The 72,089-nt window shown below is 42.4% G+C and overlaps 2 protein-coding genes and 1 pseudogene across 4 annotated transcripts; 2 read left to right on the top strand and 1 right to left on the bottom strand.

Annotated features, from left to right (window-relative positions):
• The first annotated feature begins 9,080 nt into the window (after window positions 1-9,080).
• On the top strand, window positions 9,081-20,878 carry wbp1 (WW domain binding protein 1). Its single transcript, XM_046316923.1, has 4 exons — window positions 9,081-9,552; window positions 14,741-14,843; window positions 15,090-15,257; window positions 18,246-20,878. Exons 1-4 carry the CDS (start codon window positions 9,490-9,492, stop codon window positions 18,746-18,748), a joined length of 837 nt encoding a protein of 278 aa, XP_046172879.1. The 5' UTR covers window positions 9,081-9,489; the 3' UTR covers window positions 18,749-20,878.
• A 6,467-nt stretch (window positions 20,879-27,345) lies between these two features.
• On the bottom strand, window positions 27,346-32,004 carry LOC124007114 (VIP36-like protein). Of its 3 annotated transcripts, none has more exons than XM_046317432.1 (9): window positions 31,799-32,004; window positions 31,440-31,558; window positions 31,049-31,166; window positions 30,876-30,958; window positions 30,467-30,493; window positions 29,999-30,160; window positions 29,159-29,273; window positions 28,727-28,843; window positions 27,346-28,251 (listed from the first exon to the last, which is right to left on the bottom strand). In XM_046317432.1, exons 1-9 carry the CDS (start codon window positions 31,995-31,997, stop codon window positions 28,109-28,111), a joined length of 1,083 nt encoding a protein of 360 aa, XP_046173388.1. In that variant the 5' UTR covers window positions 31,998-32,004; the 3' UTR covers window positions 27,346-28,108. The 3 variants fall into 3 exon arrangements, with proteins under 3 accessions (XP_046173388.1, XP_046173389.1, XP_046173387.1); XM_046317433.1 differs by having other exon boundaries at window positions 27,346-28,145; window positions 30,467-30,499; XM_046317431.1 differs by having other exon boundaries at window positions 30,467-30,499.
• Window positions 32,005-60,255: 28,251 nt separating this feature from the next.
• LOC124006636 lies at window positions 60,256-68,203 on the top strand (annotated as a pseudogene).
• The last annotated feature ends 3,886 nt before the right edge of the window (window positions 68,204-72,089 follow it).

Here is a 72,089-nt window from a genome sequence, read left to right on the forward strand (position 1 = left end):
TACCTTCTACTCTTTTCCGGGCCTCTGACAGCCACACCCTGGCTGTATCCAAACCTTCTGCTTGTGGTCTCTGGATGTTATTACCACAGGTTTCATGCATCTGTTCTATTATAATCTCCAGCTTGTCCACATCTAGACGCCCCATAAACCCATATTTCTTTCTCCATTTCGGACCATTAATACCCATTCCTCTTATCCTCAGACTGCATATTCCTCCCGTCCCTGGTTAATTTCGGGACCTCTTGAGGATTTACCATCCATGTTTATTCAGTTACTATTATGCTTATTCTCATAATCTGTGTGTGTACTTACTCAATTACTACATTTATTTTCTAATATGTATTCTCACTTTCTATGGGCGTAACCTCCTTCCTCCTGTTTGGAATAATCAGACCTATTTTGCGAGCCTCCGGTAGATCTCGACTATCCTCTCAAATGTGTTTCGACAGGGCATCTATATTCATACAAATTACGTCCCTGACCTACTTATCATTTGTATTTTTATATTTCGCCTTCTACATGACGTTTTCCGCCTAATATATTATTGACCAGTTATCGTTTAGGTCTCAATATTTGCTCCAATTCTCACAATCTATGTGTGTGTTTCTATAATCTGTTATTATACTTATACTTATACATAAAACTCCCTTACTCCCTTATGCCCTGAATATATTCTACCATGCCCAGAAACCTGCTCCTCTTATTCTCTGTCCCCAACGCTCTAGGCGACCAGTTTTGATAGCCCTTAGCCGCACCCTCATACTACTCCTTCTCTGCTCCGCGGGTGATGTGGAGGTAAACCCAGGCCCTGCATGTCCCCAGGCACCCTCATTTGTTGACTTCTGTGATCGAAAAAGCCTTAGTTTCATGCATGTCAACATTAGAAGCCTCCTCCCTAAGTTTGTTTTACTCACTGCTTTAGCACACTCTGCTAATCCTGATGTCCTTGCCGTGTCTGAATCCTGGCTCAGGAAGGCCACCAAAAATTCAGATTTCCATACCCAACTATAACATCTTCCGTCAAGATAGAACTGCCAAAGGGGGAGGAGTCGCAGTCTACTGCAGAGATAGCCTGCAAAGTAATGTCATACTTTCCAGGTCCATACCCAAACAGTTTGAACTACTAATTCTGAAAATTACTCTCTCCAGAAATAAGTCTCTCACTGTTGCCGCCTGCTACCGACCCCCCTCAGCTCCCAGCTGTGCCCTGGACACCATTTGTGAATTGATTGCCCCCCATCTAGCTTCTGAGTTTGTTCTGTTAGGTGACCTAAACTGGGATATGCTTAACACCCCGGCAGTCCTACAATCTAAGCTAGATGCCCTCAATCTCACTCAAATCATCAAGGAACCCACCAGGTACAACCCTAACTCTATAAGCAAGGGCACCCTCATAGACGTCATCCTGACCAACTGGCCCTCCAAATACACCTCCGCTGTCTTCAACCAGGATCTCAGCGACCACTGCCTCATTGCCTGTATCTGCTACGGTGCTGCAGTCAAACGACCACCCCTCATCACTGTAAAACGCTCCCTAAAACACTTCAGTGAGCAGGCCTTTCTAATCGACCTGGCCCGGGTATCCTGGAAGGACATTGACCTCATCCCGTCAGTGTAGGATGCCTGGTCATTCTTTAAGAGTAACTTCCTCACCATATTAGATAAGCATGCTCCGTTCAAAAAATGCAGAACTAAGAACAGATACAGCCCTTGGTTCACTCCAGACCTGACTGCCCTCGACCAGCACAAAAACATCCTGTGGCGGACTGCATTAGCACCGAACAGTCCCCGCGATATGCAACTGTTCAGGGAAGTCAGGAACCAATACACGCAGTCAGTCAGGAAAGCTAAAGCCAGCTTCTTCAGGCAGAAGTTTGCATCCTGTAGCTCCAACTCCAACTCCAAAACGTTCTGGGACACTGTGAAGTCCATGGAGAACAAGAGCACCACCTCCCAGCTGCCCACTGCACTGAGGCTAGGGAACACGGTCACCACCGACAAATCCATGATTATCGAAAACTTCAACAAGCATTTCTCAACGGCTGGCCATGCCTTCCGCCTGGCTACTCCTACCTCGGCCAACAGCTCCGGCCCCCCCGCAGCTCCTCGCCCAAGCCTCTCCAGGTTCTCCTTTACCCAAATCCAGATAGCAGATGTTCTGAAAGAGCTGCAAAACCTGGACCCGTATAAATCAGCTGGGCTTGACAATCTGGACCCTCTATTTCTGAAACTATCCGCCGCCATTGTCGCAACCCCTATTACCAGCCTGTTCAACCTCTCTTTCATATCGTCTGAGATCCCCAAGGATTGGGAAAGCTGCCGCAGTCATCCCCCTCTTCAAAGGGGGGAGACATCCTGGACCCAAACTGTTACAGACCTATATCCATTCTGCCCTGCCTATCTAAGGTCTTCGAAAGCCAAGTCAACAAACAGGTCACTGACCATCTCGAATCCCACCGTACCTTCTCCGCTATGCAATCTGGTTTCCGAGCCGGCAAACTCTCCTTCCAGACCCATATCAAACATCTCCAATCGAAAATCAAATCAAGAGTCGGCTTTCTATTCCGCAACAAAGCCTCCTTCACTCACGCTGCCAAGCTTACCCTAGTAAAACTGACTATCCTACCGATCCTCGACTTCGGCGATGTCATCTACAAAATTGCTTCCAACACTCTTCTCAGCAAACTGGATGCAGTTTATCACAGTGCCATCCGTTTTGTCACTAAAGCACCTTATACTACCCACCACTGCGACCTGTATGCTCTAGTCGGCTGGCCCTCGCTACATATTCGTCGCCAGACCCACTGGCTCCAGGTCATCTACAAGGCCATGCTAGGCAAAGCTCCGCCTTATCTCAGTTCATTGGTCACGATGGCAACACCCATCCGTAGCACGCGCTCCAACAGGTGTATCTCATTGATCATCCCTAAAGCCAACACCTCATTCGGCCGCCTTTCGTTCCAGTACTCTGCTGCCTGTGACTGGAACGAATTGCAAAAATCGCTGAAGTTGGAGACTTATCTCCCTCACAAACTTCAAACATCAGCTAACCGATCGCTGCAGCTGTACATAATCTATTGGTAAATAGCCCACCCGTTTTTATTTATTTACTTTTCTGCTCTTTTGCACACCAATATCTCTACCTGTACATGATCATCTGATCATTTATCACTCCAGTGCTAATCTGCAATATTGTAATTATTCGCCTACCTCCTCATGCCTTTTGCACACATTGTATATAGACTCCCCTTTTTTTTCTCTACTGTGTTATTGACTTGTTAATGGTTTACTTCATGTGTAACTCTGTGTTGTCTGTTCACACTGCTATGCTTTATCTTGGCCAGGTCACAGTTGCAAATGAGAACCTGTTATCAACTAGCCTACCTGGTTAAATAAAGGTGAAATACAAATAAAATAAAATACTCCCGTTAGTCCTAGACTAACGTAACTTACTTTACTTTATTTCGCCTTCTATATTATGTTTTCCGGCTACTGTACTTCAACCAGTTTTACTTTTAGGACTTACTGTTACTTCAGAATTTCCTAATTAGATCTGTGACCCAGTGCCGCCAACACTAACATAGATACTTTTGTCTTAAACTCTCTCTACATTAGATTATATGGACGGTATACCCGATACAAATCTTACTTACTGTTAGTTTTACAATTAAAATCCTCCCTCACATTTATCTTGATCAATGCTTTAATTTTGCTTGCTTTTGTAAGTTTAGAATATAACCCCAAACTACTGGATAAAGATCACTGACCTTATCCTGCAGCTGAGAATTCAATGTTGGTTGGATTTCGTCACCGTTTTCTGTCGTGTACCAGTTTGCCACCGGCCTGAAATGGAACCTCAATTAACAGAGGTCAGGTCTTTAACTTACGGATCTCTGATCCTTCCGTGCACGGTTTTCGGGGGCTCCCATGGGACGACAGAACAGGTATTGAAATCCGGCTCAAAGGACCAAGCTGTCAGGAGAATTTTCAATCCCAATGATAATAACAATCAATCAATAGCTTTGACCAATCCCTAAGGTTTGTAAAACCATAGGTTTAATAATAATTAGTCAAAGACTCAGCTTATGCAAAAGGTTTGTACAGTTTATTCATGAGAACGTTCTCAAGTCAAGAATACAAAACATCCATTTTATAGCTGCGCACATATATCCACACAAACAGTAGGTATCCTACGCACATACATACACACAAACAGCAGGTATCCTACGCACATACTGTATCACTACCCAGCCGACAAAGATTAGGGAGACCGTGAGAAGTACTCCCTGTCCTCCCCCAAGATTAGGGGGACAGTGAGAAGTACTCCCCGCCCCTCCCAAATCTCCCAGAGGCCTAGCCAGGTCGGCACCGAACTTTGCTCAGACAGTCTGTGTCTAAGATACTATAAAGATATATTGTACAGATATATTGTTTTACCCTAATTCTGACTAAAACTACACACATCATTAATTAGAATTTTACTGACTAAAACCACACACATCATCAGATTATAATTTTATGATTCTAATCAATTTCATACAATTACAAGGTTTCAGAGTGAATAATTTCATCATTATCTTTCAACATTTAAATTATTTTATCAGATCAGTAAGGGGAGTGGCCAGGATGTTAACAGAAATACCCTGTTAATCAAAACATTTTGACACCAACCAGAAATCTATGCGTGATTGTCTGGAGCATGCCTTATTACTCCAAGTGAAAGACTTGTCATTAGGAAGCTTTACTCTCCTCTATCTATCATGTCAAACCTTTCCATAAACTGCCTAAAACTTGTATTCATAGAAGTGAACTTTCCCAGAGGCCATCTATCAATTAAATTATTCGTAGAAATATTAAAATCCCCACCTACTATAAGTAAAGCATTAAGGAATTTGGTTAGCCAATGGAGAATACACTTTTCTAAGGATTCAAGTAAGTGATCATTTTGAAGTTTGGAATTGTAACCACAAATGTTGGCAATAATAATGATGATGTTGTTACAGTTGATAACAAGACAAAGAAAGTGACCAGAAGGGTCAGAGTCAGAGTGCAAAATACTTCCATTGAAATTATTCTTTAGAGTGGTAACTCCAGCAGAGAGTTCAGAACCATGAGAGAGACATAATGCCCTAACCAAGCAAAAAGGCAGTAACTACTCATTTGGTCAAAAATGAGTTGTAATTTTTGCTACAATAAACACATGCTTAATCATCTGGACAAGTATCATGCCTCTATTGTACTGTGTTTTGGAGAAAATGGGGGTCATGTTAGCAGTAACTGCCTAAAGTTATTGTGAAACCAAGGTAAATAAAAGCCATTTTTCTCAATTCCACGCTATGAGCAGTTACTGCCTTTTCGCTTGGTAGGGCAGCATACATCATTACCCCACTGAGATCTCCAGAAGTTGATGTCGGTAGCAACTGAATGAGACTCTTGAAAAAAACAAATCTGTTTTAAGCTGTTTGGCAAATAAAAATAAGGCTTTGCACTTTACATTATTTCTTAACCCCCTAGCATTGAGTGAAACTATAGACAACGACAAAGTGGAATTTTGAACAAAGTACAACGAGCTAAACAACAATCGCAAATCAAATAAGAATGAAAGGAAACAAGCGTTGCACACCATATATATATAAATGATTGAGTGAGAGTAGTTTAGCATAACAAAGCTAACCGCCAGAACAAGAAACAACAAAGAGCTTGCTCACTGACTATACTGCAGGTAAAAATATCAGAAGTGAGAGAACAAATAAAATAGTAAATATCCATTTCTCCAGTAGTCCTGTGCAGTTAGAATGAAGGTTATATCACCTTAGAGCCGGGAGTGGGATCTGCTCACATCAGAGGTAGCTATCTAGGTAGCCTATGACAGTTCCCAAGGAGTAAGGTTGATTTGGGATCAGTTGATGAAAGCGCACCCTCCGAGGAAGTAAGCCGCTTTCACTTTTTTTCATGCTTTTTCCACAGCTGGCCAGTTTCTCTCTCCTTTCTCTGTCTGCTTTCGAGAGGTCTTCAGCAAACCACAGGTTGTTATCGCGTAGGAAAGTAGATTTCTTGGCTGCTTTCCAAATGGCATCCCTGTAGATCCGTGATGTGAACTGGAGAATGACACCTCTGGGCTTGGAGTCACCCTGCCTTCTCGTGCCGAGGCGATGTACAGTGTCGAGAACATCTGCTAGCTTAGCCTTCTCCACAGGTAGGATAGCTTGGTAGACTACAATGGTCTCTTGCCGCACGTTCTCCCCATCTGCCTCGAACTCTATACAGTCTCAGATTCCACCATCTGGAATAGCTTTCGAGTTCCGCAATTCTTCTTTGGCACAAGTCCATCTTTCTCTCCTCCTTTTGACACACTTTTCAATGTGGGCGACCTCCTTCTTAACGTTCTTTATTTCCATGCATGCAAAGTCAGCTGTTTTTTTAAGCCCTCGATACTCATTGCGTTTCCGCCAACCATTTTCTCTATGGCATTGGACCTTGCATTGATGAGCCTGGAAAGAGTGGCGATAACATCATTATTGGCAGCGACATCTGGGCCCAGTTCAAACATGCCTTTCTTGGAAGCTGGAGGTTTGCTTGGTTATAGGCAAAGAAGGAAAAATCTGACACGGCAAGTGTCATAGAGTCTGTCAGACCAGTATAGTTGTGGCAGTTGTCAATCAAAGCATTTGTCTCCTGTGTAAAGACATTGGATGATGCCTGAGCATTGCTAGCTGAGGAGGTAGCCATAAGATTTCTCTTCTGTCAGTGCGCTGTGAGATTTTGGAAAATATAATCTTAAATCATCAATAACCAGTTTTTTTTAGCAAGCAAAGTAGTAATTTGGTAGTTCCAAATAATACACATTCGCTATCTTTCAAAAGTTGGTATGCAGAGCTTGGTAGGACATGTGTGCTCAAGCTGCCATCTTGGAGCCTCTCCTAAACAACTCCTTTCCACATGTCCACTACTTTCTTTTCAACACACCCAATATTTGCACGCCCACTACTTTCCTTTCGACACACCCATTCGCCCATACTCCGGTCGCCATATTGAGTGGCAGCTACCCCCTTCTCGGGTTTGTTCCAACTAGGTGCCACACCTGATCAACTGTGCTAATTGATCAGTTCAGTGATTTCCTAAATTCAACACACCTGGTTTTCCAAGTTGCTTACCCTTGGTCTACAGGTAACGCTAAAATTTGGGGATTTTTTTCCCCATATCAATTTGCTAATATTTTTGCTTGTCTGAAAACCATGAACTTTACTACCAGTAGATACACTGCTCAAAAAAATAAAGGGAACACTTAAACAACACAATGTAACTCCAAGTCAATCACACTTCTGTGAAATCAAACTGTCCACTTAGGAAGCAACACTGATTGATAATAAATTTCACATGCTGTTGTGCAAATGGAATAGACAACAGGTGGAAATTATAGGCAATTAGCAAGACACCCCCAATAAAGGAGTGGTTCTGCAGGTGGTGACCACAGACCACTTCTCAGTTCCTATGCTTCCTGGCTGATGTTTTGGTCACTTTTGAATGCTGGCGGTGCTTTTACTCTAGTGGTAGCATGAGACGGAGTCTACAACCCACACAAGTGGCTCAGGTAGTGCAGCCCATCCAGGATGGCACATCAATGCGAGCTGTGGCAAGAAGGTTTGCTGTGTCAGTCAGCGTAGTGTCCAGAGCATGGAGGCGCTACCAGGAGACAGGCCAGTACATCAGGAGATGTGGAGGAGGCCGTAGGAGGGCAACAACCCAGCAGCAGGACCGCTACCTCCGCCTTTGTGCAAGGAGGACCACTGCTAGAGCCCTGCAAAATGACCTCCAGCAAGCCACAAATGTGCATGTGTCTGCTCAAACGGTCAGAAACAGACTCTATGAGGGCCCGACGTCCACATGTGGGGGTTGTGCTTACAGCCCAACACCATGCAGGACATTTGGCATTTGCCAGAGAACACCAAGATTGGCAAATTCGCCACTGGCGCCCTGTGCTCTTCACATATGAAAGCAGGTTCACACTGAGCACATGTGACAGACAGTCTGGAGACGCCGTGGAGAACGTTCTGCTGCCTGCAACATCCACCAGCATGACCGGTTTGGCGGTGGGTCAGTCATGGTGTGGGGTGGCATTTCTTTGGGGGGCTGCACAGCCCTCCATGTGCTCACCAGAGGTAGCCTGACTGCTATTAGGTACCGAGATGAGATCCTCAGACCCCTTGTGAGACCATATGCTGGTGCGGCCCTGGGTTCCTCCTAATGAAAGACAATGCTAGACCTCATGTGGCTGGAGTGTGTCAGCAGTTCCTGCAAGAGGAAGGCATTGATGCTATGGACTGGCCAGCCCGTTCCCCAGACCTGAATCCAATTGAGCACATCTTGGACATCATGTCTCGCTCCATCCACCACGCCACGTTGCACCAGACTGTCCAGGAGTTGGCGGATGCTTTAGTCCAGGTCTGGGAGGTGATCCCTCAGGAGACCATCCGCCACCTCATCAGGAGAATGCCCAGGCATTGTAGGGAGGTCATACAGGCACGTGGCACGTACAGCCACACACACTACTGAGCCTCATTTTTACTTGTTTTAAGGACATTACATCAAAGTTGGATCAGCCTGTAGTGTGTTTTTCCACTTTAATTTTGAGTGCGACTCCAAATCCAGACCTCTATGGGTTGATAAATTTGATTTCCATTGATCATTTTTGTGTGATTTTGTTGTCAGCACATTCAACTATGTAAAGGAAAAAGTATTTAATACGAATATTTCATTCATTCAGATCTAGGATGTTATTTTAGTGTTCCCTTTATTTTTTTCCTGTTAAACTTATATTACAGCAGTAAAGTACACACATTAAAGGGTAAACAAATATATGTTTTAAGCAAAATTGCTTAGTTTTTTTTGACCATTGAAAACTTCAAGGAGTTGGGCAGAGTTTTCAAACGCATTCCATGGTGAGCAGAGTGTCTGCAGGTTTTTGGTTTGTCCATTTAAATCAAGGCCTAGAAAACCAGGTGAGTTCCTTACTAATTAGTGACCCTAATTCATCAATCAAGTACAATGGGGAGAAAAAAAAACACACACACTTGGCCCTCTGTGGAATGAGTTGGACATGTGAAGTAGGGCATTGAAGGAGTTGATTTGGTGGGAAGTCGTAATGTCATTAGCCTTTTTCCCAATATGATATATATGTCAATATGTCATGGACCACCTATTGAGCTGTTCATTTTGTTACACACACCTTTTAAGTAAATCCGATGAAAAGGAGACAGGAGTGCCACTTTACAAGTTGCACAAAAAGACTTCTCCAGTTGTATGACAACACCGCCATCCAGTGGCTAGTGCAACATCTCTGTTTCTGTTTTAGATTTGAGTCACTGAACGCCTTCCGACAGAGACAAAACATGTCACGTACGTAACGGTTTGAATTAGCTGTTCATTTCACAAGTTGTGGATCACCTGCTATATGATTCCCGTCGTGTTGTTGGCCAACAACCCAGAAAGATGCCACAGAAAACACTGGGATCCATTGTAGGTCTGCTTTGCACCGGGACCTGTTTGGTACAGGTAAGCTGCAGTTTGCGTTCATTCCGCGGTAAGTTCTTTTAACCAAGCCCGTGGATCGCAGCTGGAAGTAGGCCTTCTATTGTGCCTTTTTGTTTCCCCACAAAGGAACTTGGGCATGGCTCGCTAGCAACTCCAACTTTGGGTGACGTCAGTTTGGGCAAATCGTGTGTTTGTTGATATATTTATAGCTACTATGTTTATAGCTTGAAATACTTACGATATTATCCGAAGTTTTGAAACTATTGGTACGATTGATAAACCAACAATAGCTAGCTACCCTAACGTTCGGTTATTTTTTTTCCGGTAGAGCACCGCAGTATACCTTTTTTTTTGCTTTCGATATTTTGAATTTGCTCATTTGTTCCTAGGATGATGACAGTCTGAATCAGATGATGGTAGAGAAGAAGGTTCACACTTTGTTTTTACCGAGAGTTGGGTTTTTCTTTAAGAGGGGGGAAAATTAGAAAATATGCTATTTTCTTGTGCTCGGGTGGTGTAGGGGACCTTAGTAAAAGTACAATACCGGTGATTGCGTGAAAGTAAAAAAATATACATTGTGTTCCAAGTCATGAGAATTAGACCTAATATAAAGATTATGCACACTGCATCGGGCCTCCAGTAGCTGAAGGCCCAATATTTTGTTGAGATTACCTTTTAGTTACTAAGAGTGTTATATTTACCCCCCCCCCCATCCATGCTGTATTAATGATATTTCCAGTTCACCACTTTCCTTATATTTGAATTTTATTTTTTTAAATATTATTTTTTTATTTATTTATTTGCATTTGTTTTTAGATAGTTCTAAATGTTAATACCTCCCTATCCATATGATCTACAGACAAGTGTGGTGGGTTCCTTTACCTCTCATACTTTTATTTTTTCCAAAATTATTTTCCTTAATTTAAAAAAAGCAATTTATCCTGTTTATAGCTGTGGTTATTTGTTCGCATACAGATTTAATTTTCAATAGTTTCTCATCCAAATGACCTATGTGTTAAACCACTTGATGTTAGGTCAGTTCCTCCAACTTGCCCTCTTAATGGCTAGGTGGAAGTTTCAAACTGCTTACACCAGTCTCTACAAGCTTTGATCTCCACAAGTGCATATGTTTTAGGTGTTGTGCCCATGACATTCCTGTGGAAGATGTAGTTTTTCAGAAGGGGCAAGAAATGGGTGTCTTGGCTCTGGTTATTGAATAGCTTAACATGGTAGGCCTACTTCTCGTGAGAGAATAGGTTCCTACCCTGGTGTCTTGGCTAAATTCCCAATTTGGACAATACCATAATGTTTAATCATTCCTCTGACAAGTAATTATAGCTCATTCAATCAACTCTCCACCCTATACAACTAACACTTGCTGAACGCAAAAAAAATGTAATTTTATTTAAACTACTAATAAAATATTTACATTTCGGCCTTCATCACAACAATGACAGACGGAATGGACAAGTACATGGGGATTAGGGAAGACAATCAGCTGGTGGTGCCAGTGAGAGGTGTCTGTCAATACAAGTAGGTCCACAGGGTAAGAGGTGTTGTGGTCAATGGCTCCACCTAGTGGTATATACATGATGTTAAATATGTGCAATATTGAAAATATTTTTCGGCTTCAGATTTCAAAACCATCTTCATATAGAGCTACAGAAATGTTGATCTGTACGTGAACAAATAACCACAGCTGTAAAAGTATAAATATCTGTTAAAAATAAAATAAAATAAAAAAGAATTGAGAAATGTGGAAAAAAAGAAAAGGTGTACCCTTAAGACGGGTTATAGCTCGTGGACAGTGAGTTATTGAAAAAATGACAACAATTGTAAATATTCATGAAATCAGTGCAATGGAAATTATAATGGGTGTACTATGAAAGAGCGAGGTCTGTGACTTAACATCAAGTGGTTTTACAGGTACAGTGCCTTAGTAAATTATTCCGACACCTTGACTTTTTCCACATTTTGTTACAGCCTTATTTTACAAGGGATTAAGTATGTTTTTCCTCCAATCTACAAATGGTACCCCATAATGACAAAGCAAAAACTGATTTTTAGAATTTTCTTGCCAATTTATTAAATACATTTACATTCAGACCCTTTTGCTATGAGACTCAGAATTGAGCTCCAGTGTTTCCATTGATCATCCTTGATGTTTCTACAACTTGATTTGAGATCCAGCTGTGGTAAATTCAATTGATTGGAGAGGATTTAGAAAGGCACACATCTGTCTATATAAGGTCCCACAGTTGACAGTGCATGTCAGAGCAAAAACCAAGCCATTGAAGTCGAAGGAATTGTCCATAGAGATCCGAGACAGGCTTGTGTTGTGGCCCAGATCTGGGGAAGGGTACCAAACATTTCTGCAGCATTGAAGGTCCCCAAGAACACACGTGACCTCCACCGTTCTTAAATGGAAGAAGTTTGGAACCACCAAGACTCTTCCTAGAGCTGGCCAAACTGGGCAATCGGGGAGAAGGGCCTTGGTTAATGAGTTGACCAAGAACCCGATGGTCACTCTGACAGAGCTCCAGAGTTCCTCTGTGGAGATGGGAGAACCTTCCAGAAGCACAACCATCGCTGCAGCACTCTAAACTTGGGGTTTGCCGAAAGGCACCTAAAGACCATGACCATGAGAAACAAGATTATCTAGTCTGATGAAACCAAGATTGAACTCTTTGGCCTGAATGCCAAGTGTCATGTCTGGAGGAAACCTGGCACCATCCTTATGGTGAAGCAGGGTGATGGTAGCATCATGCTGGGTCTGAATACTTATGTAAATGACATTTCAGTTTATTTGTAATTAGCAAAATGTTAAACTTTTTTTGCTTTGTCATTATGGGGTATTGTGTTTAGATGTGGGGGGAAAACAATTTAATACATTTTAGAATAAGGCTGTAACATAACTAAATGTGGAAAATGTCAAGGGGTCTAAATACTTTCCGAAGGCACTGTATGTCATTTGGATAAGAAATTATTTTTAAAAAATGGATCTGTATGTGAACAAATAAACATAATTGTAATAGGATTAAATATGTATAACATCTAAGGGCAATTATACCTTTCATGAGAGGTAAAGGAACCCACCGTTCATATGGATAGAAAGGTATTGAATGTTAGGTCTAACTTAATAAAAAGTGGAAAGTTACAATGTATATTTGTAGAAACCGGTGAGCAGTGGCGCAAATGAGAGCCATCGCTTTTGCCTCATCTCCCTACAGTGCTAATGGTGCGCATCAGTTATTTCAGATGGTGTCAACGTAATGACATTTTGAGAGTAGAATGTTGATGTTTAAGTCACAAGAAGTCACCTTGTCAGTCATTCTATTAAAAATCTCCCCCAGCAAAGAACCCACCCCTACCTTTCCCACCGCTGCTGAAAAATATCCTAGGGGAAACACTGAAGATCATAGGCCAATTTATGATCTTGTAATTTTTACATAACACCTTCAAAATAAAGTATCAAAATGTAATTGTTGTGGGGGGGACAAAGTTGGCATTAAGGTGCACTATGCAGAAATCGTATAGTTTGCCTACAGTAATTTTAGTTTGTAACAACAAGCAAGTATAGTGTAGAGAATAATTGTGCCATCTAATCTGCTATGGAAAATATATATTTCACAACAAATATTGTATTTCCAACTGTTTGAAGCTGGTGTACAAAAGTGGGATGGGGGAAAAAACAACGGGAAGCATAGAAATAGCGCACTTAACAGATCTACCACTTCTTAGGCTTGCTTTCAATGAGAATGACAGATCTATAACTCACTTTTCTATGTGATTTTTCAGTTCTCCAAAAATAACATTATTGCAGCTTTAATGGATTAAATCCTGTAAACACCAGGTTCTGCTGATGGCACTTTTAAGATGGTCCTTTAGCCTCGACTGTAATATTCCCCCTTTTTTTTTTTAAACCAACAAAGTCTGCAGATGATAATCTCAAGTTCTGTCAGGTTTGATGGGGAGCGTCGCTACACAGCTATTTTAAGAGAGAGCTCCAGAGATCTCCAGAGATGTTCGATCGGTTTCAAGTCCGGGCTCTGGTTGGGCCATTTCAAGGACATTCAGAGACTTGTCCCGAAGCCACTTCTGTGTTTTGGCTGTGTGCTTAGGGTCGTTGTCCTGTTGAAAGGTGAAACTCCGTCCCAGTCTGAGGTACTGAGTGCTCTGGAGCAGGTTTTCATCAGGGATCTCTACTTTGCTGTTCATCTTTCCCTCGATCCTGACTAGTCTCTCAGTCCCTGCCGCTGAAAAACATCCCCACAGCATGACGCTGCCACCACCATGCTTCACCGTGGGGATGGTGCCGTGTTTCCTCCAGACGTGACACTTGGCAGTCAGGCCGACGAGTTCAATCTTGGTTTCATCAGACCAGAGAATTGTTTCTCATGGTCAGAGTCCTTTAGGTGCCTTTTGGCAAACTCCAAGCAGGCTGTCGTGCATTTTTACTAAGGAGTGGTTTCCGTCTGGCCACTCTACCATAAAGGCCTGATTGGTGGAGTGCTACATGCACTGTGAACTGTGGAACCTTGTATAGACAGGTGTGTGCCTTTTCAAATCATGTCCAATCAATTTAATTTACTACTGGTGGACTCCCAAGTTGTAGAAAAAGGATGATCAATGGAAACAGGATGCGCCTGAGCTCAATTTCGAGACTCATAACAAAGGGTCTGAATACTTATGTAAATGAGGTATTTCCGATGTATTTATTTTATTTGCCAAAATGTCTAAACCTGTGTTCACATTTTATTCAATTTTTAAAATTTAACTAGGCAAGTCAGTTAAGAACAAATTCTTATTTACAATGATGGCCAAACCCGGGCAACGCTGGGCCAATTGTGCACTTCACTATGGGACTCCCAATCACGGCCGGATGTGATACTGTGTGTGGATTGAGGATTTGAATGAATCCATTTGAGCATAAGGCTGTAATGTGGAGAAATGGAAGGGGTCTGAATACTTTCAGAATGCACTATTTTTCTCATTTGATTTTCAACGCATTGAATGCTATTTGAATGTTCATCCACAGTGAAAGTGGGTTTGTGACTTTGCAGGCTTGCTTGTTAGTATTTTGTGCAAAAAATGCCAATGTAACTTTGTCAAACAGCTGAGCATGTTTGCATAATCCTGAGATTTTCTCCCAGTTGTGTGTGTGTGTGAGAGATGTCACTGAATAGCATGCCTGTGTGTTTGTGTTTAGGGTAAGGAGTTCTGTTTTGGAGTGAACAATGAGCAATACCGGTGTGAGATGGGGTACTGCTGCGGTGAGACTGAGTGCTGCACCTACTACTACGAGCTATGGTGTATGTTCTGAGTGTCCTCTACTATCCTTGCCTTTCTAGCACCACTGTCCCTCTTCCCGATATGTATTTTCCTCCGATTTTTACATGATATATTCTTCATTGTGGGAATCTCTGAATTTGTCACTTTCATTGAGTCACTCCAATTTGACAAATAATCATGTAGTAATGCTGAAATCAATGGCGCTGAAACAAATTAGCATTGGCCAAAATGGGTTGATTGGATGTATCTACATTATTTTTTTGCAGGGTTCTGGCTGGTGTGGACCCTCATCATAATGCTGAGTTGCTGCTGTGCCTACCGTCACCGCCGGGTCAAGATGCGGCTGCAGCAGGAGCAGCGCCAGCGCGAAATCAGCCTTATGGCCTACCAGGGTGCTTCTAGCTCCTTCATTTCCCCTCCTCCCCTCAACCTGAGTGAGTCTCTCAGCCCCAACTGGCTACTTATTGCATGACCCCACCCCCCCCATCTGCACCTATTACATCCCTGAAATGACTACCACTTGTCCCTGAGTCAACTGTTTAGAGTAATTAGGCCTAGTGGCTTGGAGATGGTTCTTAGCAGATTCAGAACCATGCCTGACAATTAGTTATTTAGTTCAATACCAGATAACCCTATCTAGACCGTGTTAACCCTTTACACTTGTGCGAATTGGCCTAAATGATTAGGGCTAAATTTATAGTAGCATTTGAAAGGGAACAGTTTGGAGATTACGGAAAATGATTAGACCGAAGTTGAGGACACAACAGATCACCTGAAAACAGACTGAATCCAAACATGATACTGTTGATTTTATGTGCATTTTGATATTCACTGTGTAACGACGTTCGTCTGTTGTAAGAAGAGAGTCAGACCGAAATGCAGCGTGTAGGTTACTCATGACTTTAATGAATGAAAACGGTACATGAAATAACTGATATAAGAAAACAACAAACGAAACGTGAAACTAATTACAGCCTATCTGGTGACTACAACACAGAGACAGGAACAAACACCCACAAAATACAAAGCGAAAGTCAGGCTGTCTAAATACGGTTCTCAATCAGAGACAACGACAAGCACCTGACTCTGATTGAGAATCGCCTCAGGCAGCCAAGCCTAACTAGACACACCCCTAATCAGCCGCAATCCCAAATAATACAAACCCCAATACGAATACAACATATAAACCCATGTCACACCCTGGCCTACCCAAACATATAACAAAAACACTAAATACAATGACCAAGGCGTGACACACTGTTTGTTTTTGTTGCTGCATTTGTTGATAATGAAATCTGAAAATACTCTGGATTCATTCAGTAAAGTGATAAAAATATTCCTGGAAAATGTGGGGTGGCTGCAACAGACAAACAAAATGACAAGGATTTGAGTGAGAGGATTAACTGGTGTCTCCATGTGGCCACACCTCTCCAAAGTGTGAACAGTTCCTAGGTAATTTCAATGCACTTTTTGACTCAAAGAAGAGTCTTCAACTAAAGTTATATATGTTTTGCTCCTAGCTGTGCCGTTGAACTAGAGCAAGCACACTTCTAGTTGTTTAGAATACTGCATCCCTGCCATCACACAATTACTTTTCACGCAATCCAAAAATGGCCCATTTTTTATAAATCACAATCGGGTCAGGTGAGCATCATTTGAAAGCTTCTTCTGTTACCAACAAGTTTATAGGGTTGTCACAATATCAGAATTTTTACTTGGATATTAGGTTTAGTATCGCAATACTCGATAGCATCATAATTCCCAATACCAAAACGATAGCACAGCAAAAAAAGGCATATTAGCCAAAGCCACGGAATGGCACTTGATCCAGACCTACAGCTACAGCTCTGTTCAATCGTTGTGCATCTTTTGAGTTTAAAATCATTGCAGTTGCACTTAATTATGTCAACATTTTTTAGACGTCCGTGTATGCCTTAATGAATCAATTATACAGTCAATTTGAATTTTTACCAATCTACGATATAATGGGAATAATTTATTTGAATGGTTAATCTCTAGTGATAAACTAGGTACATCAAGATTTAGCCTAGGACTATCCACAATACAGGTTCATTTCTATTCAATAGGAGTTTGCATGCATTGAGTTATTGAGCTTGTTTTGGCTGATTTCATGGGGCTACAGTTGACAAGCTGTACTGATAAACAACATTTGCCTAGATGTGGCTTCTTTTATAAAACTGTGTGCTGCCTCTTTAGCTAGCAATGACGTAATTCGCGAGGCAAGAGGGGGGAGACCTGTCGGAACACAGTCAGTTCTCTGAGGCAATAGGTCATCTTTGTGAGAGCGACCGAATAAGTGAACGAATTAAGTGTTTGGTGGCAATCAGCATATGTTGCATTATGGTTTGCATATTATGACAAAGTACTATGGTAATTAATTGATTTTTAGCCGTCAGCTAGCAAGGAAAGATGGCCTACAAAGCTGGAAACTACTGGTATCTTCGTCCATTGTAAAGGGTTGTAGTCTGTATGGACATTGTTTTGCGAACAGTAATTAAGTTTCTACATGCTGTGTCACATTATTCAAGCATGTTAACTTCTGTGGAGCATGAGCAGGGAGCTAACATGATGCACTCCAGACTCCCAGTGCAGGCTAGCAATGAAGTGGAGCAGGCACGGTGCGCACTATAATAAGGGGTTGGCTGCGCTGATATAGGCTTGACACGTTTGACAGAAGTACCGGAAAAAATAAATATTTCTAGTACCGAACCATTTTTCATGTTCTACTATCGAAAAAGTACGGAAGTTTTGGTATACTGAAAACACTACAAGCTAAGTTATAAAATACGATCTTAGTGTCAGGCTTTGACAGGGCAATTCAGAGAAACGGATCGTAATTTTGTTACGCATAGAAATGAGTCGTGCATGTTCTGCTGCAAAGTTTCTTCACAATAGACAAACGGGCTCATTCTGTTCAGAACAATCCAGGGTATGACCCCATGTCATCTTGTACATCAAACATAGTGATCAGAGACGTTGACACGGTATATGATATGGAAATGTGAAGTTCGCATTTGGACTCATGGCTGTTTGGCTTGATTGTATGACTTCGAAACGGTATTTATTATAATCAACGTTTCATCTTTCAAAATAGAGTCCTTTTTAATTTACAGCTTTTCCCTCAAACAACTAAAAATGTTGCAGAAGTTGCCCAATTTGCAGGAGGGATGGGGGCAACTTGTCATGTGCTGTGCTCAAGTTTCAGAACAGCGGTCAGTGAAAACCTATACAGCGCCGTGAAGCCTGAGCTCTGACGTCATTTATAGCATATTACTGTACAGCCACTTCATTCCAATTCAGGCGGTATTGGTGCCCAAATCTGCAATTTTCAAACCGTATATGGGTATGAGTGTAAAGGGTTAAGATGGTTGACTCCTGTGTGTTTGTTTATTTACACCAAGGGTTCTGGACAGACTGCAAGCTTCCTGACTATGAAGAGGTGGTGGGTCATCCCCCGACTCCCCCTCCGCCTTACTCCGAGATTCCCCCAGAGACCACCACTGCCATCATGCTGCCCTCCATCCAATCAGAAGTGGTCTTGATGCTGGAGCCCTCAACAGAGGACGCGCCAAGAGAGGAGCAGCCCGCCAATTCATCATCAGACCAAGAAGCCGCGTCTGTGCCCAGCCAATCAGAGCGACCAGTGGAGGTGGACCCTGAAGGCCCATTGGAGGAGCTGCTGACCCGGCGCAGGCACGTGACGGGCGACTCAGGGATTGAGGTGTGTATTTGCCAACTAGATGAGGGCTCTGGGCCGGAGGAGGACGAGGAGCTGGTGTGTCAGGGGGCCACGGGGGACTGCTGCTCTGCCTCTGATCACCACCACACCCTCAGACACAAAGCGAGAACCCCTGAGCCCCAACCTCAGGGTCAGACCACCAGCACCGGAGACCGCCTGGTCTGAGCTCCACCACCTACCATCCCAGAGGCTGCTGTTGCTGCCCGATCTGTGCTTTAGGGAGGGAGACCCAGGAGAGCTCTTGTCATTGTCATCATAACAATAACTCAGACACCACCAGCAAATGAAATGCCCCACAATAACTCACCAAATTAACCAGGTTGTCCTGTTGTTTAACATCCTTCTCAGTTATGATCCATATAATGAAGATGACAAAAAGAAAAGCTCTTATTTGAGAAATATGATTTTTTCCGTGTGGCTAAAGGCTTAATTGTTTAATACCCATGGTCCCTCTGCTTTGTTTAGTTCTTAACATGGGGATGATGAGGAAGAATGTTAAGTCTTCCTGGATGGGGGAGGGGCTAAAACCTCTAGAGACCACCAGGTGGTAAGAAGAGGTGTTGACGCTGGCACAGAATTGACTAAATCTACCCACCCCCACTGTCTGGCCTGGACATTTTCTTCTGGTCCTTCTAACATTTCACCTACGTGGGGACAGGACAGTATACCGCAACAGTCACCAACCCACAGGCTTCTAGGCCCCAGCACACAAGGGTCAAAACAGGAAAATAATGCTTCAAGACCCAATCCTGACCTGAGGGGACTGAACAAGGTGTACGGACTGTGACAAAAGGAACTTGTTTTGTTTTTGTAAGGGTGTGTACTGTGTAATCTAGGAGACAGCTGCAAAGTGATGTCACCCCTGAGTCATCTTAGCCTGTGCCTGGTTTCTTCGTGGAGTGACAGCAGGGCTATTTGCATCTAGAGAAGAGGCTGGGAAGGGGAAGTGAAGCTGTGCCTGTCTCTTATAGGCTCTCCATCTCTGAACTGTGTCCCAGTAACATCAGACTCCTCCCCCTGAATCCCCCCACTTCCCAACCCTCGTGACTCCACCAGTTCTCCGGTCAACACTTGGCCAGACTGAAATGTATTGAATGGACTGGAACAGACATTTTGATGTGTGGCCAAGTTCTCTCTGTGGCCAAGTGAACTCAAGACTGTAAGCTGTGACATTATCCCATCGCTGTGCCTGCAACTTGGTGTCTATAAAAATCCTTGCGGTGGTCGACTGTGTGTCCCCCAGCCCGGCAGTGATATTACCAGGGATACTGAAGGTTCAGCTCTCTAGTACTTTGCTCCTTTATCATTATCTTGTCATTGTATTACTTCTCTCTAAAACCAGCTTTGGCTGAGGCCACTATTACCCACATTAATAGCAACACAGCTCTACCAAGGTGCTGCTGTGGGTGTATTGTGTGTTTTATAGGATGTGTAGAGGAGGAGTCTTATTTAGGGTAGCCACAAAGTGCCCTGGCCCCTGGTGTAAATGCACTCAATTCACCAGGCTTTAGACCACTTTTATAAACAATGCACTAGGATATTGCATGGAAGGCATGAGTCATTTTGTTTTTGTGTGTAGGTAGTGTGTTCTGATTTGTTGTGTCTACAACATATAGCGACACACTCCTAGGCCATTGGCCCCAAGCTGGCACGGATGAATCGGCGGTTGCTGTTTTGATCCAGCCAGAGCCTGATAGTGACGCAGCTTCACCACGAGTCTCCTGGTCGTGTGGGGCTCGGACTGAGTGAACTAAGGTTTTAAGTATAGACACCCTGTACCTAGTTTCATCATGTTATTACTGCACTGGGCCTGCAGTGTGCTGTTGCGTACACCCTTGGCTTGCGGTGGTGTGAACCCTGTAGGAGCAATGCTAGAGATTTGTGGAGATTTGTGGTGGTGTTTTCCATTCAGTGGGGGTGGCTTTGCTGTGTGTGTAGTGTTAGCATAGCTGCACACAGATAGACTGCATGTACCTCAGTGTTGTGCGTCGCTTGCCGACGCGGAGTTGTAGAATCGGGTGTGGAGTGCATGTGATCTTACTGTGCAGTTCCACCTTGAAGAAGAAGCAAGGGGGGGGGGGTTAAATGGCAGTGATGTTTGATTATTTAGGGTATTGATTTGCCTTCATACAGCACTGATCAATTAGGTTATGGACTGATGCACTGTTTTATTAACATCTAATGAAAAAGGAAATTGACACAGATTTATTCTGAATATCTATCCATAAATATGTAGGATCTTAATTTGATCACTCTGTTGCAGGATAACTTTCCTGCAATTCAGGACATTTGTTGCATTTGCGATTTTTAAAATTCAAAAGGCACTCAAACATGCGAGTTATCTTTGTTGCAGGTGCATGGTAACAGTTGAGGAAAAATAAGAAACCTGCACACTGCTCTGGCTAGTATCACTGTGCTGGCTAATATCACTGCTCTTTGTTAAGCTTTATGTATCAGCCTTAAGGCCTTCTTTTGTACTATAAACTTTAATAGAATACTTATGAAATGCACATTGTTATATTTGGTGACACGTTTATTTTCCCTCGACTCCAACCCCATTCGATGCATCGTACTGGGTGGAGTGGAGCAATGTCTACAGAAGGGTGCAAATTAAAAATACAAAAGCTCTGGGGAAAAATGCCTTGAGGCAGATACGTAAAGCTTAATAAAGAGCAGTGGTACTTTTTGTTTTTCCCTCTCGTGTATTTGAGACTTAAAAAGGATTCTGCTGTTATGTCATTTTCACTTTGAAATTTCAGAAATGATTGTATCAACCCCTACAAAAATGTCCATGAATTATATTTTCACATTTCCTGTTGCTGCATGATTATTTTCCTGCTGTAGCAAACTGGCTCAAATGTAAGTTCCTACATCTAAGTTGTCTATGTCTTCAACAGTGTGAAGCCTTGATGCTGTAGAAGTAACGTTTTAAAAGTCATAGTGCATAGTCATGCACACACACTCCTGTTCTCATTCTCACATTAGGACATGTTTTTGATAAGACACCTTAAGCTGCCTTGGTAGGTTGCTAGGGAACAGACATGAGGATCGAGCTGCAGAAGGCCTATGAACAGACTCCGTTTAGAGGTCATTCTGAGGCATAGGGAAATGCCTTACTACAGTCAGTTGAAGTTTGGTACAGGTAGACTAGATGTGTTTTAGGCTTCTGTATTTGATGAGTAGGTGGTTATTTCAGACCTATGCTTTGTGAAGATGGAAAAAATGTTTGTGCATGTATTTTCCCCCCCCTGGTAGTCCAGAGTCGTCCTTTATACAAATGGAGTCTGAAGTGTAAGCGTCTGACATGTATTGGTCAGCTCAACTTGTTATTCTAGGATGTGGTAAACTCCGAGTGAAACCACAAGACAAGATCATGACTCTTATATGTTGCAGAAACTGTGGCCTGTAGAATAGGCAACATTTATTTAGTCAGAAAACGTATGAGAAATTCCATTATCTGTGGTCATGTAGAATTATTTTTCTTAGATACCCCTATTTTGCTTAGATAAAAAAAAAAGTTTAGTTAAAGGATATGATGGACATTAGTTTGATATTTGAACTGACCTGAAAGCATGTTGAATTAGTAAATGGGAGGAAAAAAATGTACATGAATGCTTGTTTTTGTTTTCTTGTGATTCATATGTTTTTTTTATGTTTGGGGAAAATCTCCCAACTACAAATGTAGAGGCTAAAGTGCATTCATTTTGACGCAGTATAGATGAAGGTAATGGAAATTGAAAAGGTGTTTTCTTGTTTTTGAAATGAGTATAATGGGGACCCATGGATTCAGTCCCATTGCTTACTGGGCAAGATTATTGCCAAACAAACTTCTTTGGCTTTCACGTGTTTACCTAGATAAAGGGCTATCAGTCAATCAAACATCCTTCCATTCATCTGTTCTGTAATTTTCCGCTTTGCCTACAGTTGCAGGCATGGTAATATCTGAACATAATTGTTTGGACATTTTTCTGTAGTAAATAATAGGCTATTTGTAAAAATAAATAAATTCTATTGATCTTTTCTTTTGGTTTCAATGTTCAGAAGCTTGTATCTCTCTTTTCCTCTCAAGCCCCCCACCTGGTCCACATGTCCTCTCTGGTATACCAGCAAAGAGGGCACAAGCTAGGTTCAGTGGCAGGTTGGGTATATGGTCCCTGGTGAGGTAACTATCCCCAGGTGTGACGATTTTGGGGGGGGGTGGCTTGAGTCATGGCTCGTTGCTTAAACCTCTGAATCACGAGGAACCCCTCCCACTCCAGGGGGCCCAAACATGGTCACAGAGAGTGCGTGGCAACCCTCACCAATGTTGGTCTTTTTTGAGGCAGGGTTCTTGCCCACGCATGTACTGCAGGCACAGTGCACAATTTATATTTTGAGATTGTTTGCCAGTACCAAACAATTACTGTACTCAAACCCACATGCGACGTCTCACTTACATATGCATACTGTCCTATTGTCATGAATAGCAAACATGCTGTTTTTTTAATGGACTGATCTGTATTTGACACTGATCAGAAGTCTGCTATTGGCACCAGCGCCATCAGTTGTCAGCTCAAGTTTAATTTTACCTTGCTCACTAGGCCAAAGCTCTGTCATTGTAGAATATTATCCTCCTTTCACCCGAAGTGTTCCTCCTCATTTCAGCGACACACGCCTCTGTAATATACTGTACCTGACTAGGCTATGCAAAAACATAAACCCACTGATGTATGCTGCAATAACTCCTGTCTGTAGTTGCCAGTACAAGCAATATTTCTGTCACACTGCACCTCAGTTGGTATGTGTAATGTCTTTGTTTAAAAAAAATATATTAAAAAAAAATATATATATATAACAAAAATTCATGGTTAATATTGCTACAATGTCATTTGTGTGTATGCTTTAAAAGTAAATGTGTATCTTCATGTTACCTCTTGGTGTGTGGGAAGGGGAGAAAAGATGAAGCCATTCTAGTAAATTCTTCACCTTTCTGTTCATCTTTAGTGACATAGTGGATAGAATGTTTTGCTCTCATTCTAATTTGTTAAGTATATTACTCTTGCTTTCATTATTATGGGGGGGGTACATCTGTTTTGGTGGTTAAAGTAGTGTTTTGAATGCTTTTTGTGGGATTAATGCCATTTAATCTTTCCTCAGACTAACATTTATTCTGTTTGCTCTGTGGGTACTTTTGCCACTGGTCCATCCCTTGTGTGTTGCCCTGTCATGGCGCATTGGGTGTCTTTGTAAACCGTAGCACGTCTGTCTGTTTTTAGTAATAAGGTCTTGCCTTTTTCTCCTCAATTGCCCAACCTTTTGCTATAGATGGCGACCTGTATAAAGTATGGAAGTCAATATAACCCAATGCTAGATGGCAGAGTGACGACCCCTCAGCTAGCCCAGAAGATTTTTAATTTTTACATGGTCTCACTTAGGGGTGGGTTGCACTTGAATTATACAACACTAAGGCAACAATGTACTCTCCCCATAATCAAGAATGCTCTGTTACCCACTTGTAACCCAGATGTTTCTTGCATCTCTCTCACTACCATAGTTGGATAATGTCAAGCGGATGTTCATTCGCGTGGGAAGACTTTTCCAAAACAGCACAAATACCCGCGCTTTGAAAAGGTAGCGGTTGTCCAGAAGCGTATACCCCTTTCATTATCACCTAGAACAAGACAAACATAGGGGAATGCACTGCAATGTGTGGTACATTTGAATGCTTTGGTTTAGTGGGGGTCTGCTATGTACTCTAGGGGTCATTTGTATTTTATTTTTTATAATAAAACAAACCTTGGCACTCAACTGAAGTTGTACTGTTGTTTTTGCTTTGAACTTTCTAGTTTGCTGTTGTTTCTCAAGCCTAATAGTGTTGGTGTTTTGATAGACTACCTGAGAGCATAACGTACTCCACAGTATGCGGTTCCCCACCCAGGCATCTGAACCAGTTGAGCTATTGCTCGAGGAGCATCAGAAGGCAGTGAGATGGTGCCTGAGGCACGCGGAGGAGGAGTACCCAAGACATCCTCTAACATACTCTTCTTTAGGGACAAAGTCACATGTAGTCTCACATTGCCAGATATGCCTAAAAGGATGGGGGCAAGACTTCCAAGTATAATATTAGTGCAGAACACAAACTTAACTATGTGTGGTTTCATGATATACAATCGTGTGACGAGTTTAATATTTCCTTCAACCTACAGTGATGGTAATACAACATTACCTGCTATCATTCCTACTTTGACACCCATTTGTTTGAAACTAGGCCAAAGATATGATGGGACTCGTTTGTATATATGGTACATCTTAATGACCTACTTTCCCATATCCTGAGCTGACGAGTGAGGAAGCAACATCACTAAGGGTAGTAACTTAATGGCAAGAAAAACGAGTTTACCATCAATATAGTAAACGAGCTCCTGTATTTGACATATTGTGGAAAGATGAGGCACAGACCGAGTGGCTTAACAGGAGTAAAAGGCTGTCATACAGTGGGGAAAAGGCAGCATGTGCAATGCAGTGTCTTCAAACACTGCTCATGAGGAGATGAGACAGTTTAGATGCAGTGTGCGGCGCAGTGGATTGTCTTGTTTTTCTCAGAACGTGGAATTAAAATGGATTGTATCTGCAGTATCCCATTTCCAAACTATCCCTTTCAGAGGGACTCTATAATCCAATGTTACCAACCTTTCTCGGTTACTGTACCACCAACTGAATTTTGTTCTGCCCGGAGTACACCCTTGTGCATTTTACCAGTAGGCCTATGGTCTCATGAGTTAAGTACCCCCCAGGGGTCCTAGAACTCCTGGTTTGGAACCACTGCTATCATTTATTGAAATTCCTTTTGAAATTTTAATGGTTAAAATTCTGAGGTCAGGTGTGGGGAAAAACAGTAAAGTACACATTGGTTTCGGATCGAAACCACTGGCTAGGGCGCTCTGGTAATATGCCACAAAACCAAAACAGTTTGGGTGGGTGCAGAAAAGCAAAGGGGCACACCCTAGCTTGAAGTTGAGTCTGGATACTGTAAGATCAGGCAACTCAAATAAATGAATGCAACCAAAAGGAGAGGGATTGGTCACCTTTTCATTTCATATACAGAAAAAAACCGACCTAATCAATCTTAACATAAATAGTGGTAAAAGAATGACTAGTCTAGCACCTTCATGCATTCTACTGTAGATTCAGTTTGACAACAAAAGCATATTCTCTGCAACCATACATTTTTCAAACTAATAAAATTGAGTATGAGAATTCATTGAAACCGTCTGAATCAATTGAAATGCAAAGACTTACAGTGCCTTGCGAAAGTATTCGGCCCCTTTGAACTTTGCGAACTTTTGCCACATTTCAGGCTTCAAAGATATAAAATTGTATTTTTTTTATGAAGAATCAACAAGTGGGACACAATCATGAAGTGGAACGACATTTATTAGATATTTCAAACTTTTTTAACAAATCAAAAACTGAAAAATTGGGCGTGCAAAATTATTCAGCCCCTTTACTTTCAGTGCAGCAAACGCTCTCCAGAAGTTCAGTGAGGATCTCTGAATGATCCCAAGTTTACCTAAATGACTAATGATGATAAATACAATCCACCTGTGTGTAATCAAGTCTCTGTATAAATGCACCTGCACTGTGATAGTCTCAGAGGTCCGTTAAAAGCACAGAGAGCATCATGAAGAACAAGGAACACACCAGGCAGGTCCGAGATACTGTTGTGAAGAAGTTTAAAGCCCGATTTGGATAAAAAAAAGATTTCCCAAGCTTTAAACATCCCAAGGAGCACTGTGCAAGCGATAATATTGAAATGGAAGGAGTATCAGACCACTGCAAATCTACCAAGACCTGGCCGTCCTTCTAAACTTTCAGCTCATACAAGGAGAAGACTGATCAGAGATGCAGCCAAGAGGCCCATGATCACTCTGGATGAACTGCAGAGATCTACAGCTGAGGTGGGAGACTGTCCATAGGACAACAATCAGTCGTATATTGCACAAATCTGGCCTTTATGGAAGAGTGGCAAGAAGAAAGCCATTTCTTAAAGATATCCATAAAAAGTGTTGTTTAAAGTTTGCCACAAGCCACCTGGGAGACACACCAAACATGTGGAAGAAGGTGCTCTGGTCAGATGAAACCAAAATGTAACTTTTTGGCAACAATGCAAAACATTATTTTTGGCGTAAAAGCAACACAGCTCATCACCCTGAACACCCCATCCCCACTGTCAAACATGGTGGTGGCAGCATCATGGTTTGGGCCTTCTTCAGCAGGGACAGGGAAGATGGTTAAATTGATGGGAAGATGGATGGAGCCAAATACAGGACCATTCTAGAAGAAAACCTGATGGAGTCTGCAAAAGACCTGAGACTGGGACGGAGATTTGTCTTCCAAAAAGACAATGATCCAAAATATAAAGAAAAATCTACAATGGAATGGTTCAAAAATAAACATATCCAGGTGTTAGAATGGGAAAGTCAAAAGTCCAGACCTGAATCCAATCGAGAATCTGTGGAAAGAACTGAAAACTGCTGTTCACAAATGCTCTCCATCCAACCTCACTGAGCTCGAGCTGTTTTGCAAGGAGGAATGGGAAAAATTTTCAGTCTCTCGATGTGCAAAACTGATAGAGACATACCCCAAGCGACTTACAGCTGTAATCGCAGCAAAAGGTGGCGCTACAAAGTATTAACTTAAGGGGGCTGAATAATTTTGCACGCCCAATTTTTCCATTTTTGATTTGTTAAAAAAGTTTGAAATATCCAATAAATGTTGTTCCACTTCATGATTGTGTTCCACTTGTTGTTGATTATTCACAATGTTTCACTTATGTTTGAAGCCTGAAATGTGGCAAAAGGTCGCAAAGTTCAAGGGGGCCGAATACTTTCGCAAGGCACTGTACATTGATTGCAAGCACCATAGAGGCAAATATGACATGATGCTGTTTCTAGAGCGAAGCAGAAAAGCGACGGATCAATTGCCAGATAGGCCATTGAAAACATCTTTGGTGTGACACGGATCAAGTGCTGATGGGACCTGGTCATGTGGAGTTAGAACACATCGGTTACTTTGTCTCTGACATTCAAAACCCTAAAACTGAGTATAAATCCATCTCCCCAGACCCTTAAAAAGACAACCAAACTATTAACCAGCAATGGCACTGTCTGACAACACGGAGGTCATTTTCACACAGTAAGTACATAATAATAATAATATGCTCTCTATATTTGTGTAGAGTAAGGCCTGGTTGGTGAGAGTAGGGGTGGGGACAGACAAACTTTCTGTATGTCTACTCATGGCAGGGGTCAGTGTGGTTGGCTACTGTAGTTGAAATGCATTCACCGCTGCTCAGTCTTTCCCAGGATTCACTAGTGTTGTCCCAATGGTACCTCTGTCCATCAAGCATATTGGTCTACATTGGGAAGTCAGTTACATTGTCTCCATCTTGCCAGTCATTTCAGTGTCTCAGTGCAGTTGTCGTCAGACTACAGTAGTGGTTATGATGGGAGGCCTCCCTCCCGCTCTTTTTCCCCTCTCTCCGTCTCAGTAGAAGCGTTTGCGTCTGTTCTCGTTCCAGTGGCTGTAGACGATGAGGCCGACCACGATGAGCAGGAAACAGCCCAGCATGGAGAAGAGGATGGTGAAGAACATAGCAATACTACTCCACCCTTCTTCATTCTCACCCACTGACACAGAGAGATAGAGATGTTAGTATGGATAGAAAGTGAAAAATAGTGACAAGGAGCCATAATAAGTAGGCCTTAGACAAGTACAACTTGTCTGAGCCAGAACAGCCCATAGGGGCAGTAGCCTATCTCCTGTTTCTGTAGCATGAGGCAGCTTGATGTACAAGTACACCCCCTGGACAGGAAGGTAGTTTATCACATGGCCTTACCCCCAATCCATCTCTTTAATGCTGAGTGACAAGCAGAAAGGCATCAGGTCCCATTTTTAGTGTCTTTTTGGTATGACCAGGGATCGAATCCCCAAACTTCTGCCAGTCTCAGGGCAGACACTACATGCCACTGAGTTGGTTAAAGAGCCCTAATACTATAACATCATTTGATTGTATATATATTTGAGCTTTTTATCAAGAATAACTGTTATTTGAGTAGAGTCACGCCAATGAAGTGTATGTTTGTGAGAGGTAGTGAGCCTTACTTAGGTTCATGTTATCTACACTGGGTAGAGTGATCTCATCTTCCTCCTCCTTTTCCTCGGTCTCACTGCGTAACACAGTCAGCTGGTACAGTTTCAGGGAGACCACATCGTGATTGTCTGTGGAACAGACCGTTTCAGTCATTCAAAGAAAACTGCACCAAGAACACATTCAAATGGATCAAAATACAATATCTTAGTTCCCTATTAGACCACATGCCCTCAATTTGACTTACGTGTCACATTAATTTCATTCTGGGCACATCAAAATAAATTATAGTGATAATCTGGGATGGTCATATCTCACTTGAAATTAGAGACCTCAATGAAACACCAAGTAGATGAAGTAAATGAAAACTAGGCGCTAATTCATGGCAATAAAACAGCTGATTTCATTCACGCTACTATGTAAAACACAGTAGAGGGGAGTACTACCAGAGAGATCTCCAGTGACGGCCGAGGCTCCAAAGTAGTAGCCCTGTGGCAGCCGTACCCCCGGTATGTCCAGGCAGTCCCTCCATTCATGCTGCCCATCAATGTCAATCATAATCTAGTAGAAATAGAGATTAGGAGTATGGTTAACAGGGTCAGCCAGGTCACCCGTGACACAAGTCAGTATTCGACATCCATCTATGTCTGAGGACGCCGGGAGATGACGTGGAAACCGACCAATAGGTTCAAGTACAGTGTAGGTTTTGGTTTTGCTAGGGTGCTGTGGATAGGAATGTCATACAAGCAAGCCAATACAGCAAGCCAGTAAGCATCTGCCTCTGGTGCCAAAGGTTGTATGTTCGAATCCAGCAATATAACATTTTTGTTTTGTTTTTTTAAAGCCTATCCCAAACCTTAACCATTCGGACTTAATGCCCAAAGTTAACCCTAACCTTAAATGTTAGTTAATGCCTAAACTTAACCTTAAACACTTTGAAATGTGACATTTGGAACAACTTCGAAACTTTACATTTTGAGAAACATGCATGAACATCTAATTCTGACGTGAGACTGTGAGAGCTAGTTGAACAGAGTATGCCCAGGCACTACCTAACACAGTCAAAGCATCATATCTCTGACATTCTCTTGCAAAGTTGAGTTAATGGGTGTGAATGAAACAATTCACTTCAACACAACAGATTTCTGTTTGTACAGAAGTGACCCAATATGCATCTTGGATGAAATGAGGCATTACATTATTATTAAGTTAATACACAATAACTTGGATATTGATAACATCGTAGAGTCGTTCAAATGTATGTGTGTGTGTGTGCCTGCTCTCACCGTGAGCCTGCGACGGACATATCTGATGAAGATGAAGGTGTCGTGGTTGAGATTGCGCACCATGGCGTTGCAGCCGCCCAGCTCAGTGGGACGCCCGTCTCGTTCGTGGTCGTAACTAATGCTTCCGTTCCCCACCATGGCCAACACAAAGGGGAAGATCCTCTGGTGGAAGGTGTGAAAAAAGAAAGCAAGGTACCGAATAGTGAGAGATAGAATCAGAACAACAGGTTAAAGATGCAGCATCCACAACAGTACAATACTGCTGCTAATAGTTGCTTGAGTGACCTCATTCTCTACCTGATCCCCTACTCGTCCAAATGCACATTTTTATTCAAGGTGCAACCAATTGTTAATAGGTAGTAAACAACAAGAACGTGGGGCAGCATGTTCATTAGGGGGTTGATGAGAGTAGCTAAGGAGAGGGGTATGGGGGGGGCATTTGGTATGGGTGGTCCAAACATGGGGTACCTGTGTGCGTGTGGTGTACCTCGTCTTCTGTGCCTGTCTCCGTAGGGATGCACAAAACAGAGAAGCACAACACAACACCATTACACAGGTATGTGAGCCCTGCCCAAAACAAGCACTCCCAACAAAACCTCATAAATATTCCACTGTATTGGCTTGCTTGTATGACTACGGTCTGTTTTGAGGTGGGAGGTGTTAGTTAGCTAAGGCCCCTCTCAGAGCACAGGAAGATCAGGACATGTTGACCCAGATTTGACCCAAATACTGCTGTCAGACAGTACAATAAAATAAAATGGAAGTGGTTGAGATAAAGTCCTATAATTGGTGACATAGCATATAACAGTATTGTAGCTACTCCTTCCGTCCACAGAAACACATAGAAGAGGTTGACAGGTATATGCACATACTGTACCTCAAGGTGTTTTTCCTCATTGGGGTACGTGTCCACAAATACACCCAGCCCTGTGAAAAGGTCCTGATTCCCAAACACAGGACCTACACAATGACAGAAATGCATTTATACAGTTGCATTTTATTGTACCTACACTCTGGTATTTCTGTTGGAACTACATTGTGGGACAGTACCTTTCTGCATGCGCTCCTTGGTGTACCAAATTGCCAGTCCATCCCCATTCAGATTCTTCTTGCCTTGGCCATGAATCTTAAAGTGCACTTGTAACTCCCAGTCCCTTAGGTGACAGGGCTGGCCACACAAACATACATACATAGATAGATAGATATTACCATTTTGGCAAAGCTGTGCAAAATGTGACATGCATAGAGAGCAGTGGAGGCTGGTGGGAGGAATGGCATCAATGGAACGGTATCAAACATATGGAAACCATGTTACACTCCATTCCATTAATGCCATTACAATGAGCCCATCCTCCTATAGCTCCCCCCCACCAGCCTCCTCCGATAGAGAGAATCAGTATCAGTGATGTAGACTTAACAATGTGCAATGTTCTGTACTCACAATGCGGCTCCACACTGCCCCCTGCTTGCTCTGCATGTCTGTTGTGAGGCGCACCTGCTCTGTGGTTACCATGGCATCGCCCATCAATTCCCAATGGGAGGAGCTGGACGACCCCACACCTAAGCACACATTATTTGTAACACACATAGAACAGAAAAGACTGAGGGACAGTTGTCATATTATATAAAACAAGTTGTACATAGCGTAGAGCCTTGATGTAGTGGGAGCAAAAAACGATCTTACGAGCATCAACACTCCACAGTCAGTATAACATTGTTGCAATGTCGAATATACAGCATTAATTTCAGCGTTCTCACATTATACTATAATAAAGGGTGATACAATGGCGCAAACGTTACCTTGATAGGGTTTTGACAATGAATGCTCCCTTTTCAGAAACTCCTCCATTTCATGATTATCATCGTCGGCAAAAGATCGACAAGTTGTAATAAGAATAATCACAAACGTCCAATATATTTTTAGAGTCATGGTCTGACGAAGAAAAATATCGGAGAGAATATTCAATATCTGGCAGTTGTTGTTTGTGGCGGCGGCCATTTTAGATTACGACTCCTCCCATTCAACCATAAAACGCCCTATGGCTTGTGATTGGTTTGTAGGGCCGCATTGAGTCTTGTTATTTGTTCACTCGGCTGTCAATCACTTTCCACTTTCCAAATCAAATACATTTTTATTTATCACATGCGGCGAATACAATTGGTGTAGACTTTACAGTGCAATGCTTGCTTACGAACCATTCCAAACGATACAGAGTAAAACAATAAACATACATATATATTGAATAACTAACACGAGGAATAAAATTAAATACTCAAGAATGGCGCTATATACAGGGAGTACCAGTACCATATCAATGTATAGAGAGGTACAAGGTATTTGAGGTACACTCTTAAGAAACAAAATGGTTCCAAATGGTTTATTCGGCTGTCCCTAGGATAACACTTTTTGGGGACAGCCAAAGAACCTCTGTGGATAGGGTTCTACATGGAACCCAAAGCAGGGTTACCCTATGGGGACAGCCAAAGAACCCTTTTAGGTTTTAGATAACACTTTTTTTCTAAGAGTTTAAATACAGTATGTACATGAAGGCAGGGTAAGGTGACATTGTGATAGATGATAATAAGAGTAAAATAAACAGAGCAGCAGCAGCAAATGATGAGTGCAAAAGTGTATGTGAATGTACGTATGTAATGTGTATATGTGTTGTGTCAGTCTATGTGTGTGTGTATATAGTGTATGGGTTTTGTGTGGGAGTGTCAATGTAGTGTGTGAGTGAGTGTGTATATAGTTTGTACACTGAACAAAAACAAAGATTTTACTGAGTTACAGTTCATAAGGAAATCAGACATTTGAAATACATTCATTAGGCCAAAAATCTATGTAATTCACATTACTGGGATTACAGATATGCATCTGTTGTCACATATACCTTAAAAAGAAGTAAGGCATGGAAAACAGTCAGTATCTGGTGTGACCACCATTTGCCTCATGTTGTGCGACACATCTCCTTTGCATAGAGTTGATCAGGCTGTTGATTGTGGCCTATGGAATGTTGTCTGACTCCTCTTCAATGGCTGTGTGAAGTTGCTGGATATTGGCAGGAACTGGAACTCACTGTCATACATGTCGCTCCAGAGCATCTCAAACGGGCTCAATGGGTGACGTGTCTGGTGAGTATGCAGGCCATGGAAAAACTGGGACATTTTAGCTTCCAGGAATTGTGCACAGAACCTTGCGACATGGGGCCGTGCATTATCACGCTGAAACATGAGGGGATGGCGACAGATCGTATCTCTGTGCATTCAAATTACCATCGGAAAAATACATTTGTGTTCGTTGTCCATAGCTTATGCCTGCCCATACCATAACCCCACCGCCACCATGGGGCACTCTGTTCACAGTGTTGACATCAGCAAACCGCTCACCCACACAATGCCATACAAGCTGTCTGCCATCTGCCCAGTACAGTTGAAAACTTGATTAATCAATGAAGAGCACACTTCTGCAGCTTGAAAGTGGCCATCGAAGGTGAGCATTTGCCCACTGAAGTTACAGTCAGGCAAGACCCTGGTGAGGACAACGAGCACACAGATGAGCTTCCCTGAGACGGTTTCTGACAGTTTGTGCAGAAAATGTTTGGTTGTGTAAACCCACAGTTTAACCCACAGACGATTCCGCAGGTGAAGAAGCCAGATGTGGCGGTCCTGGGCTGGCGTGTTTACACATGGTCTGCTGTTGTGAGGCCGGTTGGACATACCGCCAAATTCTCTAAAACGAAGTTGGAGGCGGCTTATGGCAGAGAAATGAACATTAAATTATCTGGCATCAGCTCTGGTAGACATTCCTGCAGTAAGCATGCCAATTACATGCTCCCTCAAAACTTGAGACATCTGTGGCATTATGTTGTGTGACAAAACTGTACATTTTAGAGTGGCCTCTTATTGCCCCCAGCACAAGGTGCACCTGTTTAATAATAATGCGGACTATTTAGCAGTCTGGCTATTTAGCAGTTTTATGGCTTGGGGGTAGAAGCTGTCTCTGAGCCGAGAGCCATTGCTCCGATACCGTTTACCAGACGGTAGTTGTGTGAACAGTCTATGGATTGGGTGGCTGGAGTCTTTGGCAATTTTTCAAACCTTCCTCTGATACTATCAATAGAAACATGCAGAGATTGGCTAAATCAGATCAATATCTCGGTCTATGTATGATGCCTATTTATGATGCTACAGTCAGAAAGGAAGAGGCGATCCAGTACCTCTGCTACAGTGTGATCCATTGAGGTAGCCTATATGAACGGTGTGACCGATATATTCCGCTAAATCCCAATTTCAATTATGTGTTAATCTTGGTTGTCACTAGTTACAAACAGCCACAAAGTCAAAATTGGCTATATGTTAAAACCTCATGAAAACAAAGATTCACTTTTTGGTCTTAATTTAAGGTTAGGGTTAGGCATAAGGTTAGTAGCGTGGTTAAGATTAGGTTTAAAAGAACACTAACTGTCGGTGTATGACGTCAATTATCATCAGGGACTATCTATAAATTCTTTACTTTTGTCATGGGACTTGGACTTTATCCTTCTGTGAAATATTATATTTGTGAGTTTATAGTGGTTGAATCTCATGATAATAGTCCTAATAATGTACCAGTACATTTGAAGTCAGACAAATAGACTACAGTATGCTTTTTTCACTTTCTGAATAGCACCCTACAGTTTTAGATACTCCCTCAGTGTGTCGCAATGCAAGACTTGATTCGCACAACTGCTAGTTGTGGGACTGTCCATCTACAGTCATGGCCAAAAGTTTTGAGAATGACACAAATATTAATTTTCACAGTCTGCTGCTTCAGTGGCTTTAGATATTTTTGTCAGATGTTACTATGGAATACTGAAGTATAATTACAAGCATTTCAAAAGTGTCAAAGGCTGACAATTACATGAAGTTGATTTCAAAGAGTCAATATTTACAGTGTTGACCCTTCTTTTTCAAGACCTCTGCAATCCGCCCTGGCATTCTGTCAATTAACTTCTGGACCACATCCGGACTGATGGCAGCCCATTCTTGCATAATTAATGCTTGGAGTTTGTCAGAATTTGTGGGGTTTTGTTTGTCCACCCGCCTCTTGAGGATTGACCACAAGTTCTCAATGGGATTAAGGTCTGGGGAGTTTCCTGGCCATGGACCCAAAATATCAATGTTTTGTTCCCCGAGCCACTTAGTTATCACTTGAACAGTTTGGTGATGAACAATGCTGGAAAAGGCATTGTTCATCACCAAACTGTTCCTGGATGGTTGGGAGAAGTTGCTCTCAGAGGATGTGTTGGTACCATTCTTTATTCATGGCTGTGTTCTTAGGCAAAATTGTGAGTGAGCCCACTCCCTTGGCTGAGAAGCAACCCCACACATGAATGGTCTCAGGATGCTTTAAACCACTTGAGCCACAGACTACAAATAAGTGTCATTATGTTGGAAAAATTGCGAACAACATTACACAGGTCTTATTTTCACGATTTGGACATTCATTTGCTTTCCAAACCTAATAAACATGTGGAAATGTGAGCATAATTTTGTATTCCTAGTTGAATTAGGTATGGAGTGTAAACAAATTACAAACTTTTTTTACATTTGAATTTCAGCAGCTCCTCAAACATGGTCCAGAATGTCCACTGACTACCCTTCTATATTTCACACCCTTTAGTTTGTCCATTTTCATCTCACACGTTTGTACATTCATTTTTCAAAATGTAAAATGTCAATAGCTCCTTGGTTATGTGACCTAGGGACTTCAAACAAGGTTCAGAATGCCCACTCAGTGGGCCTACACATTGCACACCCGTTAGTTTGTAAATTTTCATCTCACAAGATTTTACATGAATTTTCTAAATTTAAAATCTCAATAGCTCCTTGGTCATGTAACCTAATGACTTCAAACAAGGTTCAGAATGTCCACGGACTACCCTTCTATATTGCACATCTATTAGTGTGTCCATTTATCTCGCAATATTTTACATTACATTTTTTAAAATTTAAAATTTCAATAGCTCCTTGATCATGTGACCTTCTGACTTCAAACATGGTGCAGAATGTACCCTTCTATATTGCACACAGTACGGTTGTTTGTGTACTGTAAAATCACGCGGTGTAACGTACATGTTTCATAGTTTTAAATTTCAATAGCATGTCAATTACACACCTAAGAAGCGTGCAGTGGATATACACCCATATTGCATAACCTCTAGTTATGTCTCTTCTATATTGTTGTACATTAATAGTAGTTTGACAATTAGGGGGTTCAGTCCAGTGTTGGGTTTACACTTTTCTTTAATATTTATCTATAATAATTGGTAGTTCTAAGTACTTATTTTCCATAATTTTTTCCCACAGTATTTAACAGTGGTACACAATAGGAGAGAGACAGATAATATCTCATTTAGTCGTTAATATCAACCATAAAGGAAAAGGGCAAAGTATGAGTGTCATGCTATTAATTGTCCAAAGCAGGGATGGAGAGTGAGCTGGTGAGGTAGGCTGCAGTGGGTTTGCTGGTCAATACATATACTGAACATGTAACCACAGTAATGGGGGCAAGTAAATAAAAATGTAATATTGACAAATGAACCTGAAATTGTAGACCTTTAATCTTTTCCAACATGTCAGACACTTAACTTTCTCTTTATCCCTGGTTGATGTACATTTCAGAGCCTCTTCAGTGTGGATGGGGTATAGCATACATATTCAACAACAAAGACTGCACTTCCAGTTTGTGTTCTTTACTCTTTTGAACTCTTGTGTCTTCATTCCTAGGCACAGCACATGGAACCACCATTGGCATGCAAAACATTCAATCTAAAACAAAACAAAGCGTAACACGTTATAAATAATATCAAATATCAATGCAGTATGACGAATAATGAATTAGCCATGTTATATCATAAATTGTCTTTACATGCAGTCACTGTTGTCAAAAGATTAGAAACATGTTAAATAAAGTTACTAACCCAGTTAGTCTTTGGGCCACATCCAGGTTCTTTATCAGTGGCACACATGAAGCAGTTGTTGGCTTTGTTGAACTCTGAAATCATAGGCATGAACTGAACATACTACATAAAAATAAAGAATTTACATTTACTTTGAATTAAATGTCATTACATACTAGACATTTTTAGTACACTGCTCAAAAAAATAAAGGGAACACTTAAACAACACAATGTAACTCCAAGTCAATCACACTTCTGTGAAATCAAACTGTCCACTTAGGAAGCAACACTGATTGACAATACATTTCCCATGCTGTTGTGCAAATGGAATAGAGAGCAGGTGGAAATTATAGGCAATTAGCAAGACACCCCCAATAAAGGAGTGGTTCTGCAGGTGATAACCACAGACCACTTCTCAGTTCATATGCTTCCTGGCTGATGATTTGGTAACTTTCGAATGCTGGTGGTGCTTTCACTCTAGTGGTAGCATGAGACGGAGTCTACAACCCACACAAGTGGCTCAGGTAGTGCAGCTCATCCAGGATGGCACATCAATGCGAGCTGTGGCAAGAAGGTTTGCTGTGTCTGTCAGCGTAGTGTCCAGAGCATGGAGGCGCTACTAGGAGACAGGCCAGTACATCAGGAGACGTGGAGGAGGCTGTAGGAGGGCAACAACCCAGCAGCAGGACCGCTACCTCCACCTTTGTGCAAGGAGGAGCAGGAGGAGCACTGCCAGAGCCCTGCAAAATGACCTCCAGCAGGCCACAGATGTGCATGTGTCTGCTCAAACGGTCAGAAACAGACTCCATGAGGGTGGTATGAGGGCCCGACGTCCACAGGTGGGGGTTGTGCTTACAGCCCAACACCGTGCAGGACGTTTGGCATTTGCCAGAGAACACCAAGATTGGAAAATTTGCCACTGGCGCCCTGTGCTCTTCACAGATGAAAGCAGGTTCACACTGAGCACATGTGACAGACGTGACAGTCTGGAGACGCCGTGGAGAATGTTCTGCTGCCTGCAACATCCTCCAGCATGACCGGTTTGGTGGTGGGTCAGTCATGTTGTGGGGTGGCATTTCTTTGGGGGGCCGCACAGCCCTCCATGTGCTCGCCATAGGTAGCCTGACTGCCATTAGGTCCCAAGATGAGATCCTCAGACCCCTTGTGAGACCATATGCTGGTGCGGTTGGCCCTGGGTTCCTCCTAATGCAAGGCAATGCTAGACCTCATGTGGCTGGAGTGTGTCAGCAGTTCCTGAAAGAGGAAGGCATTGATGATATTTACTGGCCCGTCCGTTTCCCAGACCTGAATCCAATTGAGCACATCTGGGACATCATGTCTCGCTCCATCCACATTGCACCACAGACTGTCCAGGAGTTGGCGGATGCTTTAGTCCAGGTCTGGGAGGAGATCCCTCAGGAGACCATCCACCACCTCATCAGGAGCATGCCCAGGCATTGTAGGGAGGTCATACAGGCACATGGAGGCCACACACACTACTGAGCCTCATTTAGACTTGTTTTAAGGACATTACATCAAAGTTGGATCAGCCTGTAGTGTGGAGTGCAACTTTTGAGTGCAACTCCAAATCCAGATCTCCATGGGTTGATACATTTGATTTCCATTGATACTTTTTGTGTGATTTTGTTGTCAGCACATTCAACTATGTAAAGAAAAAAGTATTTAATAAGAATATTTCATTCATTCAGATCCAGGATGTGTTATTTTTTTGAGCAGTGTATATCCTCAGCCATTTCTTTTCGCAGTTGCTCCATGTGTTTTTGAAGGCTCCGTATCAATTTGGGAGGGGATGTTGGGGAAGTTCTGTGCAACTTCCTTGACCATCTATGTAAGGTCCTGGGTGTCGTGAATGTGGAGTCAGGCGCAGGGAAACAGAGAGTTCAGTATAGTGCTCTTTTAATGCACACACAGTGAAAACACGGCTACCCACTAAGCACTGGGTGCTTAAAACAAAATGCCCCAGATACGGGGAACGAAAATATAACAGCACTATACACTAGCATACAACAGCACGTTCGTCTCTAACCAACACCAGGGTTACAATATTCAATCCCGCACAAAGAAACGGGCGGGCCGGCTGACTAATAAAGCCCAACTAATTACAAACTGAAAACAGGTGCTATCAATAAACATATAAGGAGGGGGAGGAAAGAAATCAGTGGCAGTTAGTAGACCGGCGACGATGACCGCCGAGCGCCACCCGAACAGGAAGGGGAGCCACCTTCAGTCGGACTCGTGACAATCTTCACCAAAAAATAAAATAGAGTTTTTTAACGTAATTGTCACATAACAGCTAACCATTTATTATTGAAAATATAACTATCAAACCTGCATTACAAAGACCCCACCGCTGAAGATGTCCTGCTGCATGGTGTGAGTTATTTCCCCTCCTTTCCACTTTATGTCCACCCAGTCGTCTTTTCCATGGCAGGATAGTCTCATTTTGAAGTACTCTTTTTTTATGTAAACATAATGGAATTCTGATTAGTTATAGGCACATGAATACACAAGCCAAATGTGTATGCTGTTTTCCTTATCACTATAATCTAGTAGTAGTTTAGTAGTAGAGGTAATTTCCTTTATGCCCTATTCTACACACAGCCTAAATTATAGGCACTGAACCATTTACAGGACAATAACAAAAGTAGCATATAGGATCCAACCCTATCACAGAGTGAATACATGTTGAGCGTTTGTAGACTTTAAGAAAAAAATATTAAGTGACAGTTTCATCAGTACTAAAAGAAAGTCATATCACAAAGATCACAGATGACAGTGCCCACCAAATCTATGACAATAGAGAATGAATTGTTAGCACCAAAGTGTGTTTGTCAAAATAATATTTGAAAATGTCAGTTGTTGAACATAATACTTCTATTTGCAATAGCAATTTATGATATGTGCAGTTGAGGAATATTCCATGTACCAACACTACATGTAGAACGGACATAAGACAATCCCACATACAGCATTTTTGTATTTATTATTTCAGCTTTATTCAACCAAGTAAGCCAGTTGAGAACAAGTTCTCATTTACAACTGAAACCTGGCCAATAAACAAACATACAGTCAATAACACAATAGAAAAGTCTATATACAGTGTGTGCAAATGAAGTAAGATTAGGGAGGTAAGGCAATAAATAGGCCACAGTGGCAAAATAATTACAGATGGGCTATGTGCAGGTGCAATGATCTGTAAGCTGCTCTGATAGCTGATGCTTAAAGATAGTGAGGGAGATATGAGTCTCCAGCTTCAGTGATTTTTGCAATTAGTTTCAGTCATTGGCAGCAGAGAACTGGAAGGAAAGGCAGTCAAAAGAGGAATTGGCTTTTGGGGTGACCAGTGAAATATACTTGCTGGAGCACGTGCTATGGGTGGGTGCTGCTATGGTGACCAGTGAGCTGAGATAAGGCGGGGCTTTACCTAGCAAGGACTTATAGATGACCTGGAGCCAGTGGGTTTGGCGACGAATATGAAGCGAGGGCCAGCAAACGAGAGCATACAGGTCGCAGTGGCGGGTAGTATATGGGGCTTTGGTGACAAAATGGATGGCACTGTGATAGACTGCATCCAATTTGCCACTCAAGGATCGGTAGGATAGTCAGTTTTACGAGGGTATGTTTGGCAGCATGAGTGAAGGATGCTTTGTGGCGAAATAGGAAGCTAATTCTAGGTTTAATTTTGGATTGGAGATGCTTAATATGAGTCTGGAAGGAGAGTTTACAGTCTAGCCAGACACCTAGGTATTTGTAGTTGTCCACATATTCTACGTCAGAACCGTCCAGAGTAGTGATGCTAGGCGGGCGGGCAGGTGCGGGCAGTGATCGGTTGAAGAGCCTGCATTTAGTTTTACTTGAGCAGTTGGAGGCGACAGAAGGAGAGTTGCATGGTTAGTTAACACAGTGTCCAAAGAAGGGTCAGAATTATACAGAATGGTGTCGTCTGCGTAGAAGTGGATCAGAGAATCACCAGCCGCAAGAGCGACATCATTAATGTATACAGAGAAAAGAGTCGACCCGAGAATTGAACCTTGTGGCACCCCCATATAGACTGCCAGAGGTTCGGACAACAGGCCCTCCGATTTGACACACTGAACTCTATCTGGGAAGTAGTTGGTGAACCAGGTGAAGCAGTCATTTGAGAACCCAAGGCTGTTGAGTCTGCCGATAAGTTCCTAACTTCCCTGAAAAGTTGCATATCGTGGGGGCTATTCGATGCTAATGCAGTACGCCACAGGATGTTTTTGTGCTGGTTAAGGGCAGTCAGGTCTGGAGTGAATGAAGGGCTACATCTGTTCCTTGAATGGGGCATGTTTATTTAAGATGAGGAAAGCACTTTTAAATTACATTTACATTTACATTTAAGTCATTTAGCAGACGCTCTTATCCAGAGCGACTTACAAATTGGTGCATTCACCTTATGACATCCACTTTACAATAGTGCAAATAGTAAATAATAACCAGGCATCCTCTACTGACGGAATGAGGTCAATATCTTTCCAGGATACCCGGGCCAGGTCGATTAGAAAGGCCTACTCACTGAAGTGTTTTAGGGAGCGTTTGACTGTGATGAGGGGTGGTCATTTGACCGCGGACTTAGCCAATGAGGCAGTGATTGCTGAGATCCTGGTTGAAGACAGCATAGGTGTATTTAGAGGACAGGTTGGTCAGGATGATATTTTTGAGGGTGCCGGAGTTTATGGATTTGGGGTTGTACCTGGTAGGTTCCATGATAATTTGGGTGAGATTGAGGGAATCTAGCTTAGATTGTAGGATGGCCGGGTGTTAAGCATTTCACAGTTTAAGTCACCTAACAGTACAAACTCTGAAGATAAATGGGGGACAATTAATTCACATATGGTGTCCAGGGTGCATCTGGCGGCTGAGGGGGGTCTGTAACAAGCGGCAACAGTGAGAGACTTATTTCTGGAAAGGTGGTGTAGAAAAGGCCCATGGAGTTGGTGGAATACTCCTTTAATTCATTGCCATCTACTCAGCTGGGCCAGGGGCGCTTTAATTAGGTCAGGTGGAAATGTCCTACAGATCTCAACTCCATAAAAGGAGGAAATTGCCATCGCCTGATCTCGCTGCTTTCTCTTCCCTAAATCCATCTGATCCAGAAGTTCTGTGCGTCCATGAATCCACGTAAGTCCACCGACTCTTACCTTTCATCTGAATGATCTGTGGTGATCGGGAGAGTGGGCCATTCAGTTATTGTTTATAGTTATCACCGCGGAGCGCGGCTTGGAGCGCACGCTTCAAACATATTGTGTAATGTGAATTGTTAATAATGACTGCTATGATTTGATCTTTGATTATGAATTTGATTGTATACATGTTATTTGTTTCCTTTGTGATGCAGCACAGACTACCAGTAAATATACCACTTTATGGTTAAAGGAATTCCTGCCTCAGTCTCATACATTCCTCTGTCACCTGACACGTGACCACCTGTTCACCTTCACTGTCAGTCATCCTACCTGTCCAGCAACCCACACAGATTCCACTAATCTTTCAGGTGGATTTTTAAAAGTAGAAGCTCAAACTGTTTGGGCACAGACCTGGATAGCATGACAGAACTCTGCAGTAGATTGCAACACCACCTCCTTTGGCAGTTCTGTCTTGGGGGAAAATGTATACATATACATAGAGGCATTTTTCAGCTATGATTTTACCACTCAGAATCCAGACTAGATATGACAATGTTGCCAGCACAGGACGTAATACACCCTTCCAACAATCTACTTATTGATCTTCTTTACTTCTTATCTGGTAAACTGCTACTGTGTGTCAACAAAAGAGCCCCAATTAGGGGTTAGTGTACAAGTAAAAAAGGTCTGGTTTAGATCAAAAACTATTGCCTTGTGTCCCCATTCATAGGGGCATGAGAGACTAGTCAGTGGTAGAATTGAGTTGGTACTTTATTGGCCCAAACACCCACAGACCAACAAGGTTGAGGTTACTCACGACAGTAATTAGAATGTTTTTTGTTGTTGTATTGATGCATTGTGTTTTCTAACTATCCAAGAATTGGATCCAAAGTGTTAGGAAGTATTTGTTCCCATAAATACAAAGGAGGATGTCTCTCCTCATTCCTCTGGCACTTTAGTCAGACTGCCAGACTGTGTAACACAGAGCCAATCAGGAGAGAATACATACTGGTCAACGGTGCCAATTGAAAGTCAAGGGGTGTGTCTGTGCCTTTTGGATTACTCTCTCTTTACAGAGAACCCCTGTGGTTCAAGTCAAGAGATACCCTTCCCCTTTCAGTCTGCTCTGCTCATGTCTGAAAGTGACAGAGCCAGCAGCCTAGAGTTTTTCACAGTATGTCATAAAAAATTATGACACTTATGAATGTAGGTAAAATGCTTATATGTATTAGATCCAGTACAATGGAATAACTAAGACCTGAATGCAGCGTGTTCCGATTCCCCCTTCTATTTCTGTCCAACAGGGTCAACCAAAAACACTTGGCCTGATGGTTCATGCAGATACTGGGGAAGCAATATAGAAATGTATTGATCCCTTAAAATATTTGACTATTAAATAACCCATATCACAACCCTCATACCTCTTCACAAAAATGTACCTAAATCAATTTTGGTAAAATTATTTTACTCAAAAAAGTAGGAATGCGTAGGAATTTAGGAATTAGGAATTTATTTTCCCAGTTAGAAATAGTAGGCCATGCATTAAATAACTATTTTCATCAGAAAAACAAACCCGCAAATGCACTATTGCATTTTGTAAGTTGTCTGCAGGTGGCTTACTGTGAATGCACTCAAATATCAAGTCATTATCAGGTTATGTAAACTGTGTTCTAATACTCAACGTAGAAGGATTTGTCTTAATAGATGCTATGAAAAGGATTCTTTCACCTTATCAAGCTCACTCTGACTGACAAATCCCTGCATATTACTGTGATTAGAAAGAGCATATGGCCAAGTAGTGTTTCCATGTTTTCCATGAGGCCTACCTGTGCACCTTCCTTTAAGCACCTCTGTTCAAACACCTCTCCTGTCCTTGATCCATACCACATACAGCCATTTGTGGATCTTATCAGTGTCCATGTGAAAGATAGTTATTGCGAGCATGGAACATTTGTTGACTTAAAAAAGCAAAGCTTACAGTTTAAGTCTAATATCATGATATGAAAGTAGACAAACACCAGAGTGTGTGATATGAAAGGTTTAGTCAGTGGACATTCTAAACCTTAGGTCACATGACCAAGGAGCTATTGAAATTTTACATTTTGAAAAATGTATGTAAAATCTTGTCAGATGAAAATTGACAACCTAAAGAGTGTGCAATATAGAAGGGTAGTCAGTGGACATTCTGAACCTTGTTTGAAGTCCCTAGGTCACATGACCAAGGAGCTATTGAAAATGTTAATTTAGAAAAATTCATGTAAAATTTTGTGAGATGAAAATGGACAAACTAAAGGGTGTGCAATGTGAGAGTCCAATTCCGCCACTTCTGGTAATCTGTATCTGGAACAGGTTATGGTACTGATTATGCCAGAACACTAAATTCTGAGCACAAATGACATATTCTGTAACACTGTATCTGTCATTTCCCTTTTTCAACTACCACACAGGCTACTGAATGTGTTTTACAATACACTTATCGACAATTGATTGATGTTGTAATAATTTAGGCCCTAGGCCCTAAGTCCCTAGGTCACATGACCAAGGAGCTATTGTCATTTTACATTTTGAAAAATGGATGGAAATGGACAAACTAAAGGGTGGGAAATATAGAAGAGTAGTCAGTGGACATTCTGAACCTTGTTTGAGTTCAGTAGGTCATATGACCAATGAGCTATTGAAATTAAAAAACGTAAATAAATCATTTAAAATAGTGCGAGATATAAATTGACAAAAAATAAATGTGTGCAACGTGTGTCTATGCCATGGGGTTAGCTAGAACCAGTTTTGAAAGTTTTACGAGTAATGGTTAAATAGCTATTGGAATTTGAAAATGTTGATTTGTCACAATTTTTTATTTTTTATTTATTTCACCTTTATTTAACCAGGAGGGCAAGTTGAGAACAAGTTCTCATTTACAATTGCGACCTGGCCAAGATAAAGCAAAGCAGTTCGACAGATACAACGACACAGAGTTACACATGGAGTAAAACAAACATACAGTCAATAATACAATATAAACAAGTCTATATACAATATGAGCAAATGAGGTGAGAAGGGAGGTAAAGGCAAAAAAGGCCATGGTGGCAAAGTAAATACAATATAGCAAGTAAAACACTGGAATGGTAGTTTTGCAATGGAAGAATGTGCAAAGTAGAAATAAAAATAATGGGGTGCAAAGGAGCAAAATAAATAAATAAATTAAATACAGTTGGGAAAGAGGTAGTTATTTGGACTAAATTATAGGTGGGCTGTGTACATGGGCTGTGTACAAGTGCAGTAATCTGTGAGCTGCTCTGACAGTTGGTGCTTAAAGCTAGTGAGGGAGATAAGTGTTTCCAGTTTCAGAGATTTTTGTAGTTCGTTCCAGTCATTGGCAGCAGAGAACTGGAAGGAGAGGCGGCCAAAGAAAGAATTGGTTTTGGGGGTGACTAGAGAGATATACCTGCTGGAGCGTGTGCTACAGGTGGGAGATGCTATGGTGACCAGCGAGCTGAGATAAGGGGGGACTTTACCTAGCAGGGTCTTGTAGATGACATGGAGCCAGTGGGTTTGGCGACGTGTATGGAGCGAGGGCCAGCCAACGAGAGCATACAGGTCGCAATGGTGGGTAGTATATGGGGCTTTGGTGACAAAACAGATTGCACTGTGATAGACTGCATCCAATTTGTTGAGTAGGGTATTGGAGGCTATTTTGTAAATGACATCGCCAAAGTCGAGGATTGGTAGGATGGTCAGTTTTACAAGGGTATGTTTGGCAGCATGAGTGAAGGATGCTTTGTTGCGAAATAGGAAGCCAATTCTAGATTTAACTTTGGATTGGAGATGTTTGATATGGGTCTGGAAGGAGAGTTTAGTCTAACCAGACACCTAAGTATTTGTAGTTGTCCACGTATTCTTAGTCAGAGCCGTCCAGAGTAGTGATGTTGGACAGGCGGGCAGGTGCAGGTAGCGATCGGTTGAAGAGCATGCATTTAGTTTTACTTGCATTTAAGAGCAATTGGAGGCCATGGAAGGAGAGTTGTATGGCATTGAAGCTTGCCTGGAGGGTTGTTAACACAATGTCCAAAGAAGGGCCAGAAGTATACAGAATGGTGTCGTCTGCGTAGAGGTGGATCAGAGAATCACCAGCAGCAAGAGCGTCCTCATTGATGTATACAGAGAAGAGAGTCGGTCCAAGAATTGAACCCTGCGGCACCCCCATAGAGACTGCCAGAGGTCCGGACAGCAGACCCTCAGATTTGTGTAATCATTGAGAGGATAAACAGGGTTACATGTTGACCAGACCGTTCACTCGCGAGCGTCCGCATGTTGATTTTGTCGACCCACACCAGACACGATCAGGACACTGATCCAACTATATATTAATTTGAGAACAGGTCGAAAAGCATCAAACATTCATGGCAATTTATCTAGCTAGCTTGCTGTTGCTAGTTAATTTGTCCTGGGATATAAACATTGGGTTGTTATTTTACCTGAAATGCACAAAATCCTCTATTCTGACAATTAATCCACAAATAACAGGGTAAACCGAGTTTGTTTCTAGTAATCTCTCCTCATTCAGGCTTCTTCTTCTTTGTACTTTATATGGCGGTTGGCAACCAACTTTAAGGTGCATTACCACCACCAACAGGACTGGAGTGTGGACCTCAAATTAGCAAGCAACAGCAAGCTAGATAGCTAAATTGCCAGACATGTTTAATGCCTTTTCTGACATGTCCCCAAATTAATATAGTTGGTTCAGAGTTCGTTTTGATATTTCAACCTGCTTGTCCTTATCTCGTATGGTGTGGGAGGACAAAATCAACATGGGGCCATGGCGGACACACACGCGAGCGGTCTGGACTGAATGTTATGACCTGAAAGTGTACAGGTATTAGCGATGACTTCTTTCCTTCTTCTCATAAGATTTATTTCAAGCTAAATGGGCCTACTACATTATGGGATCAATAACACTAGCCATTGACACCGGCAGAGAGTACATTTGTCTGGTGTTTGCAATGCATTGACATTTTCTGCATGGTTCTTATTGGCCTGGGGTGACATCGAAATGTACTGTGTTACTAAAGTAAATGCCAGGGCCAGCTGCAGATCGGTGACTGTTACGGTCTGTATGCTCAGCCTTCTGTCTTTCTCTCTCATTCTCATATACCTGTCTCCAACCGCTTCTCTCCTTGCCCTCTCCCTGTCTTCAAATCAAATGTTTTGTCACATGCGACAAATACAACAGGTGCAGAAGACCTTACTGTGAAATGCTTACTTTTCAAACCCGTAACCAACAATGCAGTTGAGAAAAACAAGAGTTAAGAAAAATATTTGCTAAATAAACTAAAGTAAAAATAAAAGATCAACAATAAAATAACAATAACGTGGCTATATAAAGTGGGTACCGGTGCCGAGTCAATGTGCGGGGGGTACAGGTTAGTGGAGGTAATACGTACATGTAGGTAGGGGTAAAGTGATTATGCATAGATGATAAATTGTCTGAAGCGGCAGTGTAAAAATAAAGGGGGGGGGGGGGGGGGGGGGGTTCACTGCAAATAGTTTAGGTAGCCATTTGATTAGTTGTTCGGCAGTCTTATGGCTTGGGGGTAGAAGCTGTGACCTGGCACTCCAGTACCGCTTGCGATGTGGTAGCAAAGAGAACAGTCTATGACTAGGGTGGCTGGAGTCTTTGGCAATTTTTAGGGCTTTCCTCTGACACTGCCTGGTATAGGTCCTGGGTGGCTGGACGCTTGGCCCCACGGATGTACTGGGCCGTACGCATTACCCTTTGTAGCGCCTTGAGGTTGGAGGCAGATCAGTTGGAGGCAGAGCAGTTGCCATACCAGGCGGTGATGCAACCAGTCAGGATACTCTCAATGATGCAGCTGTAGATCTTTTTGAGGATCTGAGGACCTATGCCAAATGTTTTCAGTCTTCTGAGGGGGAATAGGCATTGTCATTCCCTCTTCACGACTGTCTTGGTGGGTTTGAACCATGATAGTGATGTGGAGACCAAGGAACTTGAAGCTCTCAACCGACTCCACTACAGCCCCGTTGATGAGAATGGGTATGGGGTCGGCCCTCCTTTTCCATGATCATCTCCTTTGTCTTGATCACGTTAATGGAGAGGTTGTTGGCCTGGCACCACACTGTCGGGTCTCTGACCTCCTCCCTATATGCTGTCTCATCATTGTCGGTGATCAGTCCTACCACCATTGTGTTGTCGATGGTTCATCTGAGGGCATAGAGGGATTGGGGTATGTACGTACGTACGTACGTACGGTCACTGTGGGGACAACGTCATCAATGCACTTATTGATTAAGCCGGTGACTGATGCCATCGGATGAGTCCCGGAACATATTAGTCTGTGCTAGCAAAAGTTCCGTATTAAGCAAGTCACTGGTACTTCCTGCTTTAGTTTTAGCTTGTAAGCGAGAATCAGGAAGATTAGAATTATGGTCATATTTGCCAAAAGGAAGGCGAGGGAGAGCTTTGTACGCATCTCTGTGTGGAGTAAAGGTGGTCTAGAGTTTTTTCCTCCCTCTTGTTGCACATCTAACATGCTGTTAGAAATTAGGTCAAAAGGATTTAAGTTTCCCTGCATTAAAGTCCCCGGTCACTAGGAGTGCCCCCTATGGATGAGCATTTTCTTGTTTGCTTTTGGCTCTATACAGCTCGTTGAGTGTGGTCTTAGTGCCAGCATCAGTTTGTGGTGGTAAATAGACAGAATATAGATGAAAACTTTCTTGGTAAATAGTGTGGTCTATCATGAGATACTCTACCTTAAGGATAGAAGCGCCCATCGGCGTAATAGTTCACAATATTGGAAAAGATGTTCCAGTTGTGTCACGACTTCCGCAGAAGTTGGTCCCTCTCCTTGTTCGGGCGGCGTTCGGCGGTCAACGTCACCGGTTTTCTAGTCGCCACCGATCCACGTTTAATTTTCCACTTGTTTTGTCTTTATTGTACACACCTGGTTTCCATTCCATAATTATTGTTCCCTATTTAACCCTCTGGTTCCCCCATGGTTTTGTGCGTGTTTGTTCATGTTTCGTTGTCTTGACTTTGTGAGCTGGAATATTTTTCTCCTTCTTGGAATATTTTGTTTTGTGTTTGAGTAAAGTTACAAATATTATTCATCCTTGTGTCCTGCGCCTGACTCCTCCTTACCTGCATCACCTAGACACTTGACAAGTTGTTTCATCATGTTAAGGAATGTATGATAATCCCTCCACCTAACGCTAAAGACAGGCACAATATAGTTGACCTCCGTGCAGGCTTTTGAAAATACATACGAACTAACTGATTTGTTTGCATTGGAACTATTGAATTCGGCACAACCTAAAATTGCCACTTTGGAGTCGGGACTATACTCCACTGAAGAGATTCTTATGGCTTTCCAATAATCTCGCCCAGATTTCCTCTTCCAGTGCTTACCCTGGCAGAGTTGTCCCACTCAGGGCCTGTTTGATCTGGCATAGCGCAAGACGTATGTATCTTAAGCCATTCTCTCATCCGCAACGCAGGAGAAAAACTCCCTGCTTTTATTTGAAAAAGGGTGCTGTGGCCGCTGTTTGTGAATATCTTCACTGTTGAATCGTCCGGTTGGAAAATGTAACCCATATGGCCGTCACTCATATCCCGCACTCCATTAAAACAATCAGGGGCATCCCAAAGAATGTCTTCGATGGTTTTGTCATTGTGTTCTTGACACGAGGAACACAGTACACATGTTTAATTTCTTATTTAGTATTCTGGGTTTATTTTAATTTCTTATTTATTGTTCTGGGTTTATTTTAATTTCTTCTTTAGTGTTCTGGGGTTTATTTTAATTTCTTATTTAGTGTTCTGGGGTTTATTTTAATTTCTTATTTAGTGTTCTGGGGGCTTATCGAGGTCGTTCATGGTGTTCACAGCTCTTACTTATCCTCTTTGGGCTATGGGGCAGTATTTTAATGTCCGGATGAAAAGCGTGCCCAAAGTAAACTGCCTGTTACTCAGGCCCAGAAGATAGGATATGCATATAATTGGTACATTTGGATAGAAAACACTCTAAATTTTCTAAACCTGTTAAAATAATGTGTGAGTATAACAGAACTGATATGGTAGGCGAAACCCAGAGGACAAACCATCGGGGGAAAAAATCAGTCTACCACTATTTCCAATGGCTGTCATGTTTATTATGAGGTGAAATCCTCCCAGATTTCAGTTCCTAAGGCTTCCACTAGATGTCAACAGTCTTTAGAAAGAGTTTCTGTCATGTTTTGTCATAGATTGTCATGTCTTGTCCCTGTGCTTTCTCTTCTATTCGTTTCCCCCTGCTGGTCTTATTAGGTTCTTTCCCTCTCTCTATCTCTCTCCCTCTCTCTCTCTCTCTATCGTTCCGTTCCTGCTCCCAGCTGTTCCTCATTCTCCTAACTACCTCATTTACTCTTTCACACCTGTCCCCTATTTTGCCCTCTGATTAGAGTCCCTATTTCTCCCTCTGTTTCCGCTTCTGTCCTTGTCGGATCCTTGTTTGCTGTACTGTGTCCTTGTTCCGTCCTGTCGTGTTTTTGCCTTCTTCAGATGCTGCGTGTGAGCAGGTGTCTCTATCAGCTACGGCCTGCGCCAACCCGAAGCGACCTGCAGTCTGTGGTCGCATCTCCTGTTGTTCCCCTCTACTGACTAGAGGATTTCAGTTATTCCTGTTTGGACATTACCAGTGAAAGAATTCAGGATTAATCGTTTTTTGTTAAAACTGGAATAAACTCTGTTTCTGTTAAGTCGCTTTTGGGTCCTCATTCACCTGCATAACAGTTTCAGGCTTGTTTTTGGAAAAATGAGCTAGAATTTGTAGTTTTTCTATGTGGCTCCCATTTTGGCTGCATTCTTTGTTTATCTCCGGTAAAGACAATAATGATTCTCCGTCTTAAATTGTATAATTTATTTACGTATTAGGGTACCTGAGATTTTATTATAAATGTTGTTTGACTTGTTTGGAAAAGTTTATTCTTTTTGTATGCATTTTGAAGGAGGGAAACCAGTGGATTACTGAATGAAGCGCGCCAGCTAAACTGAGTTTTTGGGGACATAAAGAAGGCCATTATCGAACAAAAGGACCATTTGTGATGTATCTGGGACCTTTTGGAGTGCCAACAGAAGAAGATATTCAAAGGTAAGGCATTTATTTTATCGCTATTTCTGACTTTCGTGGCGCACCTGCCTGGTTGAAAAATGTTTTTCATGCTTTTGTGTGCAGGCCGTTGTCCTCAGATAATCGCATGGTGTGCTTTCGTCGTAAAGCCTTTTTGAAATCTGACACAGCGGCTGGATTAACTAGAATTTAAGCTTTATTTTGATGTATGACACTTGTATTTTCATAAATTGTCATGTTTTGTCTTAGATTGTCTTGTCATTTTGCTTTTCCCTCTGTTCATTTTCCCCCTGCTGGTCTTTTTAGGTTCGTTCCCTTTTTTCTCTCTCCCTTCCTCTCTCTCTTCTCTCTATCGTTCCGTTCCTGCTCCCAGCTGTTCCTATTCCCCTAATCAATCATTTAGTCTTCCCACACCTGTTCCCGATCCTTTTCCCTGATTAGAGTCCCTATTTCTCTCCTTGTTTTCCGTTCCTGCCCTGTCGGATCCTTGTCTATTGTTCACCGTGCTGTGTCTATGTATCGCCCTGTCGTGTCGTGTTTCCCTCAGATGCTGCGTGGTGAGCAGGTGTCTGAGTCTGCTACGTTCAAGTGCCTTCCCGAGGCAACCTGCAGTTCTTGATCAAGTCTCCAGTCTGTTCTCGTCATTACGAGTAGAATTATGCCTTTTGATTGTAAAGTTACTTTACTGGATTAAAAACTCTGTTTTCGCCAAGTCGCTTTTGGGTCCTCATTCACCTGCATAACATAAATGTTAAATATTACTATTTCTGTAATTTGAATTTCGCGCACTGCAATTCCACCAGATGTTGTCGAGGTGTGCCGCTAGCGGAACGTCTAGCCATAACAGGTTTTAAGTGAGCAAAACCTTGTGACTTCCTTAATATTTGATTTTGCGCACCAGCTGTTATTGACATATAGACAGACCCGCCACCCCTTGTCTGATAGGAGGCAGCTGTTATGTCTTGCTGATGCACGGATAAACCAGCCAACTGTATTTTATCCATGTCGTCGTTCACCCACGACTCTGTGAAACATAAGATATTACAGTTTTTAATCTCCCGTTGGTAAGATAGCCTTGAACGGAGCTCATCCAGTATATTTTCCAATGATTGCATGTTGACAAATAGTACGGATGGTTGAGGCGGGTTACCCACTCGCCGACGAATTCTCACAAGGCACCACGACCTGAGTCCCCTATATCAGCATCAACTCTTTGTGCGAATGATGGGGATTTGGGCCTGGTCGGATACCTGGAGTAAATCTTTCACGTTGTCAAAAAAATAATCTTCATCCAGTTTGAAGTGAGTAATCACTGTTCTGATAACCAGAAGCTATTTTAGGTAACAAGAGATGGGGGCAGAAACATTATGTACAATAAAAAAACATGAGCTGGCTCACTCCCAGAACAATTATTTTGTGTGGAGGTGCTGACTAATGGCAAATAAATTCTAAACTATAAAAATAGAGTCCCACACTCCATATATAAACTCCCAGTAATTTATTGGAGTGTTTGACTCTCTTTATTTTCATAGAAACTTTATGTATAAAATAAGTTACAAACAATGCAAAAAAACACGCATAAACAGCACAATTGGTTAGGACCTGTAAAACGGCATCCATCGCCATTCTAATAAAACTGTGTCTTTCTCTCTCTCTGTCACTCACACTCTCACCTCCCCCCTTTTCTGAGCTGAAGTTGTGTGTTACAGCAGGATATCTGAAACCTTTATCCTGTAGATGTGCTGGAGCAGTACTAGTAGTAGTAGACAACTCTGTTTACTGTACCAAGGCACGCACGCACATAGGCAGGCAGGCAGGCAGGCAGGCAGGCAGGCAGGCATAGACAGACAGACAGACAGACAGACGATGATATCAAGAATGCAGCTCTGGGACATAGACTTGATCTTATCTTAGCTGTTTTCATGCAGGTTGCTTGATTGTGCCAATAAAGCACTTTGATTTGATTGGCTTATTATCTCAGAAGCACAAACGGCTCTGGAGCCTCCTTAAGTAGCCACATAAACATCTAGCCTATAACTAGAGCTTCATGTTTAGCAAATGAAGCATCTTTAAAAAGTTATTACAACACCAATCAATTGTCGATCAGTGTATTGTAAAACACATTCAGTAGCTTGTGTGGTAGTTGAAAAAGGGAAATGACAGATACATTGTTACAGAATATGTCATTTGTGCTCAGAATTTACTGTTCTGGCATAATAAGTACCATAACCTGTTCCGGATACAGATTAACTGAAGTGGCAGAATTGGACTCTGTTCACCTGATAAGAAAGATAGCGAAGGGCTGCTGTGTGCATTGAATGTTTTTTTGTGCTGCCAGTGTGTTAGGAGAAGAAGGCTACAAGCAGAGCTCTAAATTATATTTTTCTTTGGTAGCACTGGTAGTCTGGTCCCAGTGATCCCTGTCCCCTTACCACGCTCAAACCAATAGTCCACTGATCACAAACAGCTGTGGCAGCTCTCCTTGACAACGTACAAACCAGTTTGCTAGCTCCATTGGCAAGATTTCAAGCTAGTGGGATACTTTCATGCCAACTCCTTTTGATACCAAACATGACATTGGCATGACAAGGAGTGGCAAGTTCTAGAATGTTAGAAAAAACAGACTGGGGTACCCAGGCTATAGCTCTGGTGCTCCCAAGTTCTAGCACTGGTGCTCCAAATTTACTGGTACTCCCAGCACAAAACAGTATAGGAACACCAGAGAAGGAGATTAAGCCTATCCTATCTTTGAAGCACATCTCCTGGAGTAGCTATCCAGCTCCTTTCTTTTCTTCCAAAACCATCTTAAACCATAGCCTATTGGCCATTGGTCACATCACCAGGTTGTTAGCCAGCTACATGACTGGACAAGGTACCAGGTCAACAAATAGTTAGTGGTCCACTAGATGGCTAGTTTAACACGGCCCACGACATGTTTTATGAAATTACAAAATGTGACCCACCAAAAATGTAGCTCCAGTAATATGAATCATAACTTTTGAACAGTTTGCCTAGGCTAGTTTTCTGCATAGCATCTAAGGCAGGGGTCCCCAAACTTTTTCCTGTGAGGGCCACAACTTTTCCCTTCTCTGATGGGGGGGCCGGTGTCAGTTTGTAACAGAAAAAGTGTGACGATCGTAGGGGAGCTTAAAAAATTTATTGTTTTCCAGAAAGCCACACATAACCAAATAACCCTTTCCAGGTTCTTTACAGAAAAAAAAGTCAGGAAACAAATAATAACACTATTAATGAAATAAATAATAACTAAATAACCCTCTCTGAGTTCTTCACAGAAAAAAACAGGAAATAAATAATAACTAAATAACTCTCTCTGGGTTCTTCATAGAAAAAAAAGCCATGGAACATTAACTTTCTGTCGTGCCATGCACAATCTTAACAGATAAAAGTTCAGCTCAGTTGTCAGAGCAGAATCTCTCTGACACATATGAGCAGTCTCTTAAAGTTCTTGTGTTCCTTCCTTATAATCCTTTTGTAGGTTCCAGTAGGCTTGTAGACACCGCTGTTTGCAGCTCTCTCTCATCAACTTCCTGTGAAAACCACAAAAGAAGCAGGTTGAGAAACTGAACTAAGTGATACAGCACCTACACAGCACAATACATTTCACTACCAGTATGGTTGTAAAGATGGATTTTATCCCAGTAGATTTTATTATGATTATATTTGTTTATGCTCAGAATGACTCATTCAAGTCAGAAAAGTGAGCTTACCTATGTATGTTCATCAGTGTGAACTGTGGGCCTGCATCTGGCTGGTGAGAAGTTGAATATCAGGTTCCATTCTAGTTACAGCCAGTCTCAAGCACTGATGCAAATGTTCATCTGTCAATCTTGATCTCATCGGGGTTTTCAGCAGTTTCATGCGAGAAAAGGTTTTCTCGCAGATATACGTGCTGCCAAAAACTGTGGACATTTTCATTGCGTGTTTTTTGATGTTTGGATATGTGTCGTTTGGGAGGGCGGCATAGAAGTCAATGAGACTGTTGGGCTTGAATGCGTCTTTCAGAACATCACAGTTCTGTAACAGCCAACTCAAACTGATATGAAGGCTGGGCTTCATCAATGTCGGCAACAAAGGGGTTCTGAAAAAGACAGATTTCTTTCACTGAATCGCACACCGAACTCCGCCTTCAGCATTTCCAGTGCTTCCACGCACTTTTCAGCGGGGAACGGGACCGCTGGGTTCTCAGTCGACAGGTTTTGGGTAGCAGGAAGATGGACGAAGTTGCGCTTTTTCACTTGTTCCAAAAGCAGCGCTAATTTCACCTCAAATGCTTTTATGTGTGAATACATGTCGCAAATGAGTTTCCCCTCGCCTTGTAGCTGCAAGTTAAGGCTGTTAAGTATTTCTGTCACGTCTGTTAAAAATGCGAGGTGCCATTTCCATTCTGGGTCGATCAGCTCTGGGACCGTTTTGTCTTTTAAATGAAGAAATGCGTTAATTTCGGGTAGCAGCTCGTAAAAACGCCTCAAAACTCTGCCCCGGCTCAGCCATCGGACCTCTGTGTAGTACAGCACATCTCCGTGCGTAGACTCCAGTTCAGACAGGAATTCTTGGAACTGCCTGTGTTTAAGTCCCTTTGCTCTGATAAAGTTTATGCACGACACCACAACCTTCATTACAAAATCCCACGTCAACACTTTGCAGCACAGTGCTTGCTGGTGAATTAGGCAGTGGACTCGTAGCGGGGCGGTGAGACCCCTTTTTTCCAACTCCCGGTTCATGCGTCCTATTAGACCGCGAGTTTCGCCCACCATGCTAGGAGCCCCGTCAGTCGTGATGCTAGCTAGCTTTGACCAGTCCAGGTCCAACTTCTCCATGGTTTGGCACACTTTGTCAAAAATATCCTCTCCCGTTGTAGTCCCTTTGAGACTTTGGAGGGCTGCCAGCTCCTCGCATATCTCAAAGTTTGCGCTAACTCCACGAATAAAAATGAGCAGTTGCGCTGTGTCTTGCACGTCCGTGCTCTCATCAAGTGCTAATGAAAAAAGTCAAATTCTTTCGTCTTCTGCTGCAGCTGGGCATATACATTACTCCCGATTTCTTCAACGCGTCTGGTGATTGTACTCGCCGACAGACTTACGGCATTAAATGCATCTTTCTTCTCGGGACACACCTCCTCCGCGACAGCATCCATACATTTCTTAACAAACTCTCCGTCAGTGAAAGGCTTACCGCTTCTTGCTATCAGTTTAGCAACCCGAAAGCTGGCCCGAACGGATGCCTGGTTCAGCTGAGCTTGGCGTACAAATGTATTCTGCTGAGATAGTAGTCCACTTTTTAGCTTTGAGAGTTTGTCTGCTCGTATTTGGCCTTGCAAGCTATCGTACTTGTCTTTGTGACGGGATTCATAGTGTCGGCGAAGATTGTATTCTTTGAATACCGCCACCGTCTCTTGACAGATGAGACAAACAGCCTTTTCTTTGCATTGAACAAAAAAATAATCGTTTGTCCACTGCAGGTTAAATACCCTGCATTCTGAATCAACTTTTCTCTTACCTAACCTTTTCGCCATTATTCCGTTCTCTCTTTGACAGGGCCGGGCCTAGGATTTTTTTTCTGGAGGCCAAATAGGAAAAAAATTCGATAGCGTCTCTGGTATTGTTCAGAGGGCCGGGCCAAATGTGCTGACGGGCCGTATCCGGCCCGCGGGCCGTAGTTTGGTGACCACTGATCTAAGGTCTTCGAAAGCCAAGTTAACAAACAGATCACTGACCATTTCTAATCCCACCGTACCTTCTCCGCTATGCAATCTGGTTTCAGGGCTGGTCATGGGTGCACCTCAGCCACGCTCAAGGTCCTAAACGATATCATAACCGCCATCGATAAGAGACAATACCGTGCAGCCGTATTCATCAACCTGGCCAAGGCTTTCGACTCTGTCAATCACCACATTCATATCGGCAGACTGTACAGCCTTGGTTTCTCAAAGGACTGCCTCGCCTGGTTCACCAACAACTTCTCAGTTCAGTGTGTCAAATCGGAGGGCCTGTTGTCCGGACCTCTGGCAGTCTCTATGGGGTGCCACAGGGTTCAATTCTCGGGCTAACTCTCTTCTCTGGATACATCAATGATGTCGCTCTTGCTGCTGGTGATTCTCTGATCCACCTCTACGTAGACGACACCATTCTATACTTCTGGCCCTTCTTTGGACACTGTGTTAACTAACCTCCAGACAAGCTTCAATGCCATACAACTCTCCTTCCGTGGCCTCCAAATGCAAGTAAAACTAAATGCATACACCTCAACCGATCGCTGGCCGCACCTGCCCGCCCGTACAGCATCACTACTCTGGACGGTTCTGACTTAGAATATGTGGACAACTACAAATACCTAGGTGTCTGATTAGACTGTAAACTCTCCTTCCAGACTCACATTAAGCATCTCCAATCCAAAATTAAATCTAGAATCAACTTCCTATTTCACAACAAAGCATCCTTCACTCATGCTGCCAAACATACCCTCATAAAACTGACTATCCTACCGATCCTCGACTTCGGTGATGTCATTTACAAAATAGCCTCTAACACTCTACTCAACAAATTGGATGCAGTCTATCACAGTGTCGTCCGTTTTGTCACCAAAGCCCCATATACTACCCACCACTGTGACCTGTACTCTCTCGTTTGCTGGCCCTCACTTCATACTTATCACCAGACCCACTGGCTCCAGGTCATCTACAAGTCTTTGCTAGGTGAAGCCCCCCCGCCTTATCTCAGCTCACTGGTCACCATAGCAGTACCCACCCGTAGCACGTGCTCCAGCAGGTATATTTCACTGGTCACCCCAAAAGCCAATTCCTCCTTTGGCTGCCTTTCCTTACAGTTTTCTGCTGCCAATGACTGGAACTAATTGCAAGAATCACTGAAGCTGGAGACTCATATCTCCCTCACTAACTTTAAACACCAGCTGTCAGAGCAGCTCACAGGTCACTGCACCTATACATAGCCCATCCAACTACCTCATCCCCATACTGTATTTATTTATTTTGCTCCTTTGAACCCCAGTATCTCTACTTATGCATTCATCTTCTGCACATCTATCACTCTAGTGTTTAATTGCTATATTGTAATTACTTTGCCACTATGGCCTATTTATTGCCTTACCTCCCATATCTTACCTCATTTTCACACACTGTATATAGACTTTTTCTACTGTATTATTGACTGTATGTTTGTTTATTCCATGTGTATCTCTGTGTTGTTTGTGTCTAACTGCTTTGCTTTATCTTGGCCAGGTCGCAGTTTTCAACTAGCCTACTTGGTTAAATAAAGTGTGTGAAATATAAATATATTTTTAAATTGTAAAGGTGCAACCATGACGGAAGTAGCCAAGTACCTCCACTCCACAAAGATTTAATCCACAGAATTGAGTGCTGACTAGAGTTGAACCTCAGACACCCTTGAGTTGCTATGCAGTCGATACTTAAAACCATTCAAATCTTACACCATAACCGTGTATCTATGTTTGTTGTTGCATGTCTTTTTTTGTTCTTATGGTTCTCACAGGTGAAAGCGTACAGGTAAGTGAACACTGCTGCTACCCCGCTCCCCAACCAAGGTGCATGAATGAGGAGAAAAATTCCGCAACTCTTTGAGGACAGTGGAAGTTGATAAAAGTGATTATTGTTTATAGTTTTAAAAAACAAACATTTTGCCCTTAAGGGCTTTCCAGACAGGAAACAGTGGCGGCGTTTCCCGTACATTTTCCGTCAGAAACATTTTATTCTACTGTCAAAATTGCAAATAGGATAATTGGTCATAAAGTCAATCTCGTCCAAAACAGAAGAGTTTTGTGAGACTTGTGGTCATGACTGTATCACAATGTGAATGAAGGTTGGGTTTGTAAATCCTGCCCACAGCTGGCAGCACACAAGTAATAATCAATTCAAAGTGCATGTGACCCAATCGTAATGTTTATGGTAATTTTTGGTTAACTTTAGGGCTAGTTTGGGACAATCAGTAAATTACACAATGTACATGGGACAATATGTTAAAATTCCAATAGCTCCAAATGTCAATGACTTAAACTTCAAACCAACTATACATTTTAAAAATGAATTCACAAATATTGAAAGCATTTAATGAGAAAATGTAAAAGGTTTGCAACATTACAATAGACTAATTTACATTGTGTCATTTATTTACACACCCTAACCCGAGATAGTCTATCCAAAGGCAAACCAACATTTCCACGGTTGCACACCAGCTGGCTGAAGTTACAGTAATTGGCGAAATTATTTGTCTAACTCTTCTCACCTGCGAACACACAACTGAAAACAAGTCATGTGCATTTTTAATCAACCAAATCGGGAAGTTAAAAAAACATCAGGAATTGCAGTCGCCCTTTAAAGAAGCAGTCTTATCAAATGCCACTGTCCTCTGAGGGTTGTTGAATTTCCTGTAAACTCTCAAGTTATAGAACCATCTCTCCGGGCAAATATGATACAAATGTAACAACAACCGGAGCGCGTCGGACACAAAACACTAAATTGAACAACTGCTTGTTTCCAACACCACAAAATGTTGCCGTTCAATGTATTTATGTGGGTAAATATGTTTCTAGGCACACTGATCAAATCAATATTCCAGGTCGTACAGCGAAGTGTTTTTGAGCATATCCGACCAAGGTCGCAATTGGAGCCCAGAGTACAACACTATTGATACCATTTTATTTATTTTCCTTTTCACAGCAATAGCATATATAGTCTCTGAACACAATGTGTCATGATGACTAGGGGTGTGTTCTTAAATTAAATCTGGAGTGCCAGATTGCGCTCTTGACGTTCGTAAATTCTGGAGCATTGTCAGATTGTCCTTTTGTAAATTCAGAGCGCACACTGGACGCTCAGGCGGAGGAATCAAGCACCACGCTAATTGGCTAGCTACTTCCAGACACAAATGCGAACATTGTGTCCATTTTAGTCGTCCGAGTAGAGCTGTTTCGACTCTTCTCATGTTATCCAGAACGTTGGTGACCGTGCTGCTGGCGACGCTTTTTTTTTGCCGATGTTTACCGACAACGGCCGTATTCAGTCGGTGTTCAGGCTGAGCGTTCGTAAATTCATCAATTCTGCGCCCTGCACACTCAGGTGCTCTGAAATTTTTAAAAGTCTGCCCCTATCCCATTTAATGTAACTACAGGTACATCACAAGTATAACCTGTTCAAAAGACACAAATGAACAGGTTGTTGAGACATCTCGAGTGACTACTAGAATCAACGACGTCAGCAGTTTGCATCGCCTTTATGTACCATGTGGCTGTCGACCATTAAATCGGGGACCATAAAAGCTTTGCTTTTACAAAAAAGTCCTTCCTTACTACAGCAGCCTTCTTCCCTTGTCCAAAGCATCTTCGGAAACATACACGGTGGCAACCGCACATGTGGCCCATTCAGCGCTCACTGGCGCCAGGGCACGGAAGGCCTCCCCCACCTCATTGGCATAGCCTGTCAGCACAATATTACATGCCAGGGTAAGATACGAGTGCAATAAGGCTTTAACTGCCTCACTATTGTGAGAGGCCTCTACATAAATCATAGCCAACAAGTCTGTCTTGTTCGTAAGTTGGTCACGCGCGATATCTCAAGACGGCACTGGTCCGATTTTGACAAAACTTGGGTGCGTCTTGTCATAGAGACCCGGCAAACTTGCACTGATTTCCGCCATTTTGAATTTCGTTTGAGGGAAAACACTTAAACTGCTGATCTTCTGGCACCGAATTACCGATTTGTATGAACTTTCATATGTTATCTGGCAGACCACAGGTCTCTCAGTGCAATATTTTCCAGACTAGTACCTAATACACAGTTATGTGGTCTGCCACATAAATGAGTATAAATCAGTCAAGGATATTCGTATTGTAAACTCAATTTGGTACACGTTGCAAACACTGTCAAGACTCAACATATGCGAGAACATTCATATCAACCACACGGCGGCACTACAACGGGCATATGTTTATTTCTTGATCTGTTTGACTGGCACGATTTTGACGAAACGTAGGTGAATGATGTCTTGCCATAGATATTCGCGGGGACGACATTCTGCATTGTTTGCTGTTGTATTTCAAATCAAATCGTATATGTCAATTGTAATTTGTGTCGAATACAACTGCAGGTGCTTACTTGCAAGTCCTTAACCAGTAATGCAGTTCTGCTGTTGTTAGTGTTTTTTAAATTTAAATTTAACTAGGCAAGTCTGTTAAAGTCAAATTCTTATTTACAATGACAGCCTACCAAAAGTCAAAAATAAAATAAAAATATAGGACAAAACACACATCACAACAAGAGACACCACAACACATCCCGGGCTCCCAAGTGGCGCAGCAGTCTAAGGCACTTGGGAGGTGTCATTACAGACCCTGGTTCGATTGCAGGCTGTATTATAAAACGCTGTGATTGGGAGCCCCTTAGAGCGGTGCACAATTGGCCCAGCGTTTTCGGGGCTGGGGTAGGCCGTCATTGTAATAATAACAATTTGTTCTTAACTGATTTGGCTAATTAAATAAATAAGGAGAGAACTAAGAAAACATCATAGCATGGCAGCAACACAACATGGTACAAAATGTGTCTTCTGTCTGTGTTGTCCATTTAGTCTTACTATTTTATTTATTTTTAATTCCAGCCCCATCCTCACATGAGGCCTCTTGCCATCATTGTAAATAAAAAATGTGTACATAATTGGCTTACCTGGTTAAATAACCGTTAAATTAAAAAGGCCTACGGATCTAACGTTAGCCTAATGTTTGCCCACAGGGTGGCAGTACAGGTTCAGCAGCAGCCAACAGCTGCGTTCTAATGACAGACCAAGGGCATTATTAGTCATTCCAATCCTGTTGGAGCAGACGTTGCATATTGCTCCAAAGGTCACCGCCCATTCTAGGGAAAGAGTTGTGTCAGGGGGGTTACTGCTAATAAGCAGAACACTGAACAAAAGTCTATATTAATGTACCCCCCCTTTATATGGCAGAGGTCCAAGAGGGAAATTTGAATTATTATTCTAATACATTATGTTTTACCTCCCCAACTCTCCTCCGGTGAGGGTTGGCTATGATTTGTGTAGAGGCCTCTCACAACAGTGAGGCAGTTAAAGCCTTATTGCACTCGTATCTTACCCTGGCATGTAATCTTGTGCTGACAGGCTATGCCAATGAGGTGGGGGAGGCCTTCCGTGCCCTGGTGCCAGTGAGCTCTGTATGGGCCACACGTGCGGTTGCCACCGTGTATGTTTCCGCTGATGCTTTGGACAAGGGGAAGAAGGCTGCTGTGGTAAGGAAGGACTTTTTTGTAAAAGCAAAGCTTTATGGTCTCTTGGAGCGGCAGGTAAACTAGCAGTTAAGAGCGTTGGGCCAGTAACCGAAGGGCTGCCGGCAAAGTGAAGGGCTGCCCCAAGCCGGCAGAGTGGCAAAATCTGCCGTTCTGCCCTTGAGCAAGGCAGTTAACTCCCAACGTTGACGTCAATTTAAGGCAGCCCCCTGCACCTCTCTGATTCCGAGGGGTTGGATTAAATGCGGAATACACATTTTAGTTGAATGCATTCGGTTGTGCAATTGTCTATCCCTGTTCTGTAGGAGCATGGTGACAACCCAGGGAAGAGAACCAAGGTAGCTGCAGCGGTGGTGGACACGTTTTGTATGGCAGGCCCTGGCTTCGGTCGCTATCCCATGCTTCACCATCAACCGTGTGTGTGCTGCCTCTCTCTACCTCCTAGGAAGAACCACGCACATGCCCCTCTCCGTACGCAAGTGGACCACCATGGCCAAAATGGCCACCATTCCCTGCATCATCCACCCTATCGACAGGTCAGTGTGTGTGTTGGTGGGGGGTTAAGTGTGTGTGTGTACATGTGTGCCAGATATACACTGAGTGTACAAAGCATAATGAATCACTCTGGTGGCCTATGGTCAAACATTAAGAATAAGCTACGTGGTGAGTTGATGCCTATTCGTCAACTAGTTGAATTGATCATGCTACTTTGTATGTGTTGTTAGTTGGCAACCTTGTACTTTACGCAGTTGTTGGAACAGATTCCTGTTGGAACGTTCCACAAATGATACCCACCCGGTGCCAGGCGCACCGGTTTGTGTCAAGAACTGCAACGCTGCTGTGTTTTTCACACTCAACAGTTTCACGTGTGTATCAAGAATGGTCCACCACCCAAAGGATATCCAGCCAACTTCACATAACTGTGGGAAGCATTGGCGACAACATGGGCCAGCATCTCTGTGGAACGCTTTCGACACCTTGTAAAGTCCATGACCCAACTCAATATTAGGAAGGTGTTGTTAATGTTTTGTACACTCAGTGTATGTGTCAGAGAGACAGTGAAGGACTGTGTATGTTCGAGAGAGAGAGCATGATAAACGTGTGTGAGAAAGGAGGTAGAGCAAGAGAAACTCTACGAGTGAGAGGGGGGAAGAGTGTGTACTTAGGGACGTTTGCAATTCGATGTTTATGGCCCAAGTTTGCCACGGTATTAGTTTGCAGTTAAATGTGTGTGTGTGTGTGTGTGTGTGTGTGTGTGTGTGTGTGTGTGTGTGTGTGTGTGTGTGTGTGTGTGTGTGTGTGTGTGTGTGCACCACCACACCAGCCCATTGAGATGAAAAATTCCCACATGATCTTAGTTAACAACATGACCTTTTTTAAATGAGTCAATCACCACCTTCCGGAGACACCTGAAACCCCACCTCTTTAAGGAATACCTAGGATAGGATAAAGTAATCCTTCTCACCCCCCTTAAAAGATTTAGATGCACTATTGTAAAGTGGCTGTTCCACTGGATGTCATAAGGTGAATGCACCAATTTGTAAGTCGCTCTGGATAAGAGCGTCTGCTAAATGACTTAAATGTAATGTAAATGTAAATGTATGCATCTATTTAAGTGTCATATTAGGAGTCACACACACACCTTTGCTTCTATCATATATTTTTTTAAGGCTTGGTAGCCTACTTTATGTAATGTTAGCTGTGTAGCCACCATTCTTATTTATCTCTAATCCATGAGGTGTCATTGAAGAGGTATATTCAGGGTTCAGTTTGTAGGGGGCTGGGAGGGATTCCCCCTCTCTGCTTCTGCCATCCCTTTGGACTTCCCCACCTCTGGTATGCATTACATTTATTTAGAAATTACAGGTCATTGGCTTCCTAAAAATAAAATAAAATTGCTGTTTTGTTTTATCACTTGAATGCAATTTGTTCTGTCGGGAAACCTGCAATTTGGGCAGCCCACAGCTTTTCTCAAACAGCTGATTGTGGAGTTGCTGTCACGAACAGCAGAAGGCCTCTGCTGAAAAGCAGAGAAATTTCAACTCCCTGTATTGACTCCACTGTTTTACAACTGGAGTATCTTGCATGACTTTGAGATACAGCCCACACAGTAAATGTTGCATTACCCACAGTTGAAGTCGGAAGTTTATATACACCTTAGCCAAATACATTTAAACTCAGTAAATGTCCGAATAATAGTAGAGAGAATGAGTTATTTCAGCTTTTATTTCTTTCATCACATTCCCAGTGGGTCCGAAGTTTACATACACTCAATTAGTATTTGGTAGCATTGCCTTTAAATTGTTTACCTTGAGTCAAATGTTTCGGGTAGCCTTCCACAAGCTTCCCACAATAAGTTGGGTGAATTTTGGTCCATTCCTCCTGACAGAGCTGGTGTAACTGAGTCAGGTTTGTAGGCCTCCTTGTTTGCACACGCTTTTTCAGTTCTGCCCACAAATGTTCTATTGGATCGAGGTCAGGGCTTTGTGATGGCCAATCCAATGCATTGACTTTGTTGTCCTTAAGCCATTTTGCAACAACTTTGGAAGTATTCTTGGGGTCATTGTCCATTTGGAAGACCCATTTGCGACCAAGCTTTAACTTCCTGACTGATGTCTTGAGATGTTTCTTCAATACATCCACATAATTTTCCTCCTCATGATGCCATCTATTTTGTGAAGTGCACCAGTCCCTCCTGCAGCAAAGCACCCCCACAACATGATGCTGCCACCCCCATGCCTCATGGTTGGGATGGTGTTCTTCGGCTTGCAAGCCTCCCCCTTTATCCTCCAAACATATCGATGGTCATTATGGCCAATCAGTTCTATTTTTGTTTCATCAGACCAGAGGACATTTCTCTAAAAAGTACAATCATTGTCCTCATGTGCAGTTGCAAACTGTAGTCTGGCTTTTTTTATGGTGGTTTTGGAGCAGTGGCTTCTTCCCTGCTGAGCGGCTTTTCAGGTTATGTCGATATAGGACTCGTTTTACTGTGGATATAGATACTTTTGTACCTGTTTCCTCCAGCATCTTCACACGGTCCTTTGCTGTTGTTCTGGGATTTATTTGCACTTTTCGCACCGAAATACATTTATCTCTAGGATCAGAATGCATCCCCTTCCTGAGCGGTATGACGGCTGCGTGGTCCCGTGGTATTTATACTTGCGTACTATTGTTTGTACAGATGAATGTGGTACCTTCAGGAGTTTGGTTCATCCTTGGGAGCAATTTCCAGACTTGTTGAGGTCCACAATTTGTTTTATTACTTCTTGGCTGATTTATTTTTGATTTTCCCATGATGTCAAGCAAAGAGGCACTGAGTTTGAAGGTAGGCCTTGAAATACAAAAAAACATCCACAGATACACCTCCATTTGATTCAAATTATGTGAATTAGCCTATCAGAAGCTTCTAAAGCCATGACATCATTGTCAAACCTTGTGAAGACTTTCAGAAAACGTTTGACCTCTGTCATTGCCAACAAAGGGTATATAACAAAGTATTGAGAAACTTTTGTTATTGACCAAATACTTATTTTCCACCATCATTTGCAAATAAATTCATTAAAAATCCTACAATGTGATTTTGGGTTTTTTTTCTTCTCATTTTGTCTGTCATAGTTGAAGTGTACCTATGATGAACATTACAGGCCTCTCATCTTTTTAAGTGGGAGAACTTGCACAATTGGTGGCTGACTAAATACTTTTTTGCCCCACTGTATATCTGTTTATTTTACCTGTTGATACAGGGCTCATATGTGATACTCTAACTGAACATTTTCTTTCACAGTGACACTGACTCTGAATGGGAGCCCCCAGTGCCAACGTGTCCATACCCCACTGAAGCTGGTTCATCCAGGTCCTGACACAAGTGGTGTTCATCTGCCCAAATGTATTTCTGCAGGCATGGATGTGCCTCAGGGCCAAAAGGACACAGCATGGAGGCGTCGCTGTGTTCTTTGCAAAATGAAGTCCCCCATCACCTGCACCACATGCTTGGTGACCCTCTGCTTTACAGCAGAAAGAGACTGCTATGGCACCTGGCATCATTTTCATTTTTTTCTCCATTTGTTTGGGGGGGGGGGGTGTTAGAATACCATTTTGGTATTTTGTATATAGTTATTCAATTCAAAATGTATAACTTCCCCAATTTGGCCACTTGGGTACATTTGGGCTACTTGTGTGGGACACCTGGGTCACTTCGTGACAAGTGTCATGTAGCACACTCATTTTGGAAGTTATCATTCTGAAACTTTGCTGTTGCCCTCTTATGTGTTTCACTGAAATTGTCCCCATCATCCTATCTGAATGTTTGTTTTATTTTGTTCATTTTAAAGATGATGATACAACAATAAAAAGGAAAAAACGTATGTTTGTTTTCATTGTATTATCTAAACCAGATCTATTGTGTTATATTCTCCTACATTCAATTCACATTTACACAATCTTCAGAGTGTTTTCTTTCAAATGGTACCAAGAATATGCATATCCTTGGTTCTGTGCCTGAGTTACAGGCAGTTAGATTTGTGTATGTCTTCTGGCGGAAATTGAAAAAAGTAGGGGGGTAGCTCGAAGACATTTAAAAGGCACAGTCAACTTAGTGTATGTACATTTCTGACCCACTGGAATTGTGATACAGTGAATTATAAGTGAAATAATTTGTCTGTAAACAATTGTTGGAAAAATGACTTGTGTCATGCACAAAGTAGATGTCCTAACCGACTTGCCAAAACTATAGTTTGTTAACAAGAAATTTGTGGAGTGGTTGAAAAACGAGTTTTAATGACTCCAACATAAGTGTATGTAAACCTCCGTTTTCAACTGTATATCATAAAGCCTTACTTGATGGCCGAAACAGTTTTAGGAAATTCCTGGGTTACAGGCCACATCAGGCCTGCAAGTCACATTATGCTGGTTTGCAAAGTGATGTGTAATTCCTATTGGAGTCCATCCAGAGTTAGGATATCCAACAATTGGAATTTTTATTCACTTGCATTCAGAATGACAGCCAGGGTTATGAAACTTGGTTAAAATAAGACTACCTAAAACATTTAAACTGGAACAACCATTTCAGTAACGGGTGCAATAAATATATCTAACTGATTGGATTAGTTAGAAAAATGTATGTTATGTATCTTTGTGCAGCATCAGACCAATCAATCAATATACCTACAAAATCCCAGATATTAAAAACAATCCTAAAAAATCTAGCTGCAGTAGAGCATGCTGGGAAATATGATAATGATGGGACTGTTTTACACTACAAAGTATAAAACAATAACTGTGGTTATTAACACCAAAACTGGGGGTTATTTTACACCACTGAGTGTTACTTTCACTTTTATAGAGTGAATTTAACCCCTTAATCAAAACTAGAAATGTTACACTGAAAAATCAACGCTGGCCAATTTGTTGTGTAATCACCCACCTAGTGCGGCCATTCGCAGTGAGTGCATATTTATAACCATATCTATCGGCCTATATGCACTTGGTAATGGCTGTAGGGAGCCAGGACACTTTATTAACAAATGTTCCCCCCTTTATCCATATTTCAACATATGGAACTCTTCACAGTGTCTGAGGTGAGGTCCCATCCTTGCTATCCTCAAACCTTAAAGCCCTTCTCTGTCTCTATGCTCCACAGGGGAGTGTACTTCCTACTGGACTCCAGCTTGCGTACGGTCAGTCTATAGGAAAGAAGCACGACTAAAAGGACCACATCCATCCTGTAGCCAGCTGTAGCCAGCTTGAAGCCTCTGCTGATCACTCTACTAACGTCACTGTGAAGCCAACACAGCAGGGTTACTCAACTCCAGTCCTCCAGAGTCCACAGTTGTCTATGCCCCTCTCTTTCAACCCTATTGTCATCTTTTTATTTACAACTCCCACGTTAGGGGGACTTAGGACTCCTCGGCCCGTCAATTACATTGTATCAGGGAGAATAGAGATCCAGTAGACAGTGTTGCCCTCCAGGACTGGAGATGAATACCCCTAGCTGCTACTGGCCTGCAGTGCCCACCTGTTCATGTTCAGACCACCACTTGGCGTGTGTCCAGGTAGCTCTTGCTGTTAGCCATATTCAGGAAACATTCGGGTCAGTGTCATCATACCTGGCATTGAGAACCTATTTTCATTACAAGTAATAATAATAATAATATATGCCATTTAGCAGACGCTTTTATCCAAAGCGACTTAAACATTTATCTTCGTTTTTTTGTTTATTACAGAAAGAATGACAATTGTCTGTCACTTTGAATAAAGCTTGACAAAGTATAGAGTGATGCACTTTTTAATGTTCAGTCTTCAGTATACATTGATGTGCTGCACTATGCAACAAAACCAAGTCATTTTACACAAAAATGGGAATTGCGATTGGAATGTGTAAGTGAATGTGACATACTGGGAAATGTTGCCCATTGTTCATACACCAGAACTAACATTCAGCAATAATTGTTATTTAAATGTTGTTATAAGTCAATTCCTGTGTTTGTTATATATGGTTTCATTCTTAGTGAATGTGAAAAAGCCAAAGGCACCAAAACTCGACAGCTTTGTGATAGTGTGTTTTCTCTTTCAGATCATTTGTCCACATAGTCACAAAATCAAATGTATTTCAATGTCTTTTTTTCACGTAATTGTTGTCATGCTGGAAACATAAGGGAATGTTTAACTGTTGTTTCCACAACATTTTCCTCAAAGATTTAACATTTGTAAGAGACACTTATTTTATAACATGTTTTATTTCCAATGTTTTAGCCTTAACATTCAAATATGTTTTCAAACCAGCTACTGAAAACATTTGACATTTTCTTTAGTATGAAAAAAAGTTCAAACATATTTTCTTTGACAAAATATAGTAATTTATCATGGAAACTGAAAGATATACTGTAATGTGCCACTATCTAGTTATTCCCCTATTTTGAAACTGTTTTTAAATATACTCTAGAAAAACAACATATCCTATATTGTATAAATGAATGAATCAATAATGTTGCCTTATTTCTTTCCTCAAGCATTGGTATGTACAAACAATGTTCTACATATTTTAACAGTTTATAAGCGAGAATAAGAATCTTTGTTTTAATTAATTAATTTATTTATTTATTTCACCTTTATTTAACCAGGTAGGCAAGTTGAGAACAAGTTCTCATTTACAATTGCGACCTGGCCAAGATAAGCAAAGCAGTTCGACACATACAACGACACAGTTACACATGGAGTAAAACAAACATACAGTCAATAATACAGTATAAACAAGTCTATATACGATGTGAGCAAATGAGGTGAGATGAGGGAGGTAAAGGCAAAAAATTAAATAAAGTAGGGAAAGAGGTAGTTGTTTGAGCTACATTATAGGTGGGCTATGTACAGGTGCAGTAATCTGTGAGCTGCTCTGACAGTTGGTGCTTAAAGCTAGTGAGGGAGAGAAGTGTTTCCAGTTTCAGAGATTTTTGTAGTTCATTCCAGTCATTGGCAGCAGAGAACTGGAAGGAGAGGCGGCCAAAGAAAGAATTGGTTTTGGGGGTGACTAGAGAGATATACCTGCTGGAGCGTGTGCTACAGGTGGGAGATGCTATGGTGACCAGCGAGCTGAGATAAGGGGGGACTTTACCTAGCAGGGTCTTGTAGATGACATGTAGCCAGTGGGTTTGGCGACGAGTATGAAGCAAGGGCCAGCCAACGAGAGCATACAGGTCGCAATGGTGGGTAGTATATGGGGCTTTGGTGACAAAACGGATTGCACTGTGATAGACTGCATCCAATTTGTTGAGTAGGGTATTGGAGGCTATTTTGTAAATGACATCGCCAAAGTCGAGGACTGGTAGGATGGTCAGTTTTACAAGGGTATGTTTGGCAGCATGAGTGAAGGATGCTTTGTTGCGAAATAGGAAGCCAATTCTAGATTTAACTTTGGATTGGAGATGTTTGATATAGGTCTGGAAGGAAAGTTTACAGTCTAACCAGACACCTAAGTATTTGTAGTTGTCCACGTATTCTTAGTCAGAGCCGTCCAGAGTAGTGATGTTGGACAGGCGGGCAGGTGCAGGTAGCGATCGGTTGAAGAGCATGCATTTAGTTTTACTTGCATTTAAGAGCAATTGGAGGCCATGGAAGGAGAGTTGTATGGCATTGAAGCTTGCCTGGAGGGTTGTTAACACAATGTCCAAAGAAGGGCCAGAAGTATACAGAATGGTGTCGTCTGCGTAGAGGTGGATCAGAGAATCACCAGCAGCAAGAGCGTCCTCATTGATGTATACAGAGAAGAGAGTCGGTCCAAGAATTGAACCCTGCGGCACCCCCATAGAGACTGCCAGAGGTCCGGACAGCAGACCCTCCGATTTGACACACTGAACTCTATCAGAGAAGTAGTTGGTGAACCAGGCGAGGCAATCATTTGAGAAACCAAGGCTGTCGAGTCTGCCGATGAGGATGTGGTGATTGACAGAGTCGAAAGCCTTGGCCAGATCAATGAATACGGCTGCACAGTAATGTTTCTTATCGATGGCGGTTAAGATATCATTTAGGACCTTAAGCGTGGCTCAGGTGCACCCATCACCAGCTCTGAAACCAGATTGCATAGCAGAGAAGATATGGTGAGATTCGAAATGGTCGGAAATCTGTTTGTTGACTTGGCTTTCGAAGACCTTAGAAAGAAATGGTAAGATAGATATAGGTCTGTAGCAGTTTGGGTCAAGAGTGTCTCCCCTTTGAAGAGGGGGATGACCGCTGCTGCTTTCCAATCTTTGGGAATCTCAGACGACACGAAAGAGAGGTTGAACAGGCTAGTAATAGGGGTGGCAACAATTTCGGCAGATCATTTTAGAAAGAAAGGGTCCAGTGTCATGTATTGTCATGTCTTGTCCCTGTGCTTTCTCTTCTCTTCGTTTCCCCCTGCTGGTCGTATTAGGTTACTTTCTCTCTCTCTATCTCTCTCTCGTTCCTGCTCCCAGCTGTTCCTCATTCTCCTAACGACCTCGTTTACTCTCTCACACCTGTCCCCTCTTTTGCCCTCTGATTAAGTCTCTATTTCTCTCTCAGTTTCTGCTTCTGTCCTTGTCGGATTCTTGTTTGCTTTGCCATTGTTCCGTCCTGTCGTAATCTGCCTCTTCATCAGATGCTGCGTGTGAGCAGGTGTCTCTGTCCTCTACGGCCCGCGCCTACCCGAAGGGACCTGCAGTCACTGCCTCCAGTGACTGGAACGAGCCGGCGTTGCTCGCTCGTTTTCTGGAGGGTCTCCACGCGGAGGTTAAGGATGAGATTCTCTCCCGGGAGGTTCCTTCCAGCGTGGATTCTTTGATTGAACTCGCTATTCGCATAGAACGACGGGTAGATCTCGTGGAAGAGAGGTCGCGTTATCCGTTTCCCCCCTCTCCGCATCACTACCATCTTCCTCCACTGGCTCAGGTGCTGAGCCCATGCAGCTGGGGGGTATTCGCATCTCGACTAAGGAGAGGGAACAGAGAATCACCAACCGCCTCTGTCTCTATTGCGGTTCCGCTGGTCATTTTGTCATTTTATGTCCAGTAAAAGGCCAGAACTCATCAGTAAGCGGAGGGCTACTGGTGAGCGCTACTACTC

The sequence above is a fragment of the Oncorhynchus gorbuscha genome, linkage group LG20 (assembly GCF_021184085.1).
Source record: "Oncorhynchus gorbuscha isolate QuinsamMale2020 ecotype Even-year linkage group LG20, OgorEven_v1.0, whole genome shotgun sequence".
Lineage (NCBI taxonomy): Eukaryota > Metazoa > Chordata > Actinopteri > Salmoniformes > Salmonidae > Oncorhynchus > Oncorhynchus gorbuscha.

Bases quoted from the DNA above. Each gene is read 5' to 3' on its own strand.
- wbp1 (XM_046316923.1), top strand. From the start codon at position 9,490: ATGCCACAGAAAACACTGGGATCCATTGTAGGTCTGCTTTGCACCGGG. The intron at 9,553-14,740 runs GTAAGCTGCAGT...GTTTGTGTTTAG, and splicing joins CCGGGACCTGTTTGGTACAG to GGTAAGGAGTTCTGTTTTGG. The intron at 15,258-18,245 runs GTGAGTCTCTCA...ATTTACACCAAG, and splicing joins CCCTCCTCCCCTCAACCTGA to GGTTCTGGACAGACTGCAAG.
- LOC124007114 (XM_046317431.1), bottom strand. From the start codon at position 31,997: ATGGCCGCCGCCACAAACAACAACTGCCAGATATTGAATATTCTCTCC. The intron at 30,500-30,875 runs GTACAGTATGTG...CTACGGAGACAG, and splicing joins ATGAGGAAAAACACCTTGAG to GCACAGAAGACGAGGTACAC. The intron at 28,252-28,726 runs GTAAGGCTCACT...TCTCTGTGTCAG, and splicing joins TGTAGATAACATGAACCTAA to TGGGTGAGAATGAAGAAGGG.